Genomic DNA, 72,089 nt, shown 5'->3' on the forward strand with positions numbered 1-72,089 from the left:
CTTGTGGCTTGTCTTGTGGGGTATTCATGGGTGTCCGAGCTGTGTGCCAGTAGTTCAAATAGACAGCTCGGTACATTCAACATGTCAATACATAAATACAAGTAGTGATGAATTTAATCTCTTCTCCACTGTGAGCCAGGAGAGACTGACATTAATATTAGCTCTCTGTGTACATCCAAGGACAAGCCGTGCTGCCCTCTTCTAAGCCATTTGCCAATCTACTGTAAGTCCTATTTTGTGGCACCTGACCACAAGACTGAACAGTAGTCAAGGTGCAACAAAACTAGGGTCTGTAGGACCCACCTTGTTGATAGTGTTGTTAAGAAGACAGAGCAGTGCTTTATTGTGGACATACTTCTCCCCATCTTAGCTACTGTTGTATCAATATGCTTTGACCATGACAGTTTACAATCCAAGCAGTTTAGTCATCTCAACTTGCTCAATTTCCACATTACTTATTACAAGATTTAGTTGAGGTTTAGGGTTTAATGAATGATTTGTCCCAAATACAATGCTTTAAGTTTTAGAAATGTTTAGGGCTAACTTATTCCTTGCCACCCACTCTGAAACTAACTGCAACTCTTTGTTAAATGTTAGTCATTTCAGTTAGTTTTTTAGCTGACGTGTATAGTGTTAAGTCATCAGCATACATTACTCAAAATTAGTGGCATGTCGTTAGTAAAGATTGAAAAAGCAAAGGGCCTAAACAGCTACCCTGGGAATTTCCTGATTCTACCTGTATTATGTTTGAGAGGCTTCCATTTAAACTTCTTAAGGATTGGTGTCCCACTAGTGGGACAACTTCCAGTGAAACTGTTGGGCGCGCAATTCAAATAAACAATCATAAATATTATGGATTTTAAACATTTATGTACATTTAAGTGTCATATATCGGCTGAATGCTTAAATACTTGCTAATCTAACTGCGTTGTCCGATTTATAGTAGCTAGTACAGCGAAAGCATGCCATGCGATTGTTTGAGGACGGCACTCGACATCAAAATATTTTTCCACAAGGTACAGGTTTCATACATTCACATATAACAATTAAATATTCACTTACTTTTTGAGAATATTCCTTTGATTTGTCATCCAAAGTGTCCCAGCTATAACATGTAGTGCCGTTTTGTGAGATAAAATCCTTCTTCATATCCCAAAAAGTCTGTTTAGTTGGCGCCATCGATTTGAGTAATCCACTCGTTCAACTTGCAGAGAAAGGAATCCAAAAATCTACCCCTAAACTTTGTTTCAACAAGTCAAAATACATTTCTATTTACTCCTTAGATACCCTAAAATGTAATCAAACTGTAATATTTATTTTGGAAAGAAGTATGTTCAATAGGAAACCGATTTTGCATGCCCATAGTGTCTTCATGGTGCACGCAATCAAGAATTTCCAAGACTGTATCCTTCTACTAACACTGACGTTTTTTTTTTTTTTTAAGTTACAAGCCTGAAACCTTGAACATAGACAACTGACACATTGTGGAAGCCATAGAAATTGCATCCAGGGAGCTCATTTTCAATATGAACTTTTTCTTGCATTTCTAAGAGGATGGTCTCTAAACATTATTATTTATTTTTAAATCTAGTTGGTTTTTCTTTGGATTTTCTCCTACCATATCTATTGTGTTATATTCTCCTACATTATTTTTTACATTTCTACAAACTTCAAAGTGTTTTCTTTCCAATGGTACCAATTACATGCATATCCTAGCTTCAGGGCCTGAGCTACAGGCAGTTTACTTTGGGCACGTCATTCAGGCAGGAAGTGGAGAGAAAAAGGAGCCTAGCCCCTAAGTTAAAGAATGCTGTGGCAGGTGGCAGGGAGAGGTGAGGGGAGTGGTTATTGAGGGGAGATATCTTGCAGCCCCCTGGCTCCACACCCAAGCCTTATTTGGACTTCCTGCCCCAACGAGGCGAGGCTGTGAGTGTGCTTTACTGTAAAATAGCATTGTATCTGGTCAAACACAATTTTTTCCAGGATTGATAGCAGGCTGATTGGTCGGCTATTTGAGCCAGTAAAGGGGGCTTTACTATTCTTGGGTAGCGGAATGACTTTAGCCTCCCTCCAGACCTGAGGGCACACACTTTCTCGTAGGCTTAAATTGAAGATGTGGCAAATAAGAGTGGCAATATCATCTGCTATTATCCTCAGTAATTAACCAGTCAGATCGTCAGACCCCGGTGGCTTGTCATTGTTGATAGACAACAAAACAGTTTTCACCTCTTCCACACTGACTTTATGGAATTCAAAACTACAATTCTTGTCTTTCATGATTTGGTCCAATATAAGTGGATGTGTAGTGTCAGCGTTTGTTGCTGCCATGTCATCCCTAAGTTTGCTTATCTTGCCAATGAAAAAGTCATTAAAGTAGTTGGCAATATCAGCAGGCTTTGTGATGAATGAGCCATCTGATGGTTCAATGAATGATGGAGCCGAGTTGGCTTTTTTCCCCAAAATGTAATTCAAGGTGCTCCAAAGGTTTTTACTATCATTCTTTATATCATGTATCTTTGCCTCATAGTATAGTTCATTTTTGTTTAGTCACATGATTTCTTAATTTGCAGTACGTTTGCCAATCAGTTGGGCTGCCAGACTTATTTGCCATACGTTTTGCCTCATCCCTCTCAACCATACACTTTTTCAATTCCTCATCAATCCAAGGGGATTTAACTGGTGCGTTCTTGTTAGTAACTGGAATAAACAATTTCATAAATGTGCCAAGTGCAGCGTCTGGTTGCTCCTCATTACACACCACAGACCAGCAAATATTCTTTAAATCATCAACATATGATTCACTACAAAACGTATTGTACAACCTCTTATTACCAGCCTTTGGAACTTTGGTTTTCCTAGATAGGGCTATTATATTGTGTTGATATATTGTGTTGACCTACAAATGCCTCTTCTGATATTGAAAAGTTCAAAGGAAAAGTTAGAGATGGTCTCTCACATAAGATCATATTTATTTGCTGAAATATCTATATCAGCAGTTGAATTTGTGTACTCTGAAATGGTGCATTGCCATCCATAAACTGTCACCACAGAGTGCTGATGTGGAGGAAGGGGTGCATGCACCTATTTTAAACAAGATCAGAATTTCTCAGCGATGTCTGAATGCATGGCTCACTGTGCCCTTAGGTAGGATGTTGACACTCATCTCAAGGATTTCACTCACCCACCACCCACACCCACACTCCACAGCCTTTTTGTCAATGTTGTAGTTTTAATCATAACCAGTGGAGGGGGATATGGTACAGTAATTAAAATTAAAATACATGTGATCTGCATGAATAGATTTAATATAATCTCATTCCATTCTGTATTGTTAGATTTGTCAGTAGACATCAATGATGTATATAAACACTAGATTGCAATTTGCTATGTATTGGCCAATGAAAAGCTTTGAAGCCTCCCGTCGGCCATATTGGTACTCCTCAGAAGAAGCAGTCCTCCATAGGAATGTACAGTATTTCAATTGAATGGACGCAATAACATTAAAGGACGCAATAACATGTATTTAAGTATTATTTGGTTGTTGTGGGGACAGTAACATAAGTACTCTCAAAAAAACATTTTTTTTGTATGTTTAACTCACACAATGTCATTTAAAAGTGTGCATTACGTTGTCTGTAATAGAATAAACATGGTAAAAATGAATGTAGACATCAATAAATGCATTTTTATAGCTTCCAAAATCTTTTTTACAATGGTGGGGGGGTAGTAAAATGGAGGTGTGGTGGCAGTCATGTAGTGTATGTATAAATCATTGATAGGCACATATGCAAGCTCTTGGTCTCTGTCTGACCCTCTCATGTCTGTCTGTATCATATCTGCACTGACTGGCTCTAGTGTTCATTGTCCGGCAGTCTTTAACTGGCTCTGGTGTTCATTGTCCAGTAGTCTTTGACCTTGTGCATCCCCCGCACCTTGGAGTCTTTTGGTATACTCCAGTCAGCTATCTCTGACCCTGGTGACCCCCGAAGTCTCAGTCCTTTGGTACGGACTGATAATCTCCAGAATGCAGTGGAATCAGAGCAAGCCTTCCAGTTGATCTGTAGACTATCATTGACTTTGATGAGCCCAGTCCTGGAGATGTGTCAGACAGACCCATGCTTTGATCATCCTCAGTTTAGGCAGAGAGAGAAGGAAGGAAAACATGATGGGGAGGTCTAAGTGTAGCACAAACCAATAGATGTAACCTTGAACCCAGAGCTCCCAGGTTTGGGTTAGAATCAGCCAGTAGAAGATGGTGAATAACACCTATAGAAAGTCAAATGGATCAAGCAGGTTCAGAGGAACTCTCCGTGAGTTGGTCTATCTTGGTGTTTGTCTCTCCCTGTCTGTCTCTCTCTCTCTCTTTGCCATGCAAAACCCAGGGCCTTGTTGTCCTCTCATCCTTGAAGAACTGAGAGATAAAGAAGCCAAAGAAAGAAGTGATGATTGGTTATTTGACACTTCCCTCCTTCACCCTCCTCCTGCATGTGTGTGAGTGTTGTTAGTTGGTGTGAAAGAACAAACATGGCGGAGGGGGCTGTCAACAGACAGAGACAGGAAGTCAAAGGTGACGAGTGACGGATCTCAAAACCAACTTCCTGTTGGGAGAGTCCACTGTTCTCTTCCTTATTTTCGGTCTCCTCTTCTCTCCTTTCTGCTCTCAAAGCTTTGCTATGTAATACCCAAGTTAATGCTTTGTTAACAGAGGGCTAGTGTAGAGCTGCTTTGTAGTGTGTGTGTGTGTGTGTGTGTGTGTGTGTGTGTGTGTGTGTGTGTGTGTGTGTGTGTGTGTGTGTGTGTGTGTGTGTGTGTGTGTGTGTGTGTCCTGTCTCATCAGTGCAACAAGGGCCTGACATGTGCAATCATCTGTTTACATCTAATCCCCAAGTAATCTCCCTCATAACACAGTTCACTTTGCTTCCCTCCCCGTGCTCACTCAAAGAGACATCTACAGAGGGATCCTTCTCTGAGAAGACACCTTTAATCTCTTTTGCTCACTCACTCTTCCTCTCTCTCTCTCTCTTTCTCCCCTCCTCTTTCCCCACATCCTCTGCCACTTTGATTTATTGTGGCTCTTGTGCCCTGTAATCATGTGTTTGTTTTCAGTAACAGTGGTAAGTGAGTCTGTGTTTATGTAGTGGTGCTTCTATACAGTGGCATGTGAGTGGTGATCTGTGTTTGAGTTCAGCGTGAATGTTGTCCAACACGAAAGAGCGAAATGTTTGCATAAGCAAACACGTGTGTGTGTGTGCGTGTGCGTGTGTGTGTGTGTGTGAGAGAGAGAGAGAGAGAGAGAGAGAGAGAGAGAGGAGAGAGAGAGAGAGAGCAAGAAAGAAAGTCTTCCCTGTCCACATATGTCTTGTCTTGGGTCTCTCTCCCACTCGCCCTCCCAAAATGGTGGAAAAGGCGGGAGGGAGTCCCTTTGAGTTGCCCACCCACACACTGTGTCCTCTGGTCACCTCTCTCCTGCATGGGCTGTGGGGCAACAGAAGCTGCATAGGCATTGCCTTAAAACTTTCAGTGGAAGCTCGTGTTCCTCGAGTCCTCTCCAATTGAACAAGTACTGTGTCATTAAGTGTGAATTACCAGCAACGATTTAGATACTAGATTACAATGAGTCTCATTCCAGAATGTCACATGCACACATACAGCGGAGCATCCTCTTGACTGACATAATTAATGGCTGTGGAATAGTGGTTAGCCCTAAGCCTTTTTCCTTGATGAATATCATCCATCAACAGAGCGACACAAACTACCAAGACGGATGAGAATCATAGTACATTCCCTCTGGAAGTAAGGACACACTCACACAAACGCACACCCAAGACACACACGCTTTGGAACTATTAGTGGTTGGTTATATATAACCATGTGAGTCGTGTCGGAGACCTCAGGGTGTGCGGAGATGTTGAGAGGTGTGGTTTGGTCAAACGTACACATACAAACACGCACACACACACATGCGTGGGGTGAGAGGCAGGATGGAGCCTGCGGGGTCACCAGGTGACCTGAGAGTGTGCGTCGCAGACTGTGCTGACAGACACAACCAAGGCCACCACGGAATCTACCACCACCCCACAGCTCTCTCTCTCTTTTTCCTATCTTTCTTTCCCAGTCACTCACTGCCTCTCTCTCTCGATTTTCTCACTCACTCTACCCATCTCTCTCTTTCCCTTGGGACTGCAGTGATCTGTTCATTCTGCCTTAGTGTACCAGTTGGAGAGAGGGAGAAAGTGTTCCCCTGTTTATGAGGAGCGAGCCGCCAACAAGACGCCAGCACAACAGATGGATGGATGGAGAGAACAAACGTGTTCTGCATCATATCACTTCACTTTACATAACCGCACACACTGACTCACGCACTCACAGATACCCACACATAGATGAACGCGTAAAAAGTTATCTTTCTACCACATGCTAACAAGGAAAGACAGCAATAGAAGGAGAGGGAGGGGGAGATGAGGAGAATTAAAGAGGGGAGAGGTTCCCTGGCTGTGTTCTTTTAGTGTCAAAGTAAGCAAACAAATAAAAGGACACCCACTCCTGGGTTTACTGACGACATCTTCTGCTGCCCTCTTCTTCCTCTGTTGGCAACTTAAACCTTTTCACACACATACACACGCACACACACACACACACATACACACACACACACACACACTCCTGGGTTTACTGACGACATCTTCTGCTGCCCCCTTCTTCCTCTGTTGGCAACTTAAACCTTTTCACACACACGCACACACACACGCAAACACACACACACAAATGCTTAACGGATAAATGCCAGCAGATACATTATGGCAGAGGATTGCAAGGGGATTTGACCTCTTTAGTCCTTTCATCAGAGCATATGAAGGAAAAGAGAGGAGAGGACCATCATGCTAGACTTGATGCACCTGGAGTCTTATTCCGCCAACTCTCCCCCAGCCCTCCCTCAGAGCAGCCGGTGGCTCAGTGGAATCACGTCAGCTGTGTGTACACTCATGCGTGTGTGTGTGTCTGTGCTCCCTCAGAGTGGTGTGACAGATGCTAGCGATCCCTAGGTCTCGCCACTACGCCTCAGGCATGTTAATGATGCTCCGTTAACTGTGGGCTCTGGTCACACGCGTGAACATACACACACACACAAATATCTGCTACCCTCTTTCTATGTTTGAGCCCCAATATAATAGTACAGATTGTGCTGTCTGTTAACCCCTACTCTTGTTCGTGGAGTGCAGGTGATATATGTGGAGGTTTTTGAAAGGCCCCATACAGAAGCTCCACTAGCAACACTTCTGTCCTCTTCTACTCCTCCTTTGTTCTTCTGTCTTAACCACCCACATATCTTTTACATCCCTGGAGCCTTTACCAGACCTGCAGCTCATACATACATACATACATACATACATACATACATACATACATACATACATACATACATACATACATACATACATACATACATACATACATACATACATACATACATACATACATACATACATACATACATACATACATACATACATACATACATACATACATACATACATACATACATACATACACACACACACACACACACACACACACACACACACACACACACACACACACACACACACACACACACACACACACACACACACACACACACACACACACACACACACACACACACACACACACACACACACACACACACACACACACACACACACACACACACACACACACACACACACATACATACATACATACATACATACATACACACACACACACACGCACACACGCACACGCACACACACACACACACACACACACATGCACACACACACACTGAGAGAGAGAGAGAGAGAGAGAGAGAGAGAGAGAGAGACCAGGTTGCTGTTGACCAGGATGTTGCAGGTACTTAATGCCCGACGCGATGCCACGCAACATTCCCACAAACTGGATCACTGTGAACTGACCGTCGTGTTTCTAACACAGAGAGAGAGAGGGCAAGCGAGAGTGAGACATGCAATTTGAAAATATCTCGTTGCCCGAGCTCCTTACACACACAACACATGTCCAACATCTCTCCATACACAAGCATCCCCCTATCCTTCTCAGCGATGTGTCTACAAAGCAGTTAGACATATATTTGTCACACTATTAAAGGGCCCTTCTGTGAACTTCTCCCCATGACTCCTTTTATCACTACTTCTATGACGAGTACCCGATGGTGTCTGTGGGAGGCATGAGGAGTTATTTGGTGATTTGAGGAGGGGGTTTGGAGAGGGCCAAGATGACTTCACTGTGGCTTCAGGAGCTCTTCTGGGGGTTAGTGGGTTTGGTGGGTTTAGGCTTTCTAGTAATTAGGGGAAGGTAAAGTATCCCAAGGGGTTAAGGGGTGCTCACACATACACACATACACACACTCTCTCACACACACACACACACACACACACAATATAGATGTGTGGGCAGTAGGAGCCATCTGGGGCCCTATAGGAACAAAACATGTGTGTGGGGGCCGAAGGCTCGGGGCCGCAGTGGGAGTTCACTCTTCAGATCTGGGAATCCCACAGGAGAATGGGAACACCATCACGGCGGTCATCAATCAAAACTACGCTGACACAAACGAGCCTGAACAACGGCCTGCAACTCCATAATGTCACTGTGTCACCTCCGACCCGTGGCGAGGGTCTGCCCACTGGCACCCGCGTTCGATAGGCCCCTGCCCTCCACGGCTCGATATGATTGGACACCGACTCCACAGCGAAGCTGCCACCCGCTCTCGGCTAATTGGGTCTTTGTGAATGCGCAGTCTGTCGTGGGTTTGGAGGAAAATGAGGTGGTGAAAACGGCATTATGGTCTGCGGCGGTGAGTGACGGGTCGATGTGAGGCGATGGGTTTCGGTCTCAAAGCACCAGATGCTCTTCCTGGTTCCATTATGGTGCATTATGGGGGACGGGATGGTTTCGCCTGAGCAACCGAAATGACACAAAGGCATTCAGAATAGGACCCTGGAGAAACACAAACACACAGCACCCTGTACTAAGGGCCCCGCCCGGACCTGAGAATGGCCCCATGCACCGAGATGGAAAATGTATGGCGAACACACATACAATTCACATATACAGGTCTCACACACAATAAATTCTCCCTCTGGCTCTAAATTGAGGTCAGCACAAAAGTTACACACTCTCACTCGAGGTTGAACACGTTTCAATATGACAAAAGGCCTCTAGTCGACATCGCAAACTCCCGAGGTAGAGCTCATAACAAAACACACGCAACTCGCGTGACCCGGTCGAAAGCAATATTAGACGTGGACAGGACGGAATTAAAGATGGTGGACTACCAAGTCGGGGTTGGGATAAACAGCTGTAACAGGCTATAGTAAAAGACCTGTGTCTCTTCTCTTAAGAGACATCCACTGTGTTGCTTTGTGTAGCCGCTCCATTGAGAGAGAGAAGGTGTGGGAGGACGCAAATCCCTCTCTTTGTTCTTCCTCAACACTTTTACAGCCTGCACAGGATGGAGTCAGACTTTTTTCCCGAACAGAGTGTGTAATAATGGCTGCGGTGCGTGTTTGCCTCGGTGGACTACCTGTATACGGTCGATGTAAGCATAGTATGACCTTTGCCAAGAGGTCTGGATCGTTATGGCACGGTGGTGTGCGTGTCCCGTTACGGCAACGTTTCTGGTTTTCAGACCTTTTTTAGGTTGACAGTGTCACTGTTCTTATTGTGTAGTTGTCCATAGCCTTAGGGAGGGTTGGGGAGTAATGGATTACATGTAATCTGTTACATGTAAGGGATTACAACAAATATGTAACTGTAATCCCTTACGTTACCCGTAAAAACACTGTAGCCGGATTACAGATACTTTTGAAAAACTAGATGATTTCTTTGAGGATTACTTTTACATTCAGAAAGGATATTTGGGAAAAAAATATTTGACACTTATCTGTTTTCTCAATGACATTCAAATCAACATTGAAAAAAGGTTCCAGCTGAGCGAGTCGGACCACAAGTCAGAGATCACTATGACGACACACCTAATGGGTTTGACGGATCGTGTAACAATAGCAGGAGTAGGCTTTTGTAGGCTACAGTCCAAGCTATGTCTTCCAATGGTGCGACTGCTGTCGGCATCCTAAGATTATCCAACTTGAATAAACGCTTGGAGGTGAGGATGACAGCGGTGGTGTAATCTATGGCGATATGGATATCACTTATTAATGATATTTACAAAGTGCATTGATGTGAATCACACTGCTGCTCTCTCATTTAGATTGTGGTTGTTGTGAATGGCTGTTCACAAATTTAAATGTGCATTTGAACCCAATAACGGTTGAATTCAGGATTTGTAAGCTGCCTATCAATCATTGTTTTTGAAACCAGTGGACAGTCAGTGAAAAAAAATGTGCTCTTGCAACAGCTGCATAGTGCGGATCCCAGCCTATGAAATAAAAGTGGAGCTTTTAATTGCTCAATCTATTTCCATTGGCCTAATGGACACATGTTCAAACTCGGACACATGTTCAAACTCGCACACATTAGCCTTAAAGGGGCAATCTGTAGTTGCTACATCCATTTTGGGATTTATAAATTATATAAATTAAAGTGAAGATATAATGTAATATTATTATTATATGTGTTAGAAAGCAAAGGGTTAGAAGAAGCCTACATAACCAACCCATAAAATTACATTTAGATGGGATGTCAGAAGGTGAATTCACCAATTTGTAAGTCGCTCTGGATAAGAGCGTCTGCTAAATGACTTAAATGTAAATGTAATGTAAATGTTCCATAGGTAACATACATTTTTGTCTTCTTGCCTCTTAAAGGGGAAAGTCATCTCAAAGTAACTAAATGTTACTCTACCTTTATTTAACCAGGCAAGTCAGTTAGGAACAAATTCTTATTTACAATGGCAGCATACGAGGAAACACTGGGTTAACTGTTGTGTTAAGGGGCAAAACAACATATTTTTACCTTGTCAGCTCGGGGATTTGATTCAGCAATCTTTTGGTTACTGGCCCATCGATCGAACCACAACCTGACGTAATTAGATTACATTGCTGAATTTGGGTAATCCAAAAGTTATGTTTTTGATCACAATTTTTGGACAGATAACTAGTAACAGTAACTGATTACATTTAGAAAGGAACCTACCCAACCCTGGCCTTAGGCTATTGAGATTCATCAGCATCACCCCAGATCCCACTCCCAATGGAAGAGCGTCAGGTAGAGAGAGAGATATTAGCTAAAGACAGGGGGCGCTATCTCCCTCTTGTTTTTCCTGCATCCTTGTCAGTGAGTCATTGTAAATGCAGCAAGCAACAAACAACCTACTGACTGGGACGAATGTCAGTTCAACGTCTAGTTTTGATTTACATTTAAACTAACATGAATTCAATGTGAAATCAACAAAAAAAAAGCTCATTATGCCATTGGACTTAGGTTAACAGTTGGGTGAAAAAAAAGACGAAATGCCCTTCAATTGGTTACTTTAAGCAAATCGAAACAGTTTCTCACGTTGACTAAATGTCATCACATATATTTGTTTGGCTTGAAATAACGTGGAAACAATGTTGGTTCAACCAGTTTTTGCCCAGTGGGAAGTGACCTTCATATTTGATGTGTTCCCAGTTCCAAAGCGACAATATATAGCCAACAGCACACTATTTTATCTATCACTTTTGTTTCAATCTATAAGCAGTTTTCTGTCTTAAATTAGTCCTATTCAATCCCAAACAAAAAGAAAGGTTATTATTTGTCACATACTACATATGTTTCGTTAAAAGCTTGTCTGTTGATTTATCGAAACGATCACGTTATATTGGCTCATCATGACGAATCAATGACGCGAGCTTAGTGTGATGTTGTCACACGACTGTCAGTGACTTAATTGCCAGGAGCACAGGTAAAACAGTAAAAATACGCAGACATTACAACATAATCTACACATATGACATATAACAACTCACACGTTGACAAACACGTACACCCTATGCTAGCGAGATACCACTGACCAGAGAAGAGAAGATACCTTCAACTGCGTCAGAGGGAGCGAGAGAGGACCTCCTTTTGCCCACAGCGTTCCAAGTATATCATTCCCACACACACACACAGTTTTCCGACAGGGATGCGCGGAGCTAAACGGAGACACTTCCATACAGCACAAATGGCTGCGAGTTTTTGCAAAACAACTTCTGCGTTCATATGGATGTTTACAGTTATTTCTACCGCTCGAGTATATCCACCTAACGAAGGTAAGGAAATCAGTGTTTTGCAATTGTTTAGGCTTAAGGGAGGGTACGGTTCTCCGAAATATTTGGTTAGGCTACTTAACGTGTCTTAATTGAGGGTCCGTTTTTCCCTTCATATTCGGGCACTATTGGAAACTGCTGTTTCTTATTTCGCATGTTACATACTTGGGAGTTGAAGTATGTACATAGTTGTTCCTCTTTCATTTGAATTTTATCCAACAATTTGTTTCACAAGCTTAGAATGATGAATGATAATCGCAATCACTGCAATCCCAAAAAATGTATGTGGTTGCCTCCCAAACTATCTTTCTTTATAATTTTAGCTGAATTTCAATGTTATGCAGTCAGTAGCCTGCTCAGCCGAAAGCAGTTTGAACAGGGGCACAAATTAAACCTCCAGATTCTGACAAATGTCACATTTCCAACAAGTAAAACGTCAAAACATGTTCGGTTTCAGCAGTGACCTACGGCCTTTGCGCTACGGGGTTTTATCCCAAATCAAATCAAATTGTATTTTTCACATGCGCGGAATACAGACATTACAGTGAAAATCTTACTTACAAGCCCTTAACTAACAATGCCGGTTTAAGTAAAAAAAAATAAGAAATTATAGTAACAAATAATAATAGAGTAGCAGTAAAACAACAATAGCAAGGCGATATATAGGGCATACCGGTACAGAGTCAATGTTGGAGCTCCCGAGTGGCGCAGTGGTCTAAGACACTGCATCTCATTGCTTCAGGTGTCACTACAGACACCCTGGTTTGAATCCAGGATGTATCACAACCGGCATTGACTGGGAGTCCCATAGGGCGGTGCGCAATTGTCCCAGCGTCGTCTGTGTTTGGCCGGTGTAGGCTGTCATTGTAAAAAAAAAAAAAGACAAAAATGTACAGGGGCACTAGTTAATCCCAACACAGTGTCATGGGCGAGCTATATGTGTAAAGTTTAGCCCAAAATCTATACATTCGTTCCAGTATATTTGAGATAGTCTGTCTGTTTGTGACATTTTATCAATCTTATAATTTTCTTTCCATGTCTGCATCTGTATGAATACAGTATTTATGGATTCTTCTTGAGCCGAGGAGTGTACTGCCAATGGAAAGTGGAAATCACCTTCCGTACCTGTTTGTAACTGTGTGTTTCAGAGACGTTACTGGACACAAGGACAGTTCCTGGGGAGCTGAAATGGGCGGCAAGTCCAACAGAAGGAGGGGTATGTGGTTCTGCCGAGACAAAATAACCTATTTCAGTGAGAATATGTGTTTTATAATGCATAGTTGTACACAGGTAGACTATAGGTGAGTATTTTTTTTTTTTTTTTGCAATACCCTATAATCCAAGCTAGACGGCATTCTACTGCAGTCTCCATCTCCCTCTGTCTTCATTGCAAGCACACCCTCTCTCGCGCTCACTTTCACTCTCGCCAGCCTCTTTGTTAGTTTAAGAGTTATTGGTGAACTTGACTCCTCTCCAGTCTCCCTGTGCTCACTTTCTTTTACTGAACTGCTTGATTGACAAGGTCCTGGTCCCCACACACTGAGCCCTTTGATTGCCAGTGTACCCCCCCCCCTCCCACCCATTGCTTACGCACGCACACACGCACACACACAAACCCCTCTCCACATCACAGTCGGGGCCCGTGTCCAGCTTTACGACTGAGACAGCTGTGATTTCTGTCCTTCAACAAAGACTCCAAAGGAGGGAATAAAACTTGGAGTCATACTCTATGACAGCTCCTATAGAATACCTCTATACACACACCGTCTCTGGCTCGGTTCATCTAAAGCTCTCACCAGCAGGGAGTGGGAGGCCACATTAGTAATAAGATGCCATAGTTAGGCAAGGTCACTATGCAACTCCATAAAACGTCTTTGATAAACTATCCAAGATAAACGCATGGAAGGTTTTGTCATCACTGAAGCTGATTAATGACTAGAAATGACTTTGGTCTAATGATCAGAATGTGTGTTCCCAGTGGGAGGAGGTAAGCATCATGGATGAGAAGAACGTCCCTATCAGAACGTACCAGGTGTGTAACGTGATGGAACCCAGCCAGAGCAACTGGCTTAGAACCGACTGGATCCCTCGGTCTGGAGCGCAGCGCATCTACGTCGAGATCAAGTTCACCCTCCGGGACTGTAACAGCCTGCCTGGAGTCACCGGCACCTGTAAGGAGACCTTCAACCTCTACTACTATGAGTCTAACAACGACAGAGAGCACTACATCAGAGAGAGCAACTTTCTCAAGATCGACACTGTGGCAGCCGACGAGAGCTTCACTCAGGTTAGGAGCCTTGGTTTGTTTTTAATCTCTTTGTTAAATTTTAAGATCTGATGGTGTGTTTGATTATGTTTTTTCAATGTGAAAATTACAATGAAGGAACATTGTTGTGTTCTTATGGCTATTTATTATCAGTAATTATGTTATTATTACAATGATCAGGTGGACATTGGGGACCGCATCATGAAGTTGAACACTGAGGTGCGTGACGTAAAGGTCACAACCCGGAAGGGTTTCTACCTGGCGTTCCAGGATGTTGGCGCCTGCATCGCTCTGGTTTCCGTACGCGTCTTCTACAAAACCTGCCCCCTCACTGTCCGCAACTTAGCAACCTTCCCAGATACCAACACCGGAGCTGACACTTCCTCGTTAGTGGAGGTCAGGGGGTCGTGCGTGAACCAATCAGAAGAGAGGGAGGAGCCCAAGATGTATTGTGGCGCAGACGGGGAATGGCTGGTCCCCATTGGAGGGTGTGTCTGTAACTTGGGATACGAGGAGAAAAGCGGAGCCTGTCAGGGTAAGGCATTTGATTTACTTTTAATTTAATGACCACATTTTCTTCTAAATTGTATCGAACCCCCGGGCGTATGCACTTAGGCGACTGAGCTAAAGTTAAGTCATCAGCTCTTGGACCTCTGGAAGAGAGAGTGAGGGAAATAGGCGAGACTGGAGGGAACAGACGTTCTGAAGACAGTTTTATAGTACACCATTACTCTCTCTGAATAGAGAGTCTCTGTTCCACACACACACACACACACACACACACACACACACACACACACACACACACACACACACACACACACACACACACACACACACACACACACACACACACACACACAACAGTTGAGCGTCAGTGCTTCAGTAGGGTATGATATACAGCTGTGGGTCTATTCTCTCAACCCTATTTATTATGGCCATCCCAGCAGGCTAATTATATAACAAACAGCTTCAACTTTTAAAGGCCTGCGGACCCGAGCAGAAGGTGTGTGTCTGTGATAGTAGAGAAAGGGACAGCTATCAAGCGTTTCTGTATTTGACAGACACCAGCTTCTCTCCCTCCTTCTCTCCATCCAGACCTCCCTCTCTTTATCCATAGCAGAGTTAATGACGTCTAAAGGCTGTTTTCTTTAACAAGATTTAACTAGACCCTTGACTCTGATCACCTTTGAACTGAAGTGAAGGACTAGCTCTTTTTAAGTATTTCCTTTTCCCCACTCTAAGTTGAAACAGCCCACTCAGGGCTGGAGTGCTCTAGTGATTTGCCAATACACTGTCAGGCTTGACGACCGATTGGACCCTAGATTAAGTCTCTCCGTCATATCAATTAGCGGACTGCAAACAATGGACGGGTGACCAATAGGGAGAGAGAAATGACAAAGCGAGGCAGGGAATGAGTAGAAGACTGTTTAGCGCTGCAGAGCGCTATAAAGAGACAGAGAGAGAAATAGAGCCGTGCAGAGAGATACCGGTGGATAGAGGTGGAGTAGGGGTGGAGGATTGGAGAGAGAGAGGGGGAGGAAAATAAGGAGGAATTAGTTTGTGAATAGAGAGGGGGTTCTATAAGGAGGCCATTTAAGGCATAAGGCATCAATGATAGCCCAGCCCCCCCCCCCCCCCCAATTGTTACTATGTCGGGGTGTTAGAGGTGGTGCAGTGGGCTCACACAGGGGCATGAACACAAACATAAGAGAGGTTACCCCCCCCCGTTTCCCTCAACTATATCCCCCAATGTCCCTTACCCCCAACCTTACCCTCACACTCGCACATACACACACACACCTTTAAGAGCAGGGTCATGACCAGGCTTGATGAAGCCGTCAAAAACTTTGACAGACACACACACAAATACACTCTGTTAAGTTGTGAAGGGCAGGGTCATGACCGAGGTTGATAAAGACGTCAAAACTCTGACAGCTGTGATTCGGGCTGGGAGGAGAGGAAGCAAGGGAGGGGACAGAGAAGGGGAGGAGAGACAACAGAGGTGGTTTAAATGTGAATGGGACAGCCAGACTCCGGAATGAAAAAGGATCTCTGCGTTTTGTTAGAGTTTTGACGGCGCCTTTTTAGAGGGACTTTGTTCAGCTGTGGTTGCTCATCTGCTGCTATTACTGGGTGTCCTATGTGGGCGTTATCTGTGTGTGAGTGTGTGTGTTTCTAATTTCTGCAGTGTGTATATGTGTTTGTGTGTGCCTTCGGGAAAGTATTCAGACCCCTTGACTTTTTCCACATTTTGTTACATTACAGCCTTGTTCTAAAATGTATTTAATCATTTTTTTCCCTCATACATCTACACACAATACCCTATCATGACAAAGCAAAAACTGTTTTTTACAAATTCTTGCAACAATTTTTTTTTATATATAAATAAAATATCACATTTACATAAGTATTCAGACCCTTTACTCAGTACTTTGTTGAAGCACCTTTGGCAGCGATTACAGCCTCAAGTCTTTTGGGGTATGACGCTACAAGCTTGGCACACCTGTATTTGGGGAGTTTTTCCCATTCCTCACTGCAGATCCTCTCAAGCTCTGTCAGGTTGGATGGGGAACGTGGCTGCACAGCTATTTTCAGGTCTCTCCAGAGATCGATCGGGTTCAAGTCCGGACTCTGGCTGGGCCACTCAAGGACATTCAGAAACTTGTCCCGAAGCCACTCCTGCATTGTCTTGGCTGTGTGCTTAGGGTTGTTGTCCTGTTGGAAGGGAAACACTCGCCCCAGTCTGAGGCCCTGAGCGCTCTGGAACAGGTTTTCATCAAGGATCTCTCTGTACTTTGCTCTGTTCATCTTTCCCTCGATCCTGACTAGTCTCCCAGTCCCTGCCGCTGTAAAACATCCCCACAGCATGGTGCTGCCACCACCATGCTTCACCGTAGGGATGGTGCATTTACATTTACATTTACATTTAAGTCATTTGGCAGACGCTCTTATCCAGAGCGATAAGATGCCAGAGCGATAAGATGCCAGACGTGACACTTGCCATTCAGGCCAAAGAGTTCAATCTTGGTTTCATTGGACCAGAGATTCTTGTTTCTCATGGTCTGAGTCTTGGAAGGGATGCACCTGAGCTCAATTTCGAGTCTCATAGCAAAGGGTCTGAATACTTGTGTAAATAAGGTATTTCTGTTTTTTTCTTTGCTTTGTCATTATGGACTGTGTATAGATTGCTGAGAAAAACACATTTCATCCATATTAGAATAAGGCTGTAACGTAACAAAATGTGGAACAAGTCAAGGGGTCTGGATACTTTCCGAAGACACTGTGTGGAGGGAGAGGTGAAATAAAGTGAGTAAGAGAGAGATAGAGAGAGACCTGAAATGAGATTTAATAAGATGCATGGTGGCGGTTGTCCAAGTGTGATCGACGTCAGAGAGACGTTATAACTGCAATTCACTCCGGTGCACCTCCAGTAACTCAACCAACAGAGGATTTGGTTATGTGTGTGTGTGTGTGTGTGTGTGTGTGTGTGTGTGTGTGTGTGTGTGTGTGTGTGTGTGTGTGTGTGTGTGTGTGTGTGTGTGTGTGTGTGTGGAGAGAGATGGCCAGAGAGAGAGAGACAGGGCCAGCGTTATGGGTGGGCCTTATGGGGCCTGGCCCGCCCTACTGTACCTCCTTGCCCATCCAAATAAAATATTTCAATATTGATCATTTATTTGACTGAGACGTCGACATAGACGCAACGATACCAGATAAATCACCCGAGCGAAACAGCACCCATCTGCCTCAGTATGTGTAGCCCATGTGCATGACATGTCATACTCTTACATGGACTACAGATAGGAAGACAGTGGGGCGCTGTTTCGCTAGCTCAGGTGACATAAGCATTTAATCATTTGAGCAAAAGTCTGTCTTCCACCCTCTCTCCTCCGTCCTCTCTCTTGACACGGAAACCGATGAGTGGTTGAGTGGTTGGGGAGACGTCGATTCGTTAGTAGGTGAACAGAAGTGTCCTCCCCTCCTCAATGGCCACCTTTCATCAAGGATACTCATGTGTATCCTGTCACAACATTTTGTTAACTGGTGATTGTCAAGCAAATAACTGATGTAATATAGCCTACACCTTCACAATAAATTCAATATATTTTTAGACAGGTGTTAAGAAACATGATTAGTCTATTTCAGAAGAACAGAAGTTGAGTTGTCCTTATGTTAGGCCCTGATCTGGCTATGCCAAATGGCTGTGGGCTACACTAGTTCATTTAGCAGACGAGATTAGCTTAGAATTCTGTTGCATTATCTTATATTATAGTATGAAGAATACACTTGAACTAAGCTGAATTAAATAGAAAGGATATTTCCTCCAAACTATTTGAAGGAGTGCACATATGCGGCTATTCTGTGTTGAGCGGTTAACAAAGAAATGTAACTTTAGTTGTTCTACAAACGTTGGGCGATATGTTTTGATGTTTAATACATTGTAAGGCTGCATGATGCGAGTCTATTGATGATTTGAAAAAAGTGGCTTCAAAGGCATTAGCTCTGCTTTGTTTTTTTTTGCGCAGGCTGTGCACACTTCATCAGTCTCTCATTCACAATTAGACAAGCACTTGATAACGGCTTGAATTTCCCTGCGGTGTCCCCTTTGTTTGGCCGTAATGCACCATAAAAATATCCATGCCTTTTGCGGCCAGTGGCCATTGTGCCCTTGGCCTGGAGTGCTGCATGTTCCGAAGCACCTCTCACTCACATGGCTCTCTCTCAAGTGATCAGGTTTTTCTCACAGGCTACAAGTGAAGACAGACACATCGGGGATACAAATGCGCGTGTCCATATCCAATTCCGAGGTACATATTGAAGATATTGGAAGAACTCTCCACATTTACTTCATCAGCCAATATGATGAGTAGGCCTAACAAATGGCAAAATAACTAGCCTATGTCAATTTACTATCTTACATAGTACAAAAGTTAACCTATTCTATTCTGTGCAAGACATAAATGTGTCTCGTTTCAGGAAACTAGGCGTATGTCTCGGGTCACTACTTCACAGGAGAGCCACTTTCTGGAGGACCGAGTTTTGAAATCAGTAGAATTAGAGTACGATAGCTAAGGAGATGGAGAAAACACTTATCTCCGGATTACATCTTCATACTAAGGGCATACATGGCATCCTTGATAGGGAGAAGCGCCCATACATGATGTATATGGGTAAGATAGTCTAGCTAGCCACATTTTCAGATATTGCGCGTTTCTAATTTTGACAAAGTCATTTTCATTTCAAGTTCAAGTGTACTGTTAGCTAGCTAGCTAACGTTAGCTGGCTGATATGATCTTAATATACATATCTCAGAGCCATTTGCTTTGCTCGTTATAGCCTAGTGTTAGCTAGCCAACATTGAACCTGGTTGGTTAGCTACCTGCATGAATCTGCAATCTACATGGCTTAACCTCTTGGACCCCCCCCCCGGGATCCGGGATAATTGTCGTCTCAGATTTTGAAATTATGCTTTACAGCGAAAACAATAAGCATGTGTAAGTTTATCGATATACTAACAAAACATTATGTACACCTAGCGGCAGGTAACTTGGTCACGAAAATCAGAAAAGCAATCAAATTAATCGCTTACCTTTGATGAGCTTCAGATGTTTTCACTCACGAGACTCCCAGTTAGACAGGAAATGTTCCTTTTGTTCCATAAAGATATTTTTTATATCCAAATACCTCCGTGAGTTTGATGCGTTATGCCTAGGAATCCACCGGAAATAGCGGTCACGACAACGCAGACAGAAATTCCAAATTATATCCATAATATCAACAGAAACATGGCAAACATTTTTTATAATCAATCCTCAAGGTGTTTTTCAAATATCTATTCGATAATATATCAATCGGGACAGTTGGTTTTTCAGTAAGACCGGGAGGAAAAATGGCTACCTCTCTGTTTAGCCAACAACTGACCACTTACGCAATGTGGACGTTTACGCTCATTCGTCAAAATAAAGGCCTGAAACTACGTCTAAAGGCTGTAGACATTTTAGGGAAGCCACAGAAAAAGGAATCTGGTTGATATCCCTTTCAATGGGCAATAGGGATGCATAGAAAGACGGGGGTTTCAAAATAAGAGTCACTTCCTGATTGGATTTTTCTCAGGATTTCGCCTGCGATATCAGTTCTGTTATACTCACAGACAATATTTTTGACAGTTTTGGAAACTTTAGAGTGTTTTCTATCCTAAGCTGTCAATTATATGCATATTCTAGCATCTGGTCCTGAGAAATAGGCGGTTTACTTTGGGAACGTTATTTTTCCAAAAATAAAAATAGTGCCCCCTAGCTTCAAGAGGTTTTAACAAAATACTCCACTATGCAACTAACCATTTCAATAGAATGTCACTGCGACAACTGTTGATAGCCAGAGCGAATTTACCAGCTACGTCTATCTTCTCCGATTTCAGAGCACTCTCGTCTGACTGTGCCAGAGTGCAGAATAACTGACATATTTACGAACACTCAACACCCGTTGAATATGGATATTATTTTGGAAATGTGTGTGTGATCACTGTGCTGTGTGTTGCTTCTCCTTCTGTGTCTGTAAAACAAAAGGTATTGACAGTCTGAATATTCATATCCTGTCTGCTTCTCTCTGTGGGAGAATACTGAATACATGATCATCACCTGTCTACTGAAAGAGAAGAGAGCGAGCGAGAGAGTGAGAGAGACGAGGGAGACCGATAGAGAGATGAGATAGGTGTAGGGAGTGGGAGAACAAGAGGAGAGAGTGAAAGGGAAACATTCACAGTAAAGGTGCCCTTTTATTGCTATCATCTAGGTCATTTACATATTCATTTTTTTTGCGCAAATTCAAATCCAGATCAAATGCAAATCTATCTCATTACATACAGTGTGTGTGCCTGCCTGTGTGTGCATGTGTGTGTGTGTGAGTTTCTCTATAACCCTGTCCTGTCGTCCTCTCTCTCTCGCTCTCTCTCTCTCTGTGAGTCGGAAGTGCCCCTGACCGCTCCAGTGTGTCGGCTGTCTAGGTGATGGATAGAGGGAGGGACGGAGTGATGGATGGATGGATGGAGTGATAAATGAGAGGGAGGGATGGACATCAGAGGGAGTTATGGGTGCCTGGTAGACCTGGGGAAAACTAGATGAGTTTTTCCAGAGTTAACCATTGTAGATTAGTGATCCCAAGGCCTGTCCCATTCACTCCTCTGTGATCAAGGGGCTCTTCAACATTGTAGCAGAATATAGCTACTTAAATGTTGCAATCTCGTCTGATTACGTAATCCCTCTTGTGTTCCGGTACTTCCTCTTGTGGCTTGTGAACAAAATCAGAGTTCCTAACCAGAAGAACTATGATCCTCAATGCAGATGTGTCACCTCTGCAGTGACACACGACAGAACATCTGTATGAGAGCCTGGTTAGATGTTATATATGGCTCCCCTGAGTGAGTGAGATGTCTGTCTGTCTGTCTGACTGTCAGCCTGCCTTTCCCTTAGGGTAAACCAGGATTAGCTCCTACCTCACCACCGCACGCACAGATATGCAAGCACAGCCCTGTGTGTTTGTATGTGGAATGCATGTGTCATTGGAAAGGTGTTGACACTCGTTGTCTTGGAGGATATTTACAGAGTTTGTCGCTCCTCTTTCCTCCATCAGTCACCCAGACCTGCTAGTTACACACTAGTCTATGTGGATTTAGTTTCACATTCACACAGTGTTTAGTGTGTGTGCCCAGGCTGGGGGAGGGGCGGTTGGAACTGACAGTGAGAATATTAGCATGTCAGAAGCCCCCGGCAACAATTCTCTCTCGCTCTCTCTCTCTCTCTCTCTGTCTCTCTCTGTCTGTCTCTGTCTCTCTCTCTCTCTCTTTCTCTCTGTCTCTCTCTGTCTCTCTGTCTCTCTCTCTCTCTCTCTCTCTCTGTCTCTCTCTGTCTGTCTCTCTCTCTGTCTGTCTCTGTCTCTGTCTCTCTGTCTGTGCATGGGAAACATATGTTTACATTGCCAGAGCAAGTGACGGCAAATCTTGCTGTTGTGATTGCATACTGTGGTATTTCACCCAATAGATATGGGAGTTTATCAAAATTGGATTAGTTTTTCGAATTCTTTGGGTCTGTGTAATCTGAGGGAAATATATGTCTCTATTGTCATACGTTTGGCAGGAGGTTAGGAAGTGCAGCTCAGTTTCCACCTCATTTTGTGGGCAGTGTGCACATAGCCTGTCTTCTCTTGAGAGCCAGGTCTGCCTTCGGCATCCTTTCTCAATAGCAAGGCTATGCTCACTGAGTCTGTACATAGTCAAAGATGTGCTTCTCACTCACTCACTCACTCACTCACTCACTCACTCACTCACTCACTCACTCACACAGTTTATGGAGTTTGTAGTAAAAATGAAGTAGCCAACACTCATTTCCTCACTCTACCCAACTCAGCATTTTCTGTCAAATGAAGAGCAAAGGGGAAGGAGAAACTACAGGAGTGGAGAGGGATATCTCTTGCACACAGAGAGAGAGAGAGAGAGTTTAGGGATAATAGAGAGTAATGTGAGTTGTCTACCCCTTACCTGCTGGGTTTGGCTAGCAGCTTCAGCTGCTCTCATCAGGAGACTGGAGACAAGAGCCAAGGATCTGATTGTTTACAGTGCGTGTGTTTGTGTGTGTGTGTCCTACTGTCCTTCCTCCTCTGTCAACTGCCACCCCCCTCCCTCACACACACACACACACACACACACACACACACACACACACACACACACACACACACACACACACACACACACACACACACACACACTCCTACTGTGTGCATTCTGCTGGGCGGGACTCCTGTCTCTGAGTCTGATGGACGACCCAGGGGCTGTCCATCATAGAGACACGCGATACCTGACCTGCCGTTGACATGAACACACACACACACACACACACACACACACACACACACACACATACAGCCACACTGGCACACATTGTTGGCACACCGTGAGCTATTGCATTGTAGCAGGAGGGCAGGACTCAAGGCTGTGAGCTGGCTTTGTCTCCGTCCCATCCTGCCTTTCTCCCTTTTTTCCCACAATGAACAGAGGGAAGGTGAAAGAGCGAGGGAGAGAATAAGAAAGGGAGGGAGTGTGGCCACCAACCCATAAACACTCCTTCGTCTTTTCACGTCACTGTTTCTTTCTTTCTCTCGCTCATTCCCTATCTTCTATGTTTCTGTCCCTCTCTCTTCTCTTTCCCCACAGTCTCTGATATTCTCTATTTTTCATCATTCCTCTCTCTGAAGGGAAAGGCTTGTGTGTGTGTGTCATGATTTGTGTTTGTGCTGCAAAGGGAGAGTGAGCGTTGACCTGGAATGACAGCTCATAAAGGCGTTATTAGCCCTATATAAGAGAGAGCTACTGCTGCGGACTGCTGCTCTCCTTCTCTCTCTCTCTCTCTCTCTCTCTCTCTCTCTCTCTCTCTCTCTCTCTCTCCACACCTCTTTCCCCTCTGTCGCACCCTCACAAAGACCACCATCCTCAACAGTTTACGACCTTATGGTGTCACACACACACCAAGATCTCTACTGATAGTATTATAATACCTGGAACTTCACTCACTCATTGATAGCGGGGGCTCAGTCAAAAACAAACCTGCACTTGCCTTTTGCAACTAGCACTGTCTTTCTGATAACTTCTGTATTGAGGAAAAATGCATTTACTTCGACTGTGATACGTGGTTGTCTGCATTCATCTTAAGATTGAAGAATGCACTAACTAATTGTACGTCACTCTGGATAAGCGTGTCGGCTAGATAAATGACTCAAATGTAAAATGTCGACATCAAGGCCTACAGCTGTAAAGTGATTGACATAGAGCCATACAAGCAGGGTTCACGGATGTGAATGGCTCCTATCTGTGTGTGTTAGTGCACGTGTGTGTGTGCATGTTCTTATGCAGTCAGCGCTTAACTGGTATCGATTGAGCTATAAAAAAACAATAACAATCTTCAAAGCATTCCAGAGAGAGAGAAACAGAGAGGGAGGGAGAGAGAGAGAAACAGATAGGGAGGGAGAGAGGAAAAACACAGAGAGAGACAGAGAGACAGAGACAGAGAGACAGAGAGAGAGAGGAAAAACAGAGAGGGAGGGAAAGAGGGAGGAAAAACAGAGAGGGAGCAAGGAATACAGAGAGGGAAAACAGAGAGGGAGCAATGAATACAGAGAGGGAAAACAGAGGGAGCAAGGAATACAGAGAGGGAAAACAGAGGGAGCAAGGAATACAGAGAGGGAAAACAGAGAGGGAGCAAGGAATACAGAGAGGGAAAACAGAGAGGGAGCAAGGAATACAGAGAGGGAAAACAGAGGGAGCAAGGAATACAGAGAGGGAAAACAGAGAGGGAGCAAGGAATACAGAGAGGGAAAACAGAGAGGAGCAAGGAATACAGAGAGGGAAAACAGAGAGAGAGGAGAGGAAAAACAGAGAGGGAGGGAAAGAGGGAGGAAAACAGAGAGGGAGCAAGGAATACAGAGAGGGAAAACAGAGAGGGAGCAATGAATACAGAGAGGGAGCAATGAATACAGAGAGGGAAAACAGAGAGGGAGCAAGGAATACAGAGAGGGAAAACAGAGAGGGAAAACAGAGAGGGAGCAAGGAATACAGAGAGGGAAAACAGAGAGGGAGCAAGGAATACAGAGAGGGAGCAAGGAATACAGAGAGGGAAAACAGAGAGGGAGCAAGGAATGCAGAGAGGGAAACAGAGAGAGAGGGAAAACAGAGAGGGAGCAAGGAATACAGAGAGGGAAAACAGAGAGGGAGCAAGGAATACAGAGAGGGAAAACAGAGAGAGAGAGAGAGAGAGAAAAAACAGAGGGAGGGAAAGAGAGAGGAAAAACAGAGGGAGGGAAAGAGAGAGAAAAACAGAGAGGGAGGAAAGAGAGAAAACAGAGAAGGAGGGAAAGAGAGAGGAAAAACAGAGAGGGAGGGAAAGAGAGGAAAAAAACAGAGAGGGAGGGAAAGAGAGAGGAAAAACAGAGAGGGAGGGAAAGAGAGGAAAAACAGAGAAGGAGGGAAAGAGAGAGGAAAAACAGAGGAGGGAAAGAGAGAGGAAAAACAGAGAGGGAGGAAGAGAGAGAGAGAGGAAAAACAGAGAGGGAGGGAGAGGGGGAAAAACAGAGAGGGAGCAAGGAATACAGAGAGGGAAAACAGAGAGGGAGCAAGGAATACAGAGAGGAAAAACAGAGAGGGAGGGAAAGAGAGAGGAAAAACAGAGAGGGAAAAGAGAGAGGAAAACAGAGAGGGAGGGAAAGAGAGAGGAAAAACAGAGAGGGAGGGAAAGAGAATGGAAAGAGAGAGGAAAAACAGAGAGGGAGGGAAAACAGAGAGGGAGGAAGAGAGAGGAAAACAGAGAGGGAGCAAGGAATACAGAGAGGGAAAACAGAGAGGGAGAAAGGAATACAGAGAGGGAAAACAGAGAGGGAGCAAGGAATACAGAGAGGGAAAACAGAGAGGGAGCAAGGAATACAGAGAGGGAAAACAGAGAGAGAGAGAGAGAGAAAGAGAGGAAAACAGAGAGGGAGGGAAGAGAGGAAAAACAGAGAGGGAGCAAGGAATACAGAGAGGGAAAACAGAGAGGGAGCAAGGAATACAGAGAGGGAAAACAGAGAGGGAGCAATGAATACAGAGAGGGAGCAATGAATACAGAGAGGGAAAACAGAGAGGGAGCAAGGAATACAGAGAGGGAAATATATAATAATAATATATATCCCATTTAGAGAGGCGAAAACAAGTCGGCTGGGGCCACTACTTTTACATATTGGTGGCCCCAGCGGGAATCGAAGACGCTTGGCGTTGCAAGATGCTCTACCGACTGAGCCACACAGGAAAACAGAGAGAGAGAGAGGAAAACAGAAAGGGAGGGAAAGAGGGAGGAAAAACAGAGGGAGCAAGGAATACAGAGAGGGAAAACAGAGAGGGAAAACAGAGAGGGAGCAAGGAATACAGAGAGGGAAAACAGAGAGGGAGCAAGGAATACAGAGAGGGAAAACAGAGAGGGAGCAAGGAATGCAGAGAGGGAAACAGAGAGAGAGGGAAAACAGAGAGGGAGCAAGGAATACAGAGAGGGAAAACAGAGAGAGAGAGAGGGAAAAAAAACAGAGGGAGGGAAAGAAAGAGGAAAAACAGAGAGGGAAAGAGAGAGGAAAACAGAGGGAGGGAAAGAGAGAGAAAACAGAGAAGGAGGGAAAGAGAGAGGAAAAACAGAGAGGGAGGAAAGAGAGAGAGAGGAAAAACAGAGAGGGAGGGAGAGGGGGAAAAACAGAGAGGGAGCAAGGAATACAGAGAGGGAAAACAGAGAGGGAGCAAGGAATACAGAGAGGAAAAACAGAGAGGGAGGGAAAGAGAGAGGAAAAACAGAGAAGGAGGGAAAGAGAGAGGAAAAACAGAGGAGGGAAAGAGAAGGAAAAACAGAGAGGGAGGAAGAGAGAGAGAAGGAAAACAGAGAGGGAGGGAGAGGGGGAAAAACAGAGAGGGAGCAAGGAATACAGAGAGGGAAAACAGAGAGGGAGCAAGGAATACAGAGAGGGAAAACAGAGAGGGAGCAAGGAATACAGAGAGGGAAAACAGAGAGAGAGAGGGAGGGAAAGAGAGAGGAAAAACAGAGAGGGAGGGAAAGAGAGAGGAAAACAGAGAGGGAGGGAAAGAGAGAGGAAAAACAGAGAGGGAGGAAGAGAGAGGAAAAACAGAGAGGGAGCAAGGAATACAGAGAGGGAAAACAGAGAGGGAAAACAGAGAGGGAGCAAGGAATACAGAGAGGGAAAACAGAGAGGGAGCAAGGAATACAGAGAGGGAAAACAGAGAGAGAGAGAGAGAAAGAGAGGAAAACAGAGAGGGAGGGAGAGAGAGAGGGGAAACACAGAGAGGGAGGGAGAGAGAGGAAAAACAGAGAGGGAGCAAGGAATACAGAGAGGGAAAACAGAGAGGGAGCAAGGAATACAGAGAGGGAAAACAGAGAGGGAGCAATGAATACAGAGAGGGAGCAATGAATACAGAGAGGGAAAACAGAGAGGGAGCAAGGAATACAGAGAGGGAAAACAGAGAGAGAGAGAGAGGAAAAACAGAGAGGGAGGGAAAGAGGGAGGAAAAACAGAGAGGGAGCAAGGAATACAGAGAGGGAAAACAGAGAGGGAGCAAGGAATACAGAGAGGGAAAACAGAGAGGGAGCAAGGAATACAGAGAGGGAAAACAGAGAGGGAGCAAGGAATACAGAGAGGGAAAACAGAGAGGGAGCAAGGAATGCAGAGAGGGAAACAGAGAGAGAGGGAAAACAGAGAGGGAGCAAGGAATACAGAGAGGGAAAACAGAGAGGGAGCAAGGAATACAGAGAGGGAAAACAGAGAGAGAGAGAGAGAGAGAGAGAAAAAAAAACAGAGGGAGGGAAAGAGAGAGGAAAAACAGAGGGAGGGAAAGAGAGAGGAAAAACAGAGAGGGAGGGAAAGAGAGAGGAAAAACAGAGGAGGGAAAGAGAGGAAAACAGAGAGGGAGGAAGAGAGAGAGGAAAAACAGAGGAGGGAAAGAGAGAGAAAAACAGAGAGGGAGGAAGAGAGAGAGAGGAAAAACAGAGAGGGAGGGAGAGGGGGGAAAACAGAGAGGGAGCAAGGAATACAGAGAGGGAAAACAGAGAGAGAGAGAGAGAGAGAGAGAAAAAAACAGAGGGAGGGAAAGAAAGAGGAAAAACAGAGGGAGGGAAAGAGAGAGAAAAACAGAGGGAGGGAAAGAGAGAGGAAAAACAGAGAGGGAGGGAAAGAGAGAGGAAAACAGAGAAGGGGGAAAGAGAGAGGAAAAACAGAGAGGGAGGAAGAGAGAGAGAGAGGAAAAACAGAGAGGGAGGGAGAGGGGGAAAACAGAGAGGGAAAACAGAGAGGGAGCAAGGAATACAGAGAGGGAAAACAGAGAGGGAGCAAGGAATACAGAGAGGGAAAACAGAGAGAGAGAGAGGGAGGGAAAGAGAGAGGAAAACAGAGAGGGAGGGAAAGAGAGAGGAAAACAGAGAGGGAGGGAAAGAGAGAGGGAAAACAGAGAGGGAGGGAAAGAGAGAGGAAAAACAGAGAGGGAGGAAGAGAGAGGAAAAACAGAGAGGGAGCAAGGAATACAGAGAGGGAAAACAGAGAGGGAGCAAGGAATACAGAGAGGGAAAACAGAGAGAGAGAGAGGGAGGGAAAGAGAGAGGAAAACAGAGAGGGAGGGAAAGAGAGAGGAAAACAGAGAGGGAGGGAAAAGAGAGGAAAACAGAGAGGGAGGGAAAGAGAGAGGGATGGAAAGAGAGAGGAAAAACAGAGATGGAGGGAAAGAGAGAGAAAACAGAGAGGGAGGAAGAGAGAGGAAAAACAGAGAGGGAGCAAGGAATACAGAGAGGGAAAACAGAGAGGGAGAAAGGAATACAGAGAGGGAAAACAGAGAGGGAGCAAGGAATACAGAGAGGGAAAACAGAGAGGGAGCAAGGAATACAGAGAGGGAAAACAGAGAGAGAGAGAGAGAAAGAGAGGAAAACAGAGAGGGAGGGAGAGAGAGAGGGGAAACACAGAGAGGGAGGGAGAGAGAGGAAAACAGAGAGGGAGCAAGGAATACAGAGAGGGAGGGAGAGAGAGGAAAAACAGAGAGAGAGAAATAGAGAGGGAGGGAGAGAGAGGAAAACAGAGAGAAGAAAAAACAGAGAGGGAGGGAGAGAGAGAGAGAGAGAGGAAAACAGAGAGAGAGGGAAAAAGAGAGAGAGAGAGAGAGGAAAAACAGAGAGAGGAAAAACAGAAGGAGGGAGAGAGAGAGAGAGGAAAACAGAGAGAGAGGGGAAAAACAGAGAGAGAGAGAGGAAAACAGAGAGAGAGAGAGAGGAAAAACAGGAGAGGGAGAGAGAGAGAAGAAAAACAGAGAGGGAGGGAGAGAGAGAGGAAAAACAGAGAGGGATGAAGAGAGAGGGAAAACAGAGAGGGAGCAAGGAATACAGAGAGGGAAAACAGAGAGGGAGCAAGGAATACAGAGAGGGAAAACAGAGAGAGAGAGAAAAAAAAAACAGAGAGGGAGGGAAAGAAAGAGGAAAAACAGAGAGGGAGGGAAAGAGAGAGGAAAAAACAGAGAGGGAGGGAAAGAGAGAGGAAAAACAGAGAGGGAGGGAAAGAGAGAGGAAAACAGAGAGGGAGGGAAAGAGAGAGAAAAACAGAGGAGGGAAAGAGAGAGGAAAAACAGAGAGGGAGGAAGAGAGAGAGAGGAAAACAGAGAGGGAGGGAGAGGGGGAAAAACAGAGAGGGAGCAAGGAATACAGAGAGGGAAAACAGAGAGGGAGCAAGGAATACAGAGAGGGAAAACAGAGAGGGAGCAAGGAATACAGAGAGGGAAAACAGAGAGAGAGAGAGGGAGGGAAAGAGAGGAAAAACAGAGAGGGAGGGAAAGAGAGAGGAAAAACAGAGAGGGAGGGAAAGAGAGAGGAAAAACAGAGAGGGAGGGAAAGAGAGAGGAAAAACAGAGAGGGAGGGAAAGAGAGAGGAAAAACAGAGAGGGAGGAAGAGAGAGGAAAAACAGAGAGGGAGCAAGGAATACAGAGAGGGAAAACAGAGAGGGAGCAAGGAATACAGAGAGGGAAAACAGAGAGAGAGAGAGAGGAAAAACAGAGAGAGGAAAAACAGAGAGGGAGGGAGAGAGAGAGAGAGAGGAAAACAGAGAGAGAGGGGAAAAACAGAGAGAGAGAGAGAGGAAAAACAGAGAGAGGGAAAACAGGAGAGGGAGAGAGAGAGAGGAAAAACAGAGAGGGGGAGAGAGAGAGGAAAACAGAGAGGGATGAAGAGAGAGGGAAAACAGATAGGGAGCAAGGAATACAGAGAGGGAAAACAGAGAGGGAGCAAGGAATACAGAGAGGGAAAACAGAGAGAGAGAGAGAGAGAGAAAAAAAAAACAGAGAGGGAGGGAAAGAAAGAGGAAAAACAGAGAGGGAGGGAAAGAGAGAGGAAAAACAGAGAGGGAGGGAAAAAGAGAGGAAAAACAGAGGAGGGAAAGAGAGAGGAAAAACAGAGAGGGAGGAAGAGAGAGAGAGGAAAAACAGAGAGGGAGGGAGAGGGGGGGAAAACAGAGAGGGAGCAAGGAATACAGAGAGGGAAAACAGAGAGGGAGCAAGGAATACAGAGAGGGAAAACAGAGAGGGAGCAAGGAATACAGAGAGGGAAAACAGAGAGAGAGAGAGAGGAGGGAAAGGGAGAGGAAAAACAGAGAGGGAGGGAAAGAGAGAGGAAAACAGAGAGGGAGGGAAAGAGGAAAAACAGAGAGGGAGGGAAAGAGAGAGGAAAAACAGAGAGGGAGGGAAAGAGAGAGGAAAAACAGAGAGGGAGGAAGAGAGAGGAAAAACAGAGAGGGGGCAAGGAATACAGAGAGGGAAAACAGAGAGGGAGCAAGGAATACAGAGAGGAAAACAGAGAGAGAGAGAGAGAAAGAGAGGAAAACAGAGAGGGAGGGAGAGAGAGAGGGGAAACACAGAGAGGGAGGGAGAGAGAGGAAAAACAGAGAGGGAGGGAGAGAGAGGAAAAACAGACAGAGAGAAATAGAGAGGGAGGGAGAGAGAGGAAAAACAGAGCGAGAGAGGAAAACAGAGAGAGAGGGAAAAACAGAGAGAGAGAGAGAGGAAAACAGGAGAGGGAGAGAGAGAGAAGAAAAACAGAGAGGGAGGGAGAGAGAGAGGAAAAACAGAGAGGGATGAAGAGAGAGGGAAAACAGAGAGGGAGCAAGGAATACAGAGAGGGAAAACAGAGAGGGAGCAAGGAATACAGAGAGGGAAAACAGAGAGAGAGAGAAAAAAAAACAGAGAGGGAGGGAAAGAAAGAGGAAAAACAGAGAGGGAGGGAAAGAGAGAGGAAAAACAGAGAGGGAGGGAAAGAGAGAGGAAAACAGAGAGGGAGGGAAAGAGAGAGGAAAAACAGAGAGGGAGGGAAAGAGAGAGGAAAACAGAGGAGGGAAAGAGAGAGGAAAACAGAGAGGGAGGAAGAGAGAGAGAGGAAAAACAGAGAGGGAGGGAGAGGGGGAAAAACAGAGAGGGAGCAAGGAATACAGAGAGGGAAAACAGAGAGGGAGCAAGGAATACAGAGAGGGAAAACAGAGAGGGAGCAAGGAATACAGAGAGGGAAAACAGAGAGAGAGAGAGGGAGGGAAAGGGAGAGGAAAAAGAGAGAGGGAGGGAAAGAGAGAGGAAAAACAGAGAGGGAGGGAAAGAGGAAAAACAGAGAGGGAGGGAAAGAGAGAGGAAAAACAGAGAGGGAGGGAAAGAGAGAGGAAAAACAGAGAGGGAGGAAGAGAGAAAAACAGAGAGGGGGCAAGGAATACAGAGAGGGAAAACAGAGAGGGAGCAAGGAATACAGAGAGGAAAACAGAGAGAGAGAGAGAGAAAAACAGAGAGAGGAAAAACAGAGAGGGAGGGAGAGAGAGAGAGAGAGGAAAACAGAGAGAGAGGGAAAACAGAGAGAGAGAGAGAGAAAAAAAACAGAGAGAGAGGAAAAACAGGAGAGGGAGAGAGAGAGAGGAAAAACAGAGAGGGGGGGAGAGAGAGAGGAAAAACAGAGAGGGATGAAGAGAGAGGGAAAACAGAGAGGGAGCAAGGAATACAGAGAGGGAAAACAGAGAGGGAGCAAGGAATACAGAGAGGGAAAACAGAGAGAGAGAGAGAGAGAGAAAAAAAAAACAGAGAGGGAGGGAAAGAAAGAGGAAAAACAGAGAGGGAGGGAAAGAGAGGAAAAACAGAGAGGAGGGAAAGAGAGAGGAAAAACAGAGGAGGGAAAGAGAGAGGAAAAACAGAGAGGGAGGAAGAGAGAGAGAGGAAAAACAGAGAGGGAGGGAGAGGGGGGAAAACAGAGAGGGAGCAAGGAATACAGAGAGGGAAAACAGAGAGGGAGCAAGGAATACAGAGAGGGAAAACAGAGAGGGAGCAAGGAATACAGAGAGGGAAAACAGAGAGAGAGAGAGAGGGAGGGAAAGGGAGAGGAAAAACAGAGAGGGAGGGAAAGAGAGAGGAAAAACAGAGAGGGAGGGAAAGAGGAAAAACAGAGAGGGAGGGAAAGAGAGAGGAAAAACAGAGAGGGAGGGAAAGAGAGAGGAAAAACAGAGAGGGAGGAAGAGAGAGGAAAAACAGAGAGGGGGCAAGGAATACAGAGAGGGAAAACAGAGAGGGAGCAAGGAATACAGAGAGGAAAACAGAGAGAGAGAGAGAGAAAGAGAGGAAAACAGAGAGGGAGGGAGAGAGAGAGGGAAACACAGAGAGGGAGGGAGAGAGAGGAAAAACAGAGAGGGAGGGAGAGAGAGGAAAAACAGACAGAGAGAAATAGAGAGGGAGGGAGAGAGAGGAAAAACAGAGCGAGAGAGGAAAACAGAGAGAGAGGGAAAAACAGAGAGAGAGAGAAAAACAGAGAGAGAGAGAGAGGAAAACAGAGAGAGAGGAAAAACAGGAGAGGGAGAGAGAGAGAGGAAAACAGAGAGGGAGGGAGAGAGAGGAAAAACAGAGAGGGAGGAAGAGAGAGGGAAAACAGATAGGGAGCAAGGAATACAGAGAGGGAAAACAGAGAGGGAGCAAGGAATACAGAGAGGGAAAACAGAGAGAGAGAGAGAGAGAGAGAAAAAAAACAGAGAGGGAGGGAAAGAAAGAGGAAAAACAGAGAGGGAGGGAAAGAGAGGAAAAACAGAGAGGGAGGGAAAGAGAGAGGAAAAACAGAGAAGGAGGGAAAGAGAGAGGAAAAACAGAGAGGGAGGGAAAAAGAGAGGAGGGAAAGAGAGAGGAAAAACAGAGAGGGAGGAAGAGAGAGAGAGAAAAACAGAGAGGGAGGGAGAGGGGGGGAAAACAGAGAGGGAGCAAGGAATACAGAGAGGGAAAACAGAGAGGGAGGGAGAGAGAGAGGAAACACAGAGAGGGAGGGAGAGAGAGGAAAAACAGAGAGGGAGCAAGGAATACAGAGAGGGAGGGAGAGAGAGGAAAAACAGAGAGAGAAATAGAGAGGGAGGGAGAGAGGAAAAACAGAGAGGGAGGGAGAGAGAGAGAGAGAGGAAAACAGAGAGAGAGAGAGAGGAAAAACAGAGAGAGAGAGAGAGAGGAAAAACAGAGACAGAGAGGAAAAACAGGAGAGGGAGAGAGAGAGAGGAAAAACAGGGAGGGAGAGAGAGAGGAAAAACAGAGAGAGAGGAAAAACAGAGAGGGAGGGAGAGAGAGAGGAAACACAGAGAGGGAGGGAGAGAGAGGAAAAACAGAGAGGGAGCAAGGAATACAGAGAGGGAGGGAGAGAGAGGAAAAACAGAGAGGGAGCAAGGAATACAGAGAGGGAGGGAGAGAGAGAGGGAAAACAGAGAGGGGGGAGAGAGAGAAAAACAGAGAGGGAGGGAGAGAGAGGAAAACAGAGAGGGAGGGAGAGAGAGAAAAACAGAGAGGGAGGGAGAGAGAGGGGAAAAACAGAGAGGGAGGGAGAGAGAGAGGAAAAACAGAGAGGGAGGGAGAGAGGAATACAGAGAGGGAGGGAGAGGGAGAGAGGAATACAGAGAGGGAGAGAGGAATACAGAGAGGGAGAGAGGAATACAGAGAGGGAGAGAGAGGAATACAGAGAGTGGGAGAGAAATACAGAGAGGGGGAGGAATACAGAGAGGGAGGGAGGAATACGGAGAGGGAGGGAGGAATACGGAGAGGGAGGGAGGAATACAGAGCGGGAGAGAGGAATACAGAGAGAGGGAGAGAGGAATACAGAGAGAGGGAGAGGAATACAGAGAGGGAGAGAGGAATACAGAGAGAGGGAGAGAGGAATACAGAGAGAGGGAGAGGAATACAGAGAGGGAGAGAGGAATACAGAGAGAGGGAGAGAGGAATACAGAGAGAGGGAGAGAGGAATACAGAGAGGGAGAGAGGAATACAGAGAGAGGGAGAGAGGAATACAGAGAGAGGGAGAGAGGAATACAGAGAGGGAGAGAGGAATACAGAGAGAGAGGGAGAGGAATACAGAGAGAGGGAGAGGAATACAGAGAGAGGGAGAGAGGAATACAGAGAGAGGGAGAGGAATATAGAGGGAGGGAGGGAGAGAGGAATACAGAGAGGGAGAGAGGAATACAGAGAGGGAGGGAGGGAGGAATACTGAGAGGGAGGGAGGAATACAGAGAGGGAGGGAGAGAGAGGAATACAGAGAGGGATGGAGAGAGAGGAATACAGAGAGGGAGGGAGAGAGAGGAATACAGAGAGGGAGGGAGAGAGAGGAATACAGAGAGGGAGGGAGAGATGAATACAGAGAGGGAGGGAGAGAGGAATACAGAGAGGGAGGGAGAGAGGAATACAGAGAGGGAGAGATGAAAACAGAGATGGAGGGAGGTGTATAGAGAGGGAGGGAGAGAGAGGAATACAGAGAGGGAGGGAAGGAGGAATACAGAGAGGGAGAGAGAGAGAGGAATACATAGAGGGAGAGAGAGAGAGGAATACAGAGAGGGAGAGAGAGAGGGGAATACAGAGAGGGAGGGAGAGAGAGGAATACAGAGAGGAGGGAGAGAGAGGAATACAGAGAGGGAGGGAGAGAGAGGAATACAGAGAGGGAGGGAGAAAGGAATACAGAGAGGGAGGGAGGAATACAGAGAGGGAGAGAGGAATACAGAGAGGGGGGAGGAATACAGAGAGGGAGGGAGTGAGAGGAATACAGAGAGGGAGGGAAAGAGGAATACAGAGAGGGAGAGAGAGATAGCATGAGAAAGAAAGTGTGTGTGTGAGAGAGGTAGAGCCTCCCAGAAGAGAGGGATGGTTAGGACAGCTTTGATTACATAGACGGGACATTCCTATGGGAAGACTTCCTCTACTGATGAGTGTCATAAAACACTCTGTCACACACACACTGTCACCCCCATTTTCGAACACAAACTCTGTCACTCCCACATTCCGAACCACTCCCACTGCGATGACTTGGTCACCCCCTGGAAATGAAATAGGGGGAGAATAGAGATAGTAACGTAATTACTTGTAGAAGAGTTGTGAAAAAGTGAATGATTTCATGAATGGGTTGACAGCCACGGGGGTTGGGCATTCTGAATAAGTCAAACTGAGTATTGTCATGTCAATGCATGTGTTTTGTTTGTACTGGAATGAAAATGAATGGAATCTCATCCTCTCTCTGTAGCGTGCACGGTCGGTTTCAACAGAGCTGTGTCTACAGACAGAGCATGTTCCAAGTGTCCTCCGCACAGTCACTCAGAGAAGGAGGGGGCTGCTGTCTGTGACTGCAACCCGGGATACTACCGCTCTGAGAGCGACCCTGCATCTATGCCCTGCACACGTAAGAACACACACAATATTTCCCCCCAGGGGGTCGATTAATCGCTCAATCTATACATCTGTACTCTTTCTCCTCTCGGTTCCTCTTCTCTCCTTTGTCCTCTCTCTCATTCCTCTGCCGTCCCTCTGTACTGATCTAATGACTTCTGACTAATCCACCATGTCCTGGATGGGAGATAAGGCGTTGCGATCGAATGAATAATCCTCGGGCTCAGTTACATGTCACTTTCAGTCTCTCTCTCTCTCTCTCTCTCTTTCTCTCTCTCTCTCTTTCTCTCTCTCTCTCTCTCTCTCTCTCTCTCTCTCTCTCTCTTTCTCTTTCTCTCTTTCTCTCTCTCTTCTCTTTCTCTCTCTTCTCTCTCTCTCTCTCTCTCTCTCTCTCTCTTTCTCTCTCTCTCTTCTCTCTCTCTCGCTATCTCTCTCTCTCTCTCTCTCTCTCTCTCTCTCTCTCTCTCTCTCTCTCTCTCTCTCTCTCTTTCTCTCTTTCTCTCTCTCTCTCTCTCTCTCTCTGACTGAGACCTTGGTCTGTTTGTCATAAACTTAATTATGCCTATATACAGCACAGGGATCAGCCAGTCAGCCTGAGAACACAGACAACACTCTCTCACACAAAAACATAACGAAAAACTGTAACACAGAGGAAAGTATATGTAACCACAGCCACAACTCAACCTCCCTGTCCTATGTATCCCAGAACCCCCATCTGCTCCGCAGCAGCTGATCTCCGAGGTTAACGAGACGTCAGTGGTTCTGGAGTGGAGCGCCCCCCTCAGGCTCGGAGGGAGAACTGACATCAGCTACAGTGTGGACTGCCTGCTCTGCCACGGACCTGAGAGTCAAACCGGGAATCGAACTCAGATTGGTAGTCAATTTGGAGAAGCTGGTAGCCTTGCGGCTCTTAAGGGTCCTCTTGGGGCCCAGCTCTGCCTGCCCTGCAGTCAAGTCGTCCTGTTCTCTCCCCAGCAGAGTGGCCTAAGGGCCACCAGGGTGTGTGTGAGCGAGCTGAAGGCACACACACGCTACACCTTCACCATTGTCGCCCACAACGGGGTCTCCCAGGGCCACAGTGCAGGGGCAGGACAGAGTGTGTCTGTCACTCTCACCACCAACCAGGCCGGTGAGTTTGTGTGAAGGAGTATGTAAGTAAGGAGGGGTGTGTGTGTGTGTGTGTGTGTGTGTGTGTGTGGCCAAGTACAGGCTGTGCATTGCATGGAGTGTGGGGGATTGAGGGGGGTGTGTGTGAGAATGTCTGTGAAGCAGGTAGACTTTAATTGGGGAATGTGAATTGGATTAAGTTGGAAGAAGTGTATGTGCCTGCTGGTGTGTGTCTGTATACAGAGCCTTCAGAAAGTATTCATACCCTTTAACTTATTCCTCATCTTGTTGTGTTACAGCCTGAATTCAAAATAGATTAAATATTTAAAAAAAAATCTTCTTACACACAATACCCCATAAAGGTGAAATGTGTTATTGGTAATGAAATACAGAACTATCACATTTACAAAATTATTCACACCACACCCCTTTGCTATGACACTCCAAATTGAGCTCAGGTGCATCCAATTTCCTTTTATCATCCGTTAGATGTCACTCCAACTTGATTGAAGTCCACGTGTGGCCAATTCAATTGTTTGGACGTGATTTAGAAAGGAACACGCCTGTCAATATAAGATCCCACAGTTGTCAGAGCAGAAACTACACCATGAAGTCAGTAGATCTCCGAGATAGAATTGTGATGAGGAGGGTATAAAACAATTTCAAGAGTGTTGAAAGTCTCCATCATTGGGAAATTGAAAAAATATGGAACTACTCAGACTCTGCCTAGAGCTTGTTGGCCGACTTAACCGAGCAACCGGGAAAGAAGGTCCTTGGTCAGGGAGGTGACCAAGAACCCAATGACCACTCTGACAGAACGGCAGAGTTCCTTGGCTGAGATGGGAGAACCTGCCAGAAGTACAGCAGTCTCTACAGCACTTCACTAATCTGGGCTTTTTGCTAGAGTGGCCAGACAGAAGCCACTCCTGAGAAAGTTACATGACAGCACACCATGAGTTTGCAAAAATGCATGTGAAAGACTGAAAGTATAAGGCGAAAGATTCTGTGGTTTGATGAGTTAAAACACTTTGGCCTGAATACAAAGTGCTATGTCTGGATATAACCAGGCACAGCTCATCACTCGTCTAACACCATCCCTACCGTGAAGCATGGTGGTGACAGCATCATGCTATGTGGATGCTTTTCAGTGGCATGGACTGGGAGAAGGGTAAGGATACAGGGGACAATGAATGTACAATGACCCCTAGTATACAGCCAAAGCAAGGCTGGAATGGCTTCAGAACAAGAATGTGAAAGTCCTTGAGTGGCCCAGCCAAAGCCCAGACTTGAATCCCATGGAAAATCTGTGGAAAGACTTGAAGATTGCTATTCAGCGCTGATCCCCATCTAACATAGCAAAGATTGAGAAATCTGCAAGGAACAAATCCAGATGTGCAAAGCTGATACAGACATACCCAAGACGACTTAAATCAAAATCAAATTTCAAATCAAATTTTATTTGTCACATACACATGGTTAGCAGATGTTAATGCGAGTGTAGCGAAATGCTTGTGCTTCTATTTCCGACAATGCAGTAATAACCAACATGTAATTTAACTAACAATTCCAAAACTACTGTCTTATACACACAAGTGTAAGGGGATAAAGAATATGTACATAAAGATATATGAATGAGTGATGGTACAGAGCAGCATAGGCAAGATACAGTAGATGGTATCAAGTACAGTATATACATATGAGATGAGTATGTAAACAAAGTGGCATAGTTAAAGTGGCTAGTGATACATGTATTACATAAAGATTCAGTAGATGATATAGAGTACAGTATATACGTATACATATGAGATGAATAATGTAGGGTATGTAAACATTATATTAGGTAACATTGTTTAAAGTGGCTCGTGATATATTTTACATAATTTCCCATCAATTCCCATTATTAAAGTGGCTGGAGTTGAGTCAGTGTGTTGGCAGCAGCCACTCAATGTTAGTGGTGGCTGTTTAACAGTCTGATGGCCTTGAGATAGAAGCTGTTTTTCAGTCTCTCGGTCCCAGCTTTGATGCACCTGTACTGACCTCGCCTTCTGGATGATAGCGGGGTGAACAGGCAGTGGCTCGGGTGGTTGTTGTCCTTGATGATCTTTATGGCCTTCCTGTAACATTGGGTGGTGTAGGTGTCCTGGAGGGCAGGTAGTTTGCCCCCGGTGATGCGTTCTGCAGACCTCACTACCCTCTGGAGAGCCTTACGGTTGTGGGCAGAGCAGTTGCCATACCAGGCGGTGATACAGCCCGCCAGGATGCTCTCGATTGTGCATCTGTAGAAGTTTGTGAGTGCTTTTGGTGATAAGCCGAATTTCTTCAGCCTCCTGAGGTTGAAGAGGCGCTGCTGCGCCTTCTTCACGATGCTGTCTGTGTGGGTGGACCAATTCAGTTTGTCTGTGATGTGTATGCCAAGGAACTTAAAACTTACTACCCTCTCCACTACTGTTCCATCGATGTGGATAGGGGGGTGTTCCCTCTGCTGTTTCCTGAAGTCCACAATCATCTCCTTAGTTTTGTTGACGTTGAGTGTGAGGTTATTTTCCTGACACCACACTCCGAGGGCCCTCACCTCCTCCCTGTAGGCCGTCTCGTCGTTGTTGGTAATCAAGCCTACCACTGTTGTGTCGTCCGCAAACTTGATGATTGAGTTGAAGGCGTGCGTGGCCACGCAGTCGTGGGTGAACAGGGAGTACAGGAGAGGGCTCAGAACGCACCCTTGTGGGGCCCCAGTGTTGAGGATCAGCGGGGTGGAGATGTTGTTGCCTACCCTCACCACCTGGGGGCGGCCCGTCAGGAAGTCCAGTACCCAGTGGCACAGGGCGGGGTCGAGACCCAGGGCCTCGAGCTTGATGACGAGCTTGGAGGGTACTATGGTGTTAAATGCCGAGCTGTAGTCGATGAACAGCATTCTCACATAGGTATTCCTCTTGTCCAGATGGGTTAGGGCAGTGTGCAGTGTGGTTGAGATTGCATCGTCTGTGGACCTATTTGGGCGGTAAGCAAATTGGAGTGGGTCTAGGGTGTCAGGTAGGGTGGAGGTGATATGGTCCTTGACTAGTCTCTCAAAGCACTTCATGATGACGGAAGTGAGTGCTACGGGGCGGTAGTCGTTTAGCACAGTTACCTTAGCTTTCTTGGGAACAGGAACAATGGTGGCCCTCTTGAAGCATGTGGGAACAGCAGACTGGGATAGGGATTGATTGAATATGTCCGTAAACACACCAGCCAGCTGGTCTGCGCATGCTCTGAGGGCGCGGCTGGGCCTGCAGACTTGCGAGGGTTAACCTGTTTAAATGTTTTACTCTCCTCGGCTGCAGTGAAGGAGAGTCCGCATGTTTTCGTTGCAGGCCGTGTCAGTGGCACTGTATTGTCCTCAAAGCGGGCAAAAAAGCTATTTAGTCTGCCTGGGAGCAAGACTTAAACTTAAAGCTGTAATAGCCGCCAAAGCTGCTTCTACAAAGTATTGATTCACGCGTGTGAATAATTATGTAAAATTAGATATTTCTGTATTTCATTTTCGATACATTTGCATGTAATCCATTTTGACTTCAGGCAGTAACACAACAAAATGTGGAATAAGTTAAGGGGTGTGAATACATTCTGGAACAGTACATGGGAGTAATGTGTGTGAGTGTGTTTGTCATACTCTCAAGGAGTGAGTTGTCTCGAAGACATAAACAGAATGCCACGGTCTTATTGCCTTATGCCACTGTGTGTGTGTGTGTGTGTGTGTGTGTGTGTGTGTGTGTGTGTGTGTGTGTGTGTGTGTGTGTGTGTGTGTGTGTGTGTGTGTTTGTGTCACGTGCGGGGAGAAAGTGTGTTGGTTTGATCACCTCTACATTTAGGAGGTCTGTAAAGTTTTTTTCCAAAGTGTTTCATTTGAGCTTCTACGGGGAGTGTGAGTCAGATGGAGTGTGTGCCTCTGTACGTGTTTTTTCCGTGTGGTTTACTGTGCGTGAACTGGAACACTGCCCACTGACTCTATCTTTACAATGTTTTTGGCTGCATTTACACAGGAAGCTCAATTCTGATTTTTTTTTTATCCAGGAATTGACCTTTTGGCCAATCACATCAGATCTTTTGACATCAGATCTTTTTCAGAGCTGATCTGATTGGTCAAAATATCAATGAGTGGAAGGGAAAAAAAGATCAGATGCCGAGGTAAACACGGCCTCTGAGTCCCAGATAGTGGCAGACACACCTGCTCTGACTACCCGTGGGAAGTGTGTTGTCTCCCTGTGTAGCGTAGCGTAACCTACTGGGTGCTAAATGAGAAGGCTGGGAACTATTATTCCAAGGCAGAAACAGTGTTGTCATTCAATACTCATTCACTCTGAACTAACTATTTTCTGTCTTTACTGAGTCACTGTGTCATTCTCTATGTCAGAGGGACTATCACAATAATACAGGGACATACGGGGAAGACTATATTAGAGGGATAGAAAGGGAAGGGACAGACATTGATGTAGGGATAGAAAGGATGTGGGAAAGACCATGATAAAAGGATAGAAATGATGTGGGAAAGACAATGATAAAGGGATAGACAGGAAGTGGGAAAGACAATGATAAAGGGGTAGAAAGGAAGTAGGAAAGACAATGATAAAGGGATAGAATGAAGTGGGAATGACAATGATAAAGGGATAGAAAGGAAGTGGGAAAGACAATGATAAAGGGATAGAAAGGAAGTGGGAAAGACAATGATAAAGGGTATGAAAGGAAGTGGGAAAGGCAATGATGAAAGGATAGAAAGGAAGTGGGAAAGACAATGATAAAGGAAGTGGGAACAGCAATGATAAAGGAATAGAAAGGAAGTGGGAAAGACGATGATAAAGGATTAGAAAGGAAGTGGGAAAGACCATGAGAAAGGAAGTGGGAAAGGCAATGATAAAGGGACAGAAAGGAAGTGGGAAAGATTATGATAAAGGGATAGAAAGGAAGTGGGAAAGACAATGATAAAGGGATGGGATAGAAAGGAAGTGGGACAGAAAATAAAGGGATAGACAGGAAGTGGGAAAGACAATGATAAAGGGGTAGAAAGGAAGTATGAAAGACAATCATAAAGGGATAGAAAGGTAGTGGGAAAGACAATGAGAAAGGGATAGAAAGGAAGTGGGAAATACAATGATAAAGGGATAGAAAGGAAGTGGGAAAGACAATGATGAAGGGATAGAAAGGAAGTGGGAAAGACAATGATAAAGGGATAGAAAGGATGTGGGAAAGAGAAAGGAATAGAAAAAGGATGTGGGAAAGACAATGATAAAGGGATAGAAAGGAATTAGGAATGACAATGATAAAGGGATAGAAAGGAAGTGGGAAAGACAATGATAAAGGGATAGAAAGGAAGTGGGAAAGACAATGAGAAAGGAATAGAAAGGAAGTGGGAAAGACAATGAGAAAGGAATAGAAAGGATGTGGGAAAGACAATGAGAAAGGAATAGAAAGGATGTGGGAAAGACAATGAGAAGAATAGAAAGGATGTGGGAAAGACAATGAGAAAGGATGTGGGAAAGACAATGATAAAGGGATAGAAAGGATGTGGGAAAGACAATGAGAAAGGAATAGAAAGGATGTGGGAAAGACAATGATAAAGGGATAGAAAGGAATTGGGAAAGACAATGATAAAGGGATAGAAAGGAAGTGGGAAAGACAATGATAAAGGGATAGAAAGGAAGTGGGAAAGGCAATGATAAAGGGATAGAAAGCAAGTGGGAAAGACAATGATAAAGGAATAGAAAGGAAGTGGGAAAGACAATGAGAAAGGAAGTGGGAAAATCAATTATAAAGGGATAGAAAGGAAGTGGGAAAGGGATAGGAAGGAAGTGGGAAAGGCAATGATAAAGGGATAGAAAGGATGTGGGAAAGACAATGATAAAGGGATAGAAAGGATGTGGGAAAGACAAGGATGAAGGGATTGGAAGGAAGTGGGAAAGACAATGAGAAAGGAATAGAAAGGAAGTGGGAAAGACAATGATAAAGGGATGGAAAGGAAAAGAGGTGAGAAAGGTCATGGCCTGTTCCCAAGAGAAAAAGGTTAAAGTGTCATCCAGGACTCAGCTGTGGGGAATTGGGTCATTGTGACTCTGCCATCAAACATTCAGGGACGTGTGGATTTGGATAAAAATCTGTCAATCCTGTAGCTTGAATTATTTTACTTGCGGATGTTATGCCATTGTGCCTTATACATTATTTTCTGGTAAACTATTCAAGAGATTCAATAAACAAACATAAAAGCCATGATATATCTTGGGCTGTCTTCGTTCTTCAACTTGTGTAACTCTCTCTCTCACTCACTCAGCTCCCTCCCCAGTTACATCCATCCAGGCTGGTGATGTCACCAGGCATGGTGTGTCGTTGGCATGGCAGCAGCCCGATCGTCCCAATGGGGTGATCCTGGAGTATGAGGTCAAGTACTACGAGAAGGTGAGATGCCTCGTGCGAACCGCGGTTCAGAAATCCTTTAAAAAAAACACTCTTAGAAGAAAAGGAACCCAAAAGGATTCTATCTGGAACCAAAAGGGTTTCTTCAAATGTTTTTCCTATGGGGACAGCCAAAGAACCGTTTTAGGTTCTAGATACCAGTATTTTTGATACCACTTATTTTTGGGGAAACCTATAACTGGTGTGTGTGTGTGTGTGTGTGTGTGTGTGTGTGTGTGTGTGTGTGTGTGTGTGTGTGTGTGTGTGTTATGTGCATCCATGCATGTTTGTGAGTGTTCACATGCTATCTGCTTAAACTGGTATCAATAGACCTATAAAACAACCAATAAACAATCTTCAAAGCATTCCTTGTGTTTGACATGGAAATAGAGGGAGGGAGACATGAAGGGAGAGACTACGAGATGCATTTTTTTTGTGGAGAGAGCAAGATGGGCGGGAGTGATTTGTAGTTGATTTGGAATTGTGTGGCTACAGTTTGTCCTTGCTTTTCTGGTTTTGTGATTATAGGCCTAGGGTCCACAGGGAGAGGTATTTCGCTCCAGAACCACACATTGTTCTGCAACTTCAAGTTACATTTTAGGATCATGACCTCATCTGTTACCCCTTATCTTTACACTTCCCAGTTAAAATGGGGTGTATTTAAGTTATGCTGTATCTTGGAAAGATTCATGTATATGACCGCAGATTTCTGCTCATTAACAGATCCCTCCCCTCTTTCTCTCTTCCTGTCTCTCGTCCAATCAGGATCAGAAGGAGAGCTCCTACCGCATCATGAAGACGGCGTCTCGCAGTGCTGACATCACTGGGCTGAGTCCGCTCACTGTGTACTTGTTTCAGGTGCGCGCTCGCACCGCCGCCGGATACGGAGAGTTCAGCGGCCCCTTGGAGTTCTCCACCAACTCAGGTAGAAGACATTCTAATGTATTCTATTCGGCTGTTTTTGAGCAAGAGATATTGCATTTTTTGGGGAGGACCTGTTTTTAATGAAAACATCCTGGTTTGTAACCTGTTGTCTCCTCCCACTGACAGATCCCTTGCCTCTGATTGGTGATGCCGCCAGCTCCACCCTGCTCCTGCTGTCAATCAGCGGAGGTGTGATTCTACTGCTCACCTCCACCGCAGTCTTCATTATCAGCCGCAGGTACAAACACATATGGCCTCAGAAGAACAAGCAACCGCTAAAACACACACACACACACACACACACACACACACACACACACACACACACACACACACACACACACACACACACACAGATCACCTGGGGTTTTGGAGGGGGATTAAAGAGGAGATAGTATGTCCTTCTAAAGGTCTGATTGTTCACCTGGTAATCCCCTTGTCCCTGACTTATCATTAGTGTCTCCACAACAACACAGCCACTGTATCAGCTTCCCCCTGGCCTCCGAACACTCACACACAACCTCTCCCTTGAGGCCTCTTTTTACTGACAGTGGCTCTCAAGGTATGATGACACACCACACCGCTTAAAGACACAATGGGTAGTGTTACAGACAGGTTCTGTAAGATAACACACCTTTCCTCCTATATTACCCAAGGCACTATTCTCTTTCCTTCCCACCCTCCATCCCCCTTCTCCTTCTTCCCCTCTACTCGCCTTGAATAAACCCATCTCTGCTTGGATTGGTCAAAGTAGCTGTCAATCACTCACATTGTGTGTGTTCCGTGCCACTCACCACTTCTTCCTCTGCCTTTCTTCTTTCAGGAGGGGCAAATACAGCCAAGCCAAGCAAGACTCCGAGGAGGAGAAACACCTAAACCCAGGTAAGACCGCACACGCACGCACACACCTCATCCTATTCCACAAACATGTCGAACTCCTTTCCCCGACCCATCTCCTCCCCTTTCTCCATCTGTAGATGTGAGGATATACGTGGACCCGTTCACCTACGAGGACCCAGACCAGGCAGTTCATGAGTTTGCCAAAGAAATTGACGCCTCCTACATACACATAGAGAAGGTCATTGGCATTGGTAAGGGAGCCTGACACACACACTCACAGTAAATCGTCAAGGTTTTGAAGGTGTGTTGTAGGTGAGTGGGGATGTGTGTAGTTATTTATACTGTGTGTGTTGTAGGTGAGTTTGGGGAAGTGTGTAGTTATTTATACTGTGTGTATTGTAGGTGAGTTTGGGGAAGTGTGTAGTTATTTATACTGTGTGTATTGTAGGTGAGTTTAGGGAAGTGTGTAGTTATTTATACTGTGTGTGTTGTAGGTGAGTTTGGGGAAGTGTGTAGCTATTTATACTGTGTGTGTTGTAGGTGAGTTTGGGGAGGTGTGTAGTTATTTATACTGTGTGTGTGTGTGTGTTGTAGGTGAGTTTGGGGAAGTGTGTAGTTATTTATGCTGTGTGTGTGTATGTTGTAGGTGAGTTTGGGGAGGTGTGTAGTTATTTATGCTGTGTGTCTGTGTTGTAGGTGAGTTTGGGGAGGTGTGTAGTTATTTATGCTGTGTGTGTGTTGTAGGTGAGTTTGGGGAAGTGTGTAGTTATTTATGCTGTGTGTGTGTGTGTTGTATGTGAGTTTGGGGAGGTGTGTAGTTATTTATGCTGTGTATGTGTTGTAGGTGAGTTTGGGGAAGTGTGTAGTTATTTATGCTGTGTGTGTGTGTGTTGTATGTGAGTTTGGGGAGGTGTGTAGTTATTTATGCTGTGTATGTGTGTGTTGTAGGTGAATTTGGGAAAGTGTGTAGTTATTTATGCTGTGTGTGTGTGTGTTGTAGGTGAATTTGGGAAAGTGTGTAGTTATTTATGCTGTGTGTGTGTGTGTTGTAGGTGAGTTTGGGGAAGTGTGTAGTTATTTATGCTGTGTGTGTGTGTGTTGTATGTGAGTTTGGGGAGGTGTGTAGTTATTTATGCTGTGTATGTGTTGTAGGTGAGTTTGGGGAAGTGTGTAGTTATTTATGCTGTGTGTGTGTGTGTTGTATGTGAGTTTGGGGAGGTGTGTAGTTATTTATGCTGTGTATGTGTGTGTTGTAAGTGAATTTGGGAAAGTGTGTAGTTATTTATGCTGTGTGTGTGTGTGTTGTAGGTGAATTTGGGAAAGTGTGTAGTTATTTATGCTGTGTGTGTGTGTGTGTTGTAGGTGAGTTTGGGGAGGTGTGTAGTTATTCATGCTGTGTGTGTGTGTGTTGTAGGTGAGTTTGGGGAAGTGTGTAGTTATTCATGCTGTGTGTGTGTGTGTTGTAGGTGAGTTTGGGGAGGTGTGTAGTGGCCGTCTGCGTCTCCAGGGAAAGAGGGAGATCTACGTGGCCATAAAGAGTCTGAAGGCAGCATACTCGAACAAACAGAGGCAAGATTTCCTTTCTGAAGCCAGCATCATGGGACAGTTCGACCACCCAAACATCATCAGACTGGAGGGCGTGGTCACACGATGTGAGTGATTGACAGCTACTTTGACCAATCCAAGCAGAGATTGACAGGTTCCGTCTACATTTATAAAGATATAAAAATGCAGAAGACCCCGAAACTGATCCTTGTGGAACACCCCCCTGTCTTAATCGCTGCTTGTTTGTCTCCTGTGCAGGTAAACCAGTGATGATCATCACAGAGTACATGGAGAATGGATCTCTTGACGCCTTCCTCAGGGTAAGAGGTCCTAGTGTTTCTTGGAGCGTCAGGTAGCCTAGTGGTTAGAGCATTGGACCAGTAACCAAAAGGTTGCTGGATCGAATCCCCGAGCTGACAAGGTGTAGCTCTGAACAAGGCAGTAAATAAGAATTTGCTCTTAACTGACTTGCCAAGTTAAACAAAGATTAGAAATAAGTTCTATCTCTATGTCTTTGTACTGTGTGTTATATTCTAAAACAGCAGGGGTTTCAATTAAGACCTAGACAACCAGATGAGGGGAGTTCCTTACCAGTCAGTGACCTGAATTCAGCCCTCCGTGGAGTGAGTTTGACACCTGTCCTAAAGTCTCTCTCTCTCTGTTAGAAACACGATGGTCATTTCACAGTGATCCAGTTGGTGGGCATGCTGCGTGGCATCGCGTCTGGCATGAAGTACCTGTCTGACATGAGCTACGTTCACCGAGACCTGGCCGCCCGCAACATCCTAGTCAACAGCAACCTGGTGTGCAAGGTGTCTGACTTCGGCCTGTCCCGAGTACTCCAAGAGGACCCTGAGAATGCCTACACCACACGGGTAAGAACACAGGGGAGAACATAGAACACTAACATGTCTATCTGGGGTAATGATTTAGTATGTGAGATAGGTTCATGTTTCAATGATCACTCACCTTTGAACTCTGGGTCCTTTGTGCTAGACTGTGGATTCAAATACAATTCTCTTCCCATGTGTTACAGGAGGTGACTGGGACGTACCACTCTCCAGGGGGGAAGATCCCCATCAGATGGACCTCTCCAGAGGCCATCGCCTTCAGGAAGTTCACCCCATCCTCTGACACCTGGAGCTATGGTGTGGTCATGTGGGAGGTGATGTCCTATGGAGAGAGACCATATTGGGACATGAGTAACCAGGATGTAAGTGCGTTTTCTATGTAATGGATTTTCCCCTGAACGTGGAATCTTTTTCGTATGGTCTGAAGCAATGTTAGATGGTTACAGTGCATTTGGAAAGTATTCAGAGCTCACTTTTCCCACATTTTGTTACGCTACAGCCTTATTCTAAAATGGGTTAAATCAGTCTACACACAATGCCCCATAATGGTAAAGTGAAAACAGGTTTTTAGAAATGTGTGCAAATGTATTCACTGTAGACAAAGTTAGTTAAACATGCTTTCTTACCCTCTTTCTCTATACCCTGTTCTCTCTCAATTCAATTTAAGGGCTTTATTGGCATGGGAAACATATGTTAACATTGCCAAAGCAAGTGAACTAGATCAAATCAAAGTTTATTTGTCACGTGCGCCGAATACAACAGGTGTAGACCTTACAGTGAAATGCTTACTTACAGGCTCTAACCAATAGTGCAAAAAGTGTATTAGGTAAACAATAGTTAAGTAAAGAAATTCAACAACAGTAAAAAGACAGGCTATAGACAGTAGCGGGGCTATAAAAGTAGCGAGGCTACATACAGACACCAGTTAGTCAGGCTGATTGAGGTAGTATGAACATGTACAGTGGGGCCACCAATTGTGCAAGTTCTCCCTCTTAAAAAGATGGGAGAGGCCTGTAATTTTCATCATAGGTACACTTCAACTATGACAGACAAAATAAGAAAGAAAAATCCAGAAAATCACATTGTAGGATTTTTTATGAATTTATTTGCAAATTATGGTGGAAAAAATAAGTATTTGGTCAATAACAAAAGTTTATCTCAATACTTTGTTATATACCCTTTGTTGGCAATAAGGTCAAATGTTTTCTGTAAGTCTTCACAAGGTTTTCACACACTGTTGCTGGTATTTTGGCCCACTTCTCCATGCAGATCTCCTCTAGAGCAGTGATGTTTTGGAGTTGTTGCTGGGCAACATGGACTTTCAACCAGGCAGTGATGCAACCATGCTCTTGCAGCTGTAGAACCTTTTGAGGATCTCAGGACCCATGCCAAATCTTTTTAGTTTCCTGAGGGGGAATACGCTTACTCTTCACGACTGTCTTGGTGTGTTTGGACCATTCTAGTTTGTTGTTGATGTGAACACCAAGGAACTTAAAGCTCTCAACCTGCTCCACTACAGCCCCGTCGATGAGAATGGATACGTGCTCAGTCCTCCTTTTCCTGTAGTCCCCATCTCCTTAGTCTTGGATACGTTGAGGGATAGGTTGTTGTCCTGGCACCACCCGGCCAGTTCTCTGACCACCTCCCTATAGACTGTCTCGTAGTTGTCGGTGATCAGGCCTTCCACTGTTGTGTCATCTGCAATGATGGTGTTGGAGTCGTGCCTGGCCATGCAGTCGTGGGTGAACAGGGAGTACTGGAGTGGACTGAGCACGCACCTCTGGGAAGCTCCAGTGTTGAGGATCAGCGTGGCAGATGTGTTGCTACCTACCCTCACCACCTGGGGGCGGCCGGTCAGGAAGTCCAGGATCCAGTTGCAGAGGGAGGTGTTTAGTCCCAGGATCCTTAGCTTAGTGATGAGCTTTGAGGGTACTATGGTTGAACGCTGAGCTGTAGTCAATGAATAGCATTCTCACATACGTAGGTGTTCCTTTTGTCCAGGTGGGAAAGGGCAGTGTAGAGTGCAATAGAGATTGCATCATCTGTTTGGGCGGTATGCAAATTGGAGTGGGTCTAGGGTTTCTGGGATAATGGTGTTGATGTGAGCCATTACCAACTTTTCAAAGCACTTCATGGCTACGGACGGGAGTGATACAGGACGTGAGTGATGCAGGTTGCCTTTATGTTCTTGGGCACAGGGACTATGGTGGTCTGCTTGAAACAACTTGTTGGTATTACAGACTCAATCAGGGACATGTTGAAAATGTCAGTGAAGGCACCTGCCAGTTGGTCAGCACATGCCTGGAGCACACGTCCTGGTAATCCGTCTGGCCCTGCAGCCTTGTGAATGTTGACCTGTTTAAAGGTCTTACTCATGTTGGCTACGGAAAGCGTGATCACACAGTCGTCCGGAACAGCTGATGCTCTCATGCATGCCTCAGTGTTGTTTGCCTTGAAGTGAGCATAGAAGTGATTTAGCTCTCAGGCAGGCTCGTGTCACTGGGCAGCTCGCGGCTGTGCTTCCCTTTGTAGTCTGTAATAGTTTGCAATCCCCGCCACATAAGATGAGCGTCAGAGCCAGTGTAGTATGATTAAATCTTAGTCCTGTATTGACGCTTTGCTTGTTTGATGGTTCATCGCAAGGCATAGCAGGATTAATTGTAAGCTTCCGGGTTAGAGTCATGCACCTTGAAAGCGGCAGCTCTACCATTTAGCTCAGTGCGAATGTTTCCTGTAATCCATGGCTTCTGGTTGGGGTATGTACGTACATTCACTGTGGGGACGATGTCCTCGATGCACTTATTGATAAATCCAGTGACTGATGTGGTGTACTCCTCAATGCCATCAGAAGAATCCCGGAACATGTTCCAGTCTGTGATATCAAAACAGTCTTGTAGTTTAGCATCTGCTTCATCTGACCACTTTTTTATAGACAGAGTCACTGGTGCTTCCTGCTTTAATTTTTGCTTGTAAGCAGGAATCAGAAGGATAGAGTTGTGGTCTGATTTACCAAATGGAAGGCGAGGGAGAGCTTTGTACGCATCTCTGTGTTTGGAGTACAGGTGATCTAGAATTGTTTTCCCTCTGGTTTCACATGTTGATAGAAATTTGGTAGAACTGATTTAAGTTTCCCTGCATTAAAGTCTCCAGCCACTAGGAGCGCCGCTTCTGGGTGAGTGGTTTCCTGTTTGCTTATTTCCTTATACAGCTGGCTGAGTGCGTTCTTAGTGCCAGCATCTGTCTGTGGTGGTAAATAAACAGCCACGAAAAGTATAGCTGAAAACTCTCTAGGCAAGTAGTGTGGCCTGCAATTTATCACAATATACTCTACTTCAGGCGAGCAAAATCTAGAGACTTCCTTAGATTTCATGCACCAGCTGTTGTTTACAAATATACACAGAACGCCATGAGATACGGTGGCAGAAACATTATGTGCAAAATAAGTTACAAATAACACGAAAACCCCCCCACATAATAGCACAATTGGTTGGGCGCCCATAAAACTGCTGCCATTTCTTCCAGCTCCATTTTCCCTTAGTAAACAAAAGTGAGATAATCAATAAAAAATGAACAGTAAACGTTGCACTCACAAAAGTTCCAAAAGAAGAAAGAAATGACAAATGTCTCTCTCCCTCCCTCTCTCTCCAGGTGATAAAAGCAATAGATGAGGGCTACCGTCTGCCCCCGCCAATGGACTGTCCTGTGTGTCTACACCAGCTGATGTTAGACTGCTGGCAGACAGAGAGAACACACAGACCCAGCTTCACACAGATCCTCAACATGCTGGATAAACTCATCCGCAACCCGACCACCACTCTGAGGAGGACAGGAGGAGACAGGTACACACGGGGGACACAATGTCTTTCATTGCAAGCTCTTTCAATGTGTTTTTCCAGCATAACATTCACTCCCCATAACTACCTCAACCTCTGTCTTTATCTCTCTGTGCAGACCCAGTCTGTTGGAGCCTGTAGGAGGCCCAGAGTTTGTGTCAGTGTGGTCAGCAGAAGACTGTCTTCAGGCTATAGGGATGGGCATGTATAGAGACACGCTCACTACTGCTGGATACACCAGCCCTGACAGCCTGCTAACCCTCACACATCAGTGAGTCTCTCTCTAATCCCACCTCCCTCTCTCTATATATCACTATGGCTCTCTCTATTTCTCTGCTAACCCTCACACATCAGTGAGTCTCTCTCTCTCTGTATCTCTCTCTCTAACCCCCTTCTCTATATATCACTATGGCTCTCTATTTCTCTCAATCTATTCCCCCCCGCTCTCTCTTTCTCTCTCTCTCTCTTTCTTTCTGGGTGGGTACTCATAGTCTTCTTAACTCTGAACATGTCTAATTTAATTATTCCATGTTTACAGGGATATGACCAGTATAGGAATTATCACACCATCACACCAGGACCAGATCCTTGCCAGTGTGCAGCAGGTATTGCTGTCCCACATGCAACAAATACAGGAACAGATGCCAGACAGTATGGTTCCCGTCTGAGCCAGTGAATGGATACAAAACTAAAACAATTTGTTTTGAATGAATTTTATTTACCTCATCCATGCACTTTAGAATGAGATTTTCACAAGGAATTACATCAACATACAAAAAACTACAACAGAAAATATGAACGGAAGAGAGAAAAGCAGCACTTTTATAAACCCTATAAACTTTGACCTTTGAACTATGACCTGAGGTTTGACCTGAGGCTGAAGAAGCTGCTGAAGAAACAACAAGACATTTTGTCCCTTTTTTGTTTACTTTTTGTACATGCGTGTCCGTGTAAATAACATTTCATCTGCTCCTGATTTTTCTTTTTTTAAACATTTTTGTTGTTGTTGATTTTGTGTCATCCCGACTTGTCATGCGCGAAACGTGTCTGTAGCTCATTCAGAGTGGTGCCATTGTTTTCAGTTTAGAAACTGTTTTCTCTCCCGTACACATTTCAAAACGGAATAGACACCTCCAGTTTGCCTCATATGCATCTCAGGACTAGACTACCCATGTTTCTTTATACCAGATGGACTCCAGCTCCCATTCCCACTAAGAAGGAATCCATCCATTGAGCTTTGTAGACGAGGACTACTGAGTGCTACAAATATTCACCAACAAAGACTTGTAAGTTAATAGTGAAGCATAGTTCGACAAATAAAAACAGGACAAATTGAATGTCGTTTGGAAGTCGAGAAACTTAATGGACGAGCTGATAAAGTGTAGTTCTGAAGCATCACTGTGTGTGTGTGTGTTGTGTGTGTGTGTGTGTGTGTGTGTGTGTGTGTGTGTGTGTGTGTGTGTGTGTGTGTGTGTGTGTGTGTGTGTGTGTGTGTGTGTGTGTGTGTGTGTGTGTGTGTGTGTGTGTGTGTGTCAGGGTTGGGGTCAATTCCATTTAAATTCCAGTCAATTCAGAAAATACAATGGCATTCCAACTCCAATTCTCTTCCAATGCTTTTCAATCAGTAAAATGTTCAATTAGAATTGGGTTTACTTTCTGAATAGACTGGAATTGAAATGGAATTGACCTCAATCCTGGTGTATGTGCTTGCCTTTGAGGACTAGTTTGGGATATTCAAAGACAGAAATATGGGCAGGGGAGCGTTTTGTGATTGAATGTATGTGTGCCAAGCTCTTGCTGGCCTTTTATTTAGGATGAGCACATTAACAACGATATTAGCTAGTTTTATCTCGTCAACGATTAACATATACTCTAGGTATTACATGTCTTTGTAAAATGTTACTGTTTGGAAATACAATCAGGTGCATAAAGGATTTCATTCTATTTATCGTCTTCTTATTATCGAGGTTGTACATTGTGAAATAGGAAAAATGTAAATGACTGCAGATGCGGAAAAGTGTGTGCGACTGGGAAGTGTGTGTGTGTGTGTGTGTGTGTGTGTGTGTGTGTGTGTGTGTGTGTGTGTGTGTGTGTGTGTGTGTGTGTGTGTGTGTGTGTGTGTGTGTGTGTGTGTGTGTGTGTGTGTGTGTGTGTGTGTGTGTGTGTGTGTGTGTGTGTGTGTGTGTAGGGAAGTGTGTGTGTAGGGAAGTGTGCACTGGTGTGGTCTGACTGGCAACAAAGCCAGGTGGATTAAAGTGAAGGGTGCTGGGAGGCATTCTGTTAAAACGTTCAGTGGTGTGGAGAGAGCCATCTGCTAAACACACACGGAGAAACGCATACACAGTGTGTCACACACACACACACACACACTGTGACACACACACAGCAGGAGAGAACTTCGGGTACACACACATGGACAGCATAGGTGAAGGACATCGGTAGCAGTACAACACAGATATGTCACTTTAGCAACGACATGTACTTGCACAAAACCAAACCTCAATTTCACATTCAAATCAGGGATATTTGCTTTTTTGGATTAAATAAAATCCTTGCCAGCTGGAGACAACAGGCAAATCACCTTGGATACTCAGACATTCTACACCGGGGTTTTGCATATGATCTGAGAGAGAGAGACACACACACACTCGCACCAACACAAAGCCGGCCTGTGGGTTAGGGGTGTGGGGCAGATATGCTGGGACAGTCTTTTTGAAGAGTTGATCCTGTTAATGGTGTTAGACACACTCCTCTCTCCCACAGACGAAACCCATCTCGGACAAAACCCACTCTGTCCTTATAGATTCATGTGCGCCCACTCTTACACTCTAATAGAGTTTGAGGGAGACCGGAGCGCGAAGATAGACACCCGTTCTTAATCTGTCCGTCTGTCTACGCAGGCTGCCACTGAAAAAAACATGTTAAGAGAACAGAATCTCTGTTAGGATGAATGCTTCAATTAAAACATTCTCCCCTCTGTCTCTCGCGCGCGCTCTCTCTCCCGCTCTCTGTAGGGTGTCATTGTGGTCTTTTGGTCACTAGATTAGTGTGGTAATAGAACAGGCTAATCTCGCCTGGTCTTACACAGGGGGAGTGACCGTGGGGTGTCTTTAATAGCCAGCCAACCGTACCCTAATGTGTGTGTGACTGGGAGGAGAGAGACAGGGTTTAGACACACACACACGCACACACAGTCGCATGCACGCACATACACACACACAGGGTTTACATTTCTTTCAGGATTTCCATTTAAATGCATCACCTCATTGACCAACGCAATGCCAGAGGCATTCCCACGGTAACCCTGGTGTGCGTGTTTTGTGTTTGTACGTGCAAGCAAGTTTGCATGCCCACTGGTACTGGTAGAGAGGTGACAGGCAGTCCCCCCGGTGTAAAATAGCATACACTGAGTATACAAAACACTAAGAACACATGCTCTTTCCATGACATCGACAGGCCAGGTGAATCCAGGTGAAAGCTATGATCCCTTATTGATGTCACTTGTCAAATCCACTTCAAATCAGTGTAGATGAAGGGGAGGAGACAGATTAAAGAAGGATTTTTAAGCATTGAGACAAGTGAGACATGGATTGTGTATGTGTATTTTAGTGCCTTTGAACAGGTACGGTAGTAGATGCGAGGAGCACCGGTTTGTGTCAAGAATTGCTACCAGCCAACTTGACACAACTGTGGGAGGCATCCCTGTGGAACACTCAACATCTTGTAGAGTCCATGCCCCGACGAATTGAGGCCATTCTGAGGGCAAAAACGGGTGCATTTCAATATTAGAAAGGTGTTCGTAATATTTTGTACACTCAGTGTATACAGAAACGCCTAGACCCTCTTTTTATCTCCCTCTCTCAGGCCATCCTGGGGTAGCCACCTGTCCAATTTGGCAACCTGTGCTCCCTTTCTTACTGAAGCCACTGACTCGAGTCATGTGATCCACCTTTCCTGCTGCCAGTGGACAGATAACATCTGACAGACATTAAAAGCTGACTAATGAGTCTGAGACAGACATTAGCAGCCAATTAATGAGTCTGGTGTGGCATCTTACCACAGCACCTTTCACCCTAAAAACTGTTCAGACAGTTGGGTAATACCTCTATGACTTTCTGCGGATTAGTTATCAGGAACACTTCAATACCACAGCCATTTAATGGAGTCTTGTCAATGAAAGTAAGTGGCTGTAATGAAAACCAACAAACAGAGTCTCAGAGTGGAAATGCTGATCCTAATGAATACATTGACAGAGGGGACCTGATCCTAGATGGACCCAGAGTTGAGGAGTCCTGGTTTAAAGGTCATAGAGGAGTTGCTGGGGGCGTAGTTGTCCGGGTCGGGGGAGGAAGGGTGTGGTCTGCAGACCTACAATGTCTCTGTCATTGTCTATTCAGAATCTCCTTGGGGAATACCAGTGTGGTTAACGCTAATCTTGCTGATCAGAAGGCAGCCTCTGGGAATTCAAAAGGAGGTGGAGTGTGGTTTTTCATCAAATAACAACTGCCGTGCTGCTTCATGTGTGAAGGAAATAAGGACTACCAACAGAGTCCTTATCTGTAATTATCACAGTTGTCTACATCCCTCCATAAGCCAACACCACTCTGGCACTCAGCAAACTGTAAACTGGGGCCATAGACATTAACCTCCCTGGTACAAGTGGGACGCTAGGGGGGGGGGGGCAAATTCAAAACGACAGAAATCCCTAATTAAAATTAAAATAAGTATTATCCACCATTTTAAAGATAAACTTCTTGTAAATCCAACCACAGTGTCTGATTTCAAAAAGGCTTTGCTGCGAATGCACACCATGCGATTATGTTAAGTCAGCACCTAGTCACAGAAAACCATACAGCCATTTTTCCAGCCAAAGAGAGGAGTCACAAAAAGCAGAAAGAGAAAATTCATCACTAACCTTTGATGATCTTCAACAGATGGCACTCATAGGACTTCATGTTACACAATACATGTATGTTTTGTTCGATAAAGTTCATATTTATATCCAAAAATCTCAGTTTACATTGGCGCGTTATGGTCAGAAATGCATTGTCTAAAACAAACATCTGGTGAAAGTGCAGAGAGCCACATCAAATTACAGAAATACTCATTATAAACATTGATAAATGATACAAGTGTTAAACATACGAATAAAGATAAACTTCTCCTTAAAGGAACCGCTGTGTCAGATTTCAAAAAGGCTTTACGGAGAAAGCACACTTTGCGATTATGTCAGGTCTGCACCTAACCACAGAAACCCATACAGCCATTTTCCAGCCAAGGAGAGTGTCACAAAAGTCAGAAATTGCATTCAAATAAATCACTTACCTTTGATGATCTTTATCTGGTGGCACTCCCAGGTCTCCATGTTAGACAATAAATGTTTGTTTTGTTCGATAATGTCCCTCTTTATGACCAAATACCTCCTTTTTGTTTGCACGTTTTGTCCAGTAATCCAAATGCTATGTCCAGACGAAAAGTCAAAAGAAAGTATAATAAAAGTTAGTAGAAACATGCCAAACGATGTTAAAAATCAATCCTCCGGTTGTTTTTGTCATAAATAATCAATGATATTTCAACCGGACAGAAGCTTCGTCAAAAGGAAAGGAGAAACAAGAAAGGCACGTTCCCTATCAGGCGCATGGCTGATGAATGGAAATTTCCACTAGCCACTGATTGAAAGTGCAGTAGCTCCCTCATTTCTCAGAGTAAAATCCTGAAACAATGCCTAAAGACTGGCCACATGTAGAGGAAGCCATAGAGACCGTGAACTGGGTCCTAAGTCTTTGTATGGTGGATAGGCTTTCAATGAAAAAACAGCCTTTCAAAATAATAGTACTTCCTGGTTGGATTTTCCTCTGGTTTTCACCTGCCATATCAGTTCTGTTATACTCACAGACATTATCTTAACAGTTTTGGAAACTTTAGAGTGCTTTCTATTCAAATCTACTAATTATATGCATATCCTATCTTCTGGGCCTGAGTAGGAGGCAGTTTAATTTGGGCACGCTTTTCATCCAAAATTCCGAATGCTGCCCCCTACCCTAGTGAAGTTAAAGAAACTGCTCACCCAGAGGCAGTGTTTCTAGTGTGTGGAGACTTTAACCCAGGAAGACTTAAAACCGTCCTATCTCACTTCTACCAACACGTTCCATGCGCCACTTTATTCTACCCACAGAGATGCATACAAGGCCCTCCCTCGTCCTCTTTTTGGCAAATCTGACCATGACTCCATTCTCCTGCTTCCGTGTTAGAAACAAAAGCTCAAACGGGAAGTACCAGTGATGCCCTCAATACGGAAGTGGTTGAATATAGAAGACGCGTGGCTACAAGACTGTTTGACTACATATTGCGATGTGTTCCGGGATTCATCCAATAGCATTGAGGAGTTTACCACAACAGTCACAGGCTTCACCAATATGTGATTATACCGTGATTATAAGAATAGATCCAAATAAAAAAACATGGATTATAGGTAATAGGGCTAAAGGCTGGAGCTACTGCTTACAATGAACGGGACACGGACATGGACACATATAAGAAAGCCCCCTACGACCTCTAACGAGACATGAAAGCTCCAAGCTCATTTGTAATTGTGAAGTGCTTTAAAAGGCTGGACATGAGACACATCAACACCATCATCCCAGACATTGTAGACCCACTCCAATTCGCATACCACCCCAAGAGATCCACAGATAACACAATCTTAATTTTGCACTTCACACTGCCCTCTCCCATCTGGACAAGAGGGGAAATAACTATATGAGAATGATGTTCATCGACTACAGATCAGCGTTCAACACCATAGTGCCCTCAAGCTCATCACCAAGCTAGGGACTTTCGGACTGAACCCCTCCCTTTGCAGCTGGATCCTGGACCTCCTAATAGGCCGGCCCCAGGTGGTGAGGGTTGGCAACAACACCTCAGCCACGTTGACCCAACACGGGAGCCCCTCAGGGGTGTGTGCTTAGTCCCCTCCTGTTCAACCACTACTGAATGGCCAAGCATGACTCCAACACCATCATCAAGTTTGCTGACGACACGACGGTGGCAGGCCTGCTCACCGATGTGATGAATAACCCTACAGGGAGCGGGTTAGAGACTTAGCAGTTTGGTGCCAGGACAACAACCTGTCCTTCAACTTCAGCAAGACCAAGGAGCTAATGCTGATAGTGGACTATTGGAGAAAGAGAGAAGAGCACAGGGCTCTTGTGGAGTGGGATAAGAGCTCCAAGTTCATTGGCGTACACATCACTAAGGACTTAAAATGGTCCACACACACCCGCACAATCATGAAGAGGACACGGCAGCACCTCTTCCCCCTCAGGAGGCTGAAAAGTTTTGGCATGGGTCCTTGGATCCTCAAAAAGTTCTACAACTACACCACTGAAAGCATCTTGACTGGACGCATCACCACTTGGTATGGCAAATGCACCGCCTACAGAGTGTGGTACGGACAGCCTAGAACATCACTGGGGCAAAGCTCCCTGCCATCCAGGACCTCTATATCAGGCAGTGTCAGGGGAAGGCCTGAAGAATTGACAAAGACTCCAGCCACCCAAGCCATAGTCTATTCAATCTGCTACCGTGCAGCAACGGTACTGGATATTTGGCTCTCGGACCAACGGGCTCCGTTACAGCTTCTACCCCCCAAGCCATAAGACTGCTAAAAAGCCAGATTGCTAAATAGTCAATGAATGGTACCTGAACTATCTGCACTGACTCTACTCACACTTACTAGACTATGTATACACACTACAATGACACTCCCACACAAAACCCACACACTCTCACATACGCTACATATGCACACACACGCATGCCGACACAACACAAACACACATACATACATACACATTACACATTCACACTCACACACACACTTTTACACTCAGAATTTGCTGCTCCTACATTGTTCACTGTTTTAATTGTTTTATTATTTATCCTGATACCTCGTCACTTTACCCTGCCTTCATATACTGTAGACAGTTGAAGTCAGAAGTTTACATACACCTAAGCCAAATACATTTAAACTCAGTTTTTCACAATTCCTGACATTTAATCCTTGTAAAAATTCCCTGTCTTAGGTCAGTTAGGATCACCACTTTATTTTAAGAATGTGAAATGTCAGAATAATAGTAGAGAGAATGTTTTATTTCAGCTTTGATTTCTTTCATTACATTCCCAGTGGGTCAGAAGTTTACATACACTCAATTAGTATTTGGTAACATTGCCTTTAAATTGTTTAACTTGGGTCAAACAATAAGTTGGGTGAATTCCTCCTGACAGAGCTGGTGTAACTGAGTCAGGTTTGTAGGCCTCCTTGCTCACACACGCTTTTTCAGTTCTGCCCACAAATTTTCTATAGGATTGAAGTCAGGGCTTTGTGATGGCCACTCCAATACCTTGACTTTGTTGTCCTTAAGCCATTTTGCCACAACTTTAGAAGTATGCTTGGGGTCATTGTCCATTTATTTGCGACCAAGCTTTAACTTCCTGACTGATGTCTTGAGATGTTGCTTCAATATATCCACATAATTATTCTTTCTCATGATGCCATCTATTTTGTATAGTGCACCAGTCTCTCCTGTAGCAAAGCACCCCCACAACATGATGCGGCCACCCACCGAGCTTCACGGTTGGGATGGTGTTCTTCGGCTAGCAAACCTTCCCCTGTTTCCTCCAAGCCCAACGATGGTCATTATAGCCAAACAGTATTTTTGTTTCATCAGAGTACGTTAATCTCTAGGAGACAGAACGCGTCTCTTTCCTGAGCGGAATGACGGCTGCGTGGTCCCATGGTGTTTATACTTGCATACTATTATTTTTACAGTTGAATATGGTACCTTCAGGCATTTGGAAATTGCTCCCAAAGATGAACCAGACTTGTGGAGGTCTACAATTTATTTTCTGAAGTCTTGGCTGATTACTTTTGATTTTCCCATGATGTCAAGCAATGAGGCACTGAGTTTGAAGGTAGGCCTTGAAATACTTCCACAGGTACACCTCCAATTGACTCAAATTATGTCAATTAGCCTATCAGAAGCTTCTAAAGCCATGACATAATTTTCTTGAATTTTCCAAGCTGTGTAAAGAAAGGCACAAACAACTTAGTGTATGTGAACTTCTGACACAATGGAATTGTGATACAGTGAATTATAAATGAAATAATCTGTCTGTAAACAATTGTTGGAAAAATGACTTGTGTCATGCACAAAGTAGATGTCCTAACCGACTTGCCAGAACTATAGTTTGACCTCTTAAAACTAGGGGGCACTATTTTTATTTTTGGAAAAATAACGTTCCCAAAGTAAACAGCCCTATTTCTCAGGACCAGATGCTAGAATATGCATATAATTGACAGTTTAGGATAGAAAACACTAAAGTTTCCAAAACTGTCAAAATATTGTCTGTGAGTATAACAGAACTGATATTGCATTCGAAACCCTGAGGAAAATCCAATCAGGAAGTGCCTCTTATTTTGAAACCGTTGTGTTCCTATGCATGCCTATTGGCCATTGAAAGGGATATCAACCAGATTCCTTTTTCTACGTATTCCCAAAGGTGTCTGCAGCATTTTGACGTAGTTTCACGCCTTTATGTTGAAGAATGAGCGTAAACGACTACATTGCATAAGTGGCCAGCTGATGGCCACAAAGGATTAATTAATTCTGGCCTAATGAAAGTCGCCAAATGACATGACCCTTTTTGGTGTTTTGTGTAACAGTCTCTTTCTATTCACCACTGTTTGGAGGGCAGATCTTGTAGTGTTACATCCTGAATTTTAAATTGAGTAAATTGAGAGTTTGTGTCACTGGCCTACACTCAATACCTTATGATGTCAAAGTGGAATTATGTTTTTAGAAATGTTTACAAATTAATACAAAATGAAATGATATGTCTTGAGTCAATAAGTATTCAACCCCTTTTTGGAATGGCGAGCCTAAATAAGTTCATGGACTCAATCTGCATGGACTCAATCTGCATGGACTCAATCTGCATGGACTCAATCTGTGCGCAATAATAGTGTTTAAAATTATTTTTGAATGACTACCTTATCTCTGTACTCCACACATACACAACATGACCAAAAGTATGTGAGTCCTCCGCCAAACTTTACAGTTGGTACTATGCATTGGGGCAGCTAGTGTTCTCCTGGCATCCGCCAAGCCCAGATGCATCCGTCGGACTGCCCGATGGCGAAGTGTGATTTATCACTGCTGACGTTGCTTCTAGAGGCAGTTTGGAACTCGGTAGTGAGTGTTGCAACCGAGGACAGACCATTTTTACACGCTACGCGCTTCAGCACTCTGTGGTCCCATTCTGTGAGCTTGTGTGTCCTACCACTTCATGGCTGAGCCGTTGTTGCTCCTAGACGTTCCCACTTCACAATCACAGCAATTGAGGTTGACCTTTGTTGAAAAGGTGTCATCCTATGACGGAGCCACGTTGAAAGTCACTGAGCTCTTCAGTAAGGTCATTCTACTGCCAATATTTTATATGGAGATGGCATGGCTGTGTGCTCGATTTTATGCATCTGTCAGCAACGGGTGTGGCTGAACTAGCCGAATCCACTAATTTGAAGGGGTGTCAACATACTTTTGTATATGTAGTGTACAATTATCTGTAAGGTCCCCAGTCGAACAGTAAATTTCAAGCACAGATTCAACCACAAAGACCTAGGAAATGTTCCAATGCCTCGCAAAGTAGGGGACTTACTGGTACAGTAGATGGGCAAAAAAGCAGACATTGAATCCCTTTGAGGATGCTGAAGGTATTAAATAACCCTTTGGATGGTGTATCGATACACCCAGTCACTACAGAGATACATCGGTCCTTCCTCACTCTAAGAGGAAGGAAACTCCTCAGGGCTTTCACCAAAATTAGTTACAGAGTTTAATGGCTGTGATCAGAGAAAACTGAGGATGGATCAACAACTTTGTAGTTACTCCAAAATACTAACCTAAATGACAGGAAGCTTGTACAGAATAAAAAATATTCAAAAAAATGCATTCTGTTTGCAATAAGACACGAAGTAAAACTGCACAAAATGGGGCAAAGAAATTATGAACATTAAGTCCTGAATACAAAGCATTATGTTTGGGGAAAATCTAACAGGACACATCACTGAGTATCACTCTTCATATTTTCAATACTTTTTTAAATTTAACCAGGCAAGTCAGTTATGAACAAATTCCTATTCATAATGATGGCCTAGGAGCTGTGGGATTTCTGCCTTTTTCAGGGGCAGAATGACTGATTTTTTGACCTTGTCAGCTCAGGGATTCGATCTAGCAACCTTTCGGTTACTGGCCCAGTGCTTTAAACACTAGGCTATCTGCTGCCCCAAATGGTAGTTATCCTGTTGGAAGGTGAACCTTCGCCTTCCAGAATGGCGGTGGCTGCATCATGTTATGGATATGCTTGTCATTGGCAAGGACTAGTGAGTTTTTGAGGATAAAAATAAATGGAGTAGAGCTAACCATAGGCAAAACCATAGAGCAAAACCTGGTTCAGTCTGATTTCCACCAAACACGGGAAAATGCACCTTTCAGCAGGATAATAACCTAAACTCAACAATTGAAACAAAAATAATGTGTAAATATTGTTACAATCCTGGTGTGGAAAGCCCTTAGAGACTTACCCAGAAAGACTCACAGCTGTAATTACTGCCAAAGGTTATTCTAACAGGGGGTGTGAAGACTTACATAAATGTGATATTTCTATATTTCATTTTAGAATACCTTTGCAAAAATGTTCAAAAACGTGTTTGCACCTTGTCATTATGGGTTATTGTGTGTCGGTGGTGAGAAATAAATATATTATCCGTTTGGAATGCAGGCTGTAACACAACAAGATGTGTAATAAGTCAAGGGTTATGAGTACTTTCTGAAGGTACTACACGTTGCAAGTGGATGAACGTGCACGGGTAGCCTAGTAAAGGAGCCCTTTGAAGTGATTGTTTGACATCAGGACTGATTGTGTTTATGCCACAATAAATGGTAATACATTAATAGGGATTCTATACAGTGCATTCGGAAAGTATTCAGACCGGGCTGACTTTTTCCACCGGTTGATTTTGTTACGTGTCAAATGCTTTTTTCCTCATCAATCTACACAAAATACCCCATAATGTCATAGCCAAGCCAGGTTTTTGAATTTTCTGCAAAATGTATAAATAAATATAAAACTGAAATATTACATTTACATGAGTATTCAGACCGTTTACTCAAGTACTTTGTTGAAGCACCTTTGGCAGCAATTACAGCCTCTTGTCTTCTTGGTTATGACGCTACAAGTTTAGCACACCTGTATTTGGAGAGTTTATCCCATTTTTCTCTGCAGATCCTCAAACTCTGTCAGGTTGGATGGGGAGCGTTGCTGCACAGCTATTTTCAGGTGTCTCCAGAGATGTTAGATCGGATTCATGTCCGGGCTCTGGCTGGGCCACTTATGGACATTCAGAGACTTGTCCCAAAGCCACTCCTGCGTTGTCTTGGCTGTGTGCTTAGGGTCGTTGTCCTGTTGGAAGGTGAAACTTCAACCCAGTCTGAGGTCCTGAGAGCTCTGGAGCAAGTTTTCATCAAGGATCTCTCTGTACTTTGCTCCATTAATCTTTCCCTTGATCCTGACTAGTCTCTACCACAATCCTTCACCATAGGGAATGTGCCAGGTTTCCTCCAGATGTGACGCTTAGCATTCAGGCCAAAGAGTTCAATCTTGGATTCATCAGACCATGAGAAACAAGTAATTTAGGTGCCTTTTGGCAAACTCCAAGAGGGCTGTCATGTGCTTCCGTTCGGCAAACTCTACCATAAAGGCCTGATTGGTGGAATACTCTGTCAGAGTAACCATCATCTCCCTGACCAAGGCCCTTCTCTCCCGATTGCTCAGTTTGGGCGGGCGGCCAGCTCTAGGAAGAGTTTTGGTAGTTACAAACATCTTCATTTTCAGAATGATGGAGCCCACTGTGTTCTTGGGGACCTTCAATGCTGCAGACATTTTTGGTATCCTTCCCCAGATCTGTGCTTCAACACAATCCTGTCTCAGATCTCTACGGACAATTCCTTCGACCTCATGGCTTGGTTTTTGCTCTGACATACACTGTGAACTGTGGGACCTTATATAGACAGGTGTGTGGCTTTCCAAATCATGTCCAATCAATTGAATATACCACAGGTGGACTCCAAGTTGTAGAAACATCTCAAGGATGATCAATGGAAACAGGATGCACCTGAGCTCAGTTTCGAGTCTCATAGCACAAGGTCTGAATACTTATCTAAATAAGGCATTTCCTTATTTTTTTGCATTGTCATTATTAGGTATTTTGTGTAGATTGACGAGGTAAAGCATTCATTTAATCCATTTTAGAATAAGTCTGTGACGTAACAAAATGTGGATAAGGTCAAGGGGTCTGAATACTTTCTGGATGCACCGTATGTAATTCTATGGTTAGGTCCCTAAAAAAATTCATACACTCGCAAGCGCGTGCACATATAGCAGGTCCCGTACCGGGAATAAATTAAGTATACTTTCACCCCTCGGCGCATGTGACAAATAACATTTGATTTGTTTTGAGATGTTGCTGACTGTATTGTGTTTGTCCGGTCCAGGGCACAATGACAAAGTGTAGGTTCCTCCTCTCCTGCTCTCTTTTCCCCTTGTCCATGAGTGTGTCCACTGATTCTGGTAGAGAAATGTGGGTTCTCTCTCCTGAGCTGCCAAGGTACCAGACTGCTCCCCATCTGCCACCAGATACACCCCTCCTGTGTGTGTGTGTGTGTGTGTGTGTGTGTGTGTGTGTGTGTGTGTGTGTGTGTGTGTGTGTGTGTGTGTGTGTGTGTGTGTGTGTGTGTGTGTGTGTGTGTGTGTGTGTGTGTGTGTGTGTGTGTGTGTGTGTGTGTGGTGTCCTAATTGTGTGTGAGTCCTCTATTCTTTAATGTCTGTGTCCTCTGTGATACACTGTTTAAAAAAAAGAAAACAATTAATCAGCGTTATTCTGTGAGTTGACTGGACTTCAAAAGGAGAATAATTTGAGCTAATGCGTTAAAATTTGTTTACTGAACAAGCTTAATAGTGAGCTGAATATAAAACTACAAATTAATGTTTGCTCAAAACCACTCTAAACCATGCCCATCATTATCATATTTCCCACTATGCTCTACTGCAGGTTGCTTTTCAGAATTGCGATTCCATGCCAACATACATCAGCTTGTTCTGGCAATTCTCACATAGAAACTTCATTGGGAGGATGATTTTTACATTTGTTTCACAAACCATTTTTTAGGAAATCATGATGAAAGTGGATATTTTGGGCCCTTTTTAGACCTATACGTGCGTTGTGTAAGACCCTATGATCTGTGAACCGTACATGATACAGACAACATCTTGGTGTCATTATACTCCTTATAGTGGGCTCCAACATATGGAGTAGGTCTAGATTCAGATTTTTTTTCTTCACAATAATGTATTTAACAATAAAAAAATATTATTATTCATATCTCAAAAGCACTCTTTTTGATATTGTTTATTTTTAGACATAATGTTTGGAACAATATACTCTTCAAACAAGTCAATTTCAGAGTGGGCTCTCTGGTACTTTTAACGATATGACCCATTTTATACATAGTAATGGACATCATAGTTCATTAACCAATCACAGCCCTCCTTTGGGATTGCACATTCAGCAAATCATCATCAGAAGGAATTCCCTTTGAATCCGTTTAGCAGTCACTTTGTTGCCGGTGCTCATAACATTTTTCACAACTTTAGAATTACCAGAGAGCCCACTCTGGAAAAGTGATGCACTTGTAGAGTATATTCTTTACAAACAATGTCTTAAAATGAACTAAATCAAGAAGGGTACTTTTGAGATATTCATTTTTATATAATGTGTATTTCAGAACCAAGACCTACTCCATATGTTAGAGCCCACTATAAGGAGTATAATGACACGGTTCACAGATCATAGGGTCTTACAGGAGACATGTATAGGTCTAAAAAGGGCCCAAAAAATGTCCATTTTCATCATGATTTTCTAAAGAATGTTTTGTGCTACGAATGTAAATAGCATGTCAAACATTCTTCCTCCCAATTAAGTTTCTATGTGAGATTTGTCAGAACAATCTGCCTACCATGCTAGGCCTTATACTGTATCAAATCAAATTTTATTTGGCACATATTTAGTAGATGTTAATGCGGGTGTAGCGAAATGCTTGTGTTCCTAGCTCCAACAACACAGTAGTATCTAACAATTCACAACAATACACACACATCTAAAAGTAAAAGAATGGAATTAAGAAATATATAAATATTTGAATGAGCAATGTTGGAGTGGCATTGACAAAAATACAGTAGAATAGAATAAGGTATATACATGTGAAATGAGTAAAGCAGTATGTAAATATTGTTAAAGTGACTAGTGTTCCATTATTAAAGTGACCAGTGATTCCATGTCTATGTACATAGGGCAGCAGCCTCTAAGTTGCTGGATGGTAGCCAGCGAGTGATGGCTATTTGACAGTCTGATGACCTTGAGATAGAAGCTGTTTTTAAGTCTCTCAGTCCCAGCTTTGATGCACCTGTAATGACCTTCTGGATGATAGCAGGATGAACAGGCAGTGGCTCGGGTGGTTGACGTCCTTGATGATCTTTTTGGCCTTCCTGTGACATTGGCTGCTGTAGGTGTCCTGGAGGGTAGGCAGTGTGCCCCTGGTGATGCGTTGAGTGGACCGCACCACCATGTGGAGAGCCCTGCAGTTGCGAGCGGTGCAGTTGTTGTACCAGGTGGTGATACAGCCCAACAGGATGCTCTCAATTGTGCATCTGTAAAAGTTTGTGAGGGTCTTAGGGGATGATGACGACAGAAGTGAGTGCTATGGGGCGATAGTAATTTTGTTCAGGCACCTTTGCTTTCTTAGGTACAGGAACAATGGTGGACATCTTGAAGCAAGTGGGGACAGACTGGGATAGAGGGAGATTGAATGTCCCTAAACACTCCAGCCAGCTTGTCTGCGCATGCTCTGAGGACGTGGCTAGGGATGCCGTCTGGGCTGGCAGCCTTGCAAGGGTTAACATGCTTAAATGTCTTACTCACATCGGCCACAGAGAACGAGAGCCCACAGTCCTTGGGAGTCGGCTGCATTGGTGGGACTGTGTTATCCTCAAAGCGGGCGAAAAAGGTGTTTAGCTTGACATGGCTGGTTTTCCCTTTGTAATCTGTGATTGTCTGTAGTCCCTGCCACATACTCCTTGTGTTTTAGCCATTAAATTGCGACTCCACTTTGTCTCTGTACTGCCGTTTTGCCTGTTTGACTGCCTTATAGAGGCAATAACTGCATTGTTTGTATTCGACCATATTCCCAGTCACCTTAGTTAAATGTTGTGGTTCACACTTTCAGTTTTGTGCGAATGCTGCCATCTATCCACGGTCTCTGGTTTGGGTAGGTTTTAATAGTCACAGTGGGTACAACATCTCCTTTCCACTTCCTGATGAACTCAGTGGCCGTGTATACGTCAATGTTATTCTCAGAGGCTACCCACAACATATCTCAGTCTGCATGGATTCTGAATAGTCAGACCAGCATTGAATAGACCTTAGCATGGTACTTCCTTTTCGAGTTTCTGCCTATATGAAGGGAGGAGCAAAATGGAGTTGTGATCTGATTTGCCGAAGGGAGGGCGGGGGAAGTCCTTGTTGGCATCCCAGAAAGGGGAGTAACAGTGGTTGAGTGTTTTAGCAGCGCGAGTACCTTAGAATATGTGGTTTCAAGATTGCATGAAGTCCAGTGTACATCCATGAGGGCCACCGGGGTATCGGCTTGAGGGGGAATATACAGTGCCTTGCGAAAGTATTCGGCCCCCTTGAACTTTGCGACCTTTTGCCACATTTCAGGCTTCAAACATAAAGATATAAAACTGTATTTTTTTGTGAAGAATCAACAACAAGTGGGACACAATCATGAAGTGGAACGACATTTATTGGATATTTCAAACTTTTTTAACAAATCAAAAACTGAAAAATTGGGCGTGCAAAATTATTCAGCCCCTTTACTTTCAGTGCAGCAAACTCTCTCCAGAAGTTCAGTGAGGATCTCTGAATGATCCAATGTTGACCTAAATGACTAATGATGATAAATACAATCCACCTGTGTGTAATCAAGTCTCTGTATAAATGCACCTGCACTGTGACAGTCTCAGAGGTCCGTTAAAAGCGCAGAGAGCATCATGAAGAACAAGGAACACACCAGTCAGGTCCGAGATACTGTTGTGAAGAAGTTTAAAGCCGGATTGTGATACAAAAAGATTTCCCAAGCTTTAAACATCCTAAGGAGCACTGTGCAAGCGATAATATTGAAATGGAAGGAGTACCAGACCACTGCAAATCTACCAAGACCTGGCCGTCCCTCTAAACTTTCAGCTCATACAAGGAGAAGACTGATCAGAGATGCAGCCAAGAGGCCTATGATCACTCTGGGTGAACTGCAGAGATCTACAGCTGAGGTGGGAGACTCTGTCCATAGGACAACAATCAGTCGTATATTGCACAAATCTGGCCTTTATGGAAGAGTGGCAAGAAGAAAGCCATTTCTTCAAGATATCCATAAAAAGTGTTGTTTAAAGTTTGCCACAAGCCACCTGGGAGACACACCAAACATGTGGAAGAAGGTGCTCTGGTCAGATGAAACCAAAATTGAACTTTTGGCAACAATGCAAAACGTTATGTTTGGCGTAAAAGCAACACAGCTCATCACCCTGAACACACCATACCCACTGTCAAACATGGTGGTGGCAGCATCATGGTTTGGGCCTGCTTTTCTTCAGCAGGTACAGGGAAGATGGTTAAAATTGATGGGAAGATGGATGGAGCCAAATACAGGACCATTCTGGAAGAAAACCTGATGGAGTCTGCAAAAGACCTGAGACTGGGACGGAGATTTGTCTTCCAACAAGACAATGATCCAAAACATAAAGCAAAATCTACAATGGAATGGTTCAAAAATAAACATATCCAAGTGTTAGAATGGCCAAGTCAAAGTCCAGACCTGAATCCAATCGAGAATCTGTGCAAAGAACTGAAAACTGCTGTTCACAAATGCTCTCCATCCAACCTCACTGAGCTCGAGCTGTTTTGCAAGGAGGAATGGGAAAAAATTTCAGTCTCTCAATATGCAAAACTGATAGAGACATACCCCAAGCGACTTACATCTGTAATCGCAGCAACGGTTACACATTCTGCCTGTTGTCATTCTTTCTTGCACCTACAGTCCATACCTTTTTCGCTTCACGGAGAGTTTAGTTGTAACAGGGTGTTGCGTTCCCTCTTCATAATGGGGGCTCATCCGGGATTTTTCCATTAAACCCACCGGACCCTGCTGCTCTGAGCTCTCTGTGGTTAGTGATTGAGGTGTGATGGTAGGTTGTGAGTTTGGATGACTTGTTTAGTTAGTGTGTTCAGGAGACTGCATTGTATAAGATGGCTGCCTCAGCCATCTCCAAGTTTTTTGAAGCGCCCTCTATTGATTGTTTGGTGAGGTTTCGTAAAGTAGACCTTATAGCTATAGCTGACCATTATGGATTTGTTGTCCCTGAGAAAGCCCTAAAGGCTGAGCTTTTGGTGCTAGTCAGGGAGGGTTTAGTGAGAGAACGGATTCTCTCATTGCAAGGAGAGGAGACGGGTAGACCATCTGATGCCAAGTCGGAGGACAGGGCGGAGGAAGGGGTTCCTCGTACGCCTTTTATATTGCCCTGATTTGATCCTTTATCTTCTGCTTCGGGTCGTTCAGATGGGACTGCGAGGCTGAAGGTGAGGCTGGCTCGGTTAGAAATGGAGCAAAAAGATAAAGAGAGACAGATGAATTTTGAACTTGAAATTAGGAAAATAGAAGCTGACAAGGAGGTGAGGATCCGACAACTGGAGCTAGACGCTGCCTCCAGTGCGACTTCACAAGCTGCACATCATCAAGCCCACTTCGATGTGAGTAAAAACATAGCTTTAGTCCCTCCATTCCGAGAGTTATAGGCAGCGCTTCAGGAACCACGAAAAAACATCTCACCGTACATTTGTTGAATTTGCTAGGGACAAAGAGTCTCTGTTTAGTCGTTGGTGTTCAGCCAGCAAAGCTAACACCTTTGCTGATATTCAGGAGTTGGTGCTGTTGGAGGACTTTAAAAGCAACCTCCCAGATAGAATTGTAGTTCATTTAAATGAACAGAAAGTGGTGACATTGGCCCAAGCAGCAGTGTTGGCAGATGAGTACGCTTTGACACACAAGACTGTCTTTGATGCACCACGTTTTGAAGGCCGGACGATTACGTCAGCAGTTGGTCACTTTTCCTCTAACAACCCTAAGCCTTTTCATGAAATCCGTGAATGTTTTTACTGTCACCAAAAGGGTCACGTGATTGCGGACTGCCCAGTTTTGAAAAATAAACCGCAACAGTCCCAGTCACCGTCCCCAAAAATGAAAAGTTTGGGTTTAGTCAAGTCTTTGGCTCGTCCCTTGGATCGAGTTATTGATTCAGCATTTGAGAAACCGGATCCTGTCTAGGCTCCGTTTATCTCTGCCGGTTGTGTTTCCTTAACAGGAGAACAAGCTGATCAAAAGTCTATCCAAATCCTACGAGACACCGGGGCGGCGCAGTCAGTAATCGTTACTGATGCTTTACCCTGGTCTCCTGAAACCTATTGTGGCTCGCATGTCATATTACAGGGGATAGAGAGACAAACCGTACCTGTACCATTACACTGGGTCCACTTAGTGTCAGACTTGGTATCAGGACGTTTCTGTGTTGGTGTCGTGTCTACGCTGCCAGTATCAGGAGTCAAATTGCTACTAGGGAATGACATTGCTGGTGGTAATGTCACTCCTGTGTTAGAGGTAGTAGACAACCCATAAATCAGAACTACAGATGAGAAATTGGTTCAAGCATTTCCACATGTTTTTCCTGCTTGTGTGTTAACGAGGGCACAATCTCGCAAGCTAGGAGATGTGGTGGATTTGGCTAGTTCCATTTTTGAGAACGTTGAGGTAGAAGACAATGCCCCGAGTATGCCTTCTGCAATGCCAACAGTTTTTACCCCCGTAAAAACTAAGGCAGGGGAAAACGAAATCGTGCCCCAATTACATGACATTCTTTTGTCTGTCACCCCCGAGAAGGTGATTGAATGTCAAAAAGAAGACACCAGTCTTCGCAAGTGTTTTGCTTCGGTAATTTCCATTGAGGAAGCTAAAACTAGAGAGACCGCCTACTTTTTGGAAGCAGGAGTTTTGATGCGGAAATGGGCATCTCATGACACCATTAATGACTGGAGTGAAGTGTGTCAAGTGGTTGTTCCTACACCGTTCCATAACTTTGTACAATACACTGTGATGCCCTTTGGCATGTGTAATGCACCTGCTACCTTTCAGCGGCTAGTTAACATTGTGTTTGTAGATGTGCCAAATTGTGCTGCTTACCTTGATGATGTGGTGATTCATTTGTCTACTTGGTCTGATCATCTCTCCACTTTGAAAAGTGTGTTTCAGCGGTTGGAAAAGGCTTCTTTAACCCTCAATTTGGCCAAGTGTGAGTTTGGGAAAGCTACAGTGACTTACTTAGGGAAACAAGGGGGACGAGGTCAAGTGCGCCCAGTAACTGGTAAAGTGGAAGCAATTATTGCTTTTCCTGCTCCCACTACTCGCCGCCAGTTGCGCAGATTCCTGGGGATGGTAGGGTACTATCGTACCTTCTGTAAGAATTTCTCAACGGTAGTAGCTCCCCTTTCATCTCTGCTTAGTCCCAAGGTACCATTCAAGTGGTCCAAGGACTGTAAC

The 72,089-nt window shown here is 44.5% G+C and overlaps 1 protein-coding gene across 3 annotated transcripts; it reads left to right on the forward strand.

Moving 5' to 3' along the window:
* Positions 1-11,895: 11,895 nt before the first annotated feature.
* Positions 11,896-53,220, forward strand: LOC135558965 (ephrin type-A receptor 4-like). Of its 3 annotated transcripts, XM_064993220.1 has the most exons (18): positions 11,899-12,251; positions 13,397-13,464; positions 14,227-14,535; positions 14,695-15,049; positions 35,614-35,769; positions 36,463-36,885; positions 43,162-43,286; positions 44,049-44,208; positions 44,334-44,445; positions 45,031-45,089; positions 45,185-45,298; positions 46,514-46,699; positions 46,851-46,912; positions 47,258-47,467; positions 47,629-47,805; positions 51,092-51,282; positions 51,395-51,547; positions 51,815-53,220. In XM_064993220.1, the coding sequence occupies exons 1-18, from the start codon at positions 12,125-12,127 to the stop codon at positions 51,942-51,944; spliced, it is 3,117 nt and encodes a 1,038-aa protein (XP_064849292.1). In that variant the 5' UTR covers positions 11,899-12,124; the 3' UTR covers positions 51,945-53,220. The 3 variants fall into 3 exon arrangements, with proteins under 3 accessions (XP_064849293.1, XP_064849294.1, XP_064849292.1); XM_064993221.1 differs by lacking the exons at positions 46,514-46,699; positions 46,851-46,912; positions 47,258-47,467; ... (2 more) ...; positions 51,395-51,547; positions 51,815-53,220 and adding an exon at positions 45,588-45,712 and having other exon boundaries at positions 11,896-12,251; XM_064993222.1 differs by lacking the exons at positions 46,514-46,699; positions 46,851-46,912; positions 47,258-47,467; ... (2 more) ...; positions 51,395-51,547; positions 51,815-53,220 and adding an exon at positions 45,404-45,571 and having other exon boundaries at positions 11,896-12,251.
* Positions 53,221-72,089: the final 18,869 nt, after the last annotated feature.

Source organism: Oncorhynchus masou, chromosome 17 (genome assembly GCF_036934945.1).
Source record: "Oncorhynchus masou masou isolate Uvic2021 chromosome 17, UVic_Omas_1.1, whole genome shotgun sequence".
NCBI lineage: Eukaryota > Metazoa > Chordata > Actinopteri > Salmoniformes > Salmonidae > Oncorhynchus > Oncorhynchus masou.

Excerpts from the sequence above, each read along its gene's own strand:
- LOC135558965 (XM_064993220.1), top strand. The coding sequence starts at position 12,125 with ATGCGCGGAGCTAAACGGAGACACTTCCATACAGCACAAATGGCTGCG. Across the intron at positions 13,465-14,226 it reads CAAGTCCAACAGAAGGAGGG|TGGGAGGAGGTAAGCATCAT; the intron begins GTATGTGGTTCT and ends GTGTGTTCCCAG. Across the intron at positions 44,446-45,030 it reads GTCTTCATTATCAGCCGCAG|GAGGGGCAAATACAGCCAAG; the intron begins GTACAAACACAT and ends TTCTTCTTTCAG.